Below are 69,622 nucleotides of genomic sequence, written 5' to 3'. Positions count from 1 at the left end.
CTCTCTTCCTCCTTAATAAGGGCAGTAATCACATGATGAGGGTCCCACCCTCAGACTCATCTAAACCCAATTACCTTCCAAAGGGCCCCCCTCCAAATACCATCTCACTAAAGGTTAGGACTTTAACATATGAATTTGGTGGTGGTCGAGAGGTGATGCCAACATAAAGTCCATAACAACTTAAGCTGAATCTAACAGTATTTACAAGATTATACACCAAATTATACACCATATAGGATTTACCCTCTGACGACAAAGTTATTTCAACATAAGAAAATTAGGAGGCCTGGGTGGCTCAGTGGTTGAGCATCTGCCTTTGGTTCAGGTTGTGATCTCAGGGTCCTGGGATCAAGTCCCACATCAGGCTCCCTGCAGGGAGCCTGCTTCTCCCTCTGCCTGTGTCTCTGCCTCTCTCTTTCTCTGTGTCTCCCATGAATAAATAAATAAAATCTTAAAAAAAAATAAGAAAATCAATGTAATACATCATATTAATAGAAGGAAAGAATGAAACCACATGATCATCTCCACTGATGCAGAAAAGACGTGACAAAATCTAACACTGTTTCGTGATAAAAATACTCCTTAAACTAGAAATAGAAGGGAATTTCCTCAAACATGACACAGGATATTTATGAAAAACCCACAGCAAGCATCATATACAATGGTGAAAGTCTGGTCCAACCTATGATCAAGACAAGAATGCTCACTCCCACTACTGATATGCAGCATTACTCTGGACTAGCCAGAGCAATTGGACAAGAAAAAGAAATAAAAAGACATTCAAGTTAGAAGGATAGATGTAAAATTATCTCTATTGTAGATGGTATGGTCTTCTATAGAGAAAACTCCAAAGAATCCATAAGAAAGCTACTAGAACTTACTGAAAAATTAGGAAAAATGTACAAGGTACAAGACCAATACATAAAAGTCAGTTGTATTTCTATATACCAGCAGTGAACAATTTTTAAAAAAAAGGAAATTAAGGAAGCAATACCATTTATAACAGTACCTATAAGACTAAAAGAATAAAATACCAAGTAGTAAATTTAACCAAGGAGGTAAAAGACTTAAACACTGAAAAACTATAAAACATTGCCCGAAATGAATTAAAGATCTAAACAAATGAAATATGTCCTGTGTTCTTTGACAGAAAGGCTCAATACTGTTAAGATGTCTATACTACCCAGAGACTCTACAGATTCAACACAAAAACACAACCTTTATCAAAATTCCATAGCATTGTTTCTGCAGAAACGAAAAACCTGATCCTCAATTTTGCATTAATTGAGAGGAGCCATGAATATCCAGAACAATCTTGGAAATGAGGGATAATTTGAAAGACTCACAGTTCTCAATTTCAAAACTGACTACAAATTTACAGTAAACAAAATAGTGTGTTACTAGCATAAGGATGGATGTACATACCAATGGAAAAGAACTTTGAGTCCAGAAGTAAACCCACAAACCTATGACTTTTGACAAGGGTGCCAAGTCTGTTTTTGAGAAAAGAATAGTCTCTTCAAAAAATGGTGTTGGCACAACTGAATTTCTATAAGCAGAATAATGAAGTTGGATCCCCACCTCATTCCACATATAAAATTAACTCAAAATGGATCAATGTCCTGAATGTAAGAGCTGAAACCATAACACTCTTAGAGGAAAATGCAAAGGTAAATCTTCATTCTCTTGTTTCTTGCAATGGATTCCAGATGTGACACCAAAAGTGTGAACAATTCAAAGATAGGTAAATTGGATTTCAATAAGATTCACAGCTTTTGTGCATCAAAGAACATTATCAAAAAAGTGAAAAGACAGCCTACAGAATAGGAGAATATATATCGCAAATCACATATCCGATAATGGTTTAATATCTAGAATATGTTTTTTAAAAAACCCCTACAACTTGACAACAGAAAGACAACTCAAATAATGGGCAAAAGACTCTTATCCAAGAAGGTATTAAAATGGCCAATAAGTACACAAAAAGATGTTCAATATCATTAGATATTAGAGAAATACAAATAGAACCACAATGAGATGCCCGTTCACACCTACTAGGATGACTATAATTAAAACAGAAAATCACAAGCATTGGTGAGGATGTGGAGAAATTGGAACCCTTATACATCGCTAGTGGTGATGTAAGTTGGTGCGACCACTGTTATTAGGTGGTTCTTAAAAAAGTACTGAATATAGGGGTGCTGGGGGTGCTCAGTCAGTAAAGCGTCTGCCTTTGGCTCAGGTTATGACCTGAGGAGCCAGGGTCCTGCGATCGAGTCCCTCATCAGGCTCCCTGCTCAGTGCGGAATCAGCTTCTCCCTCTCCCTCTGCCCCTGCTCGTGCTATATCTTGTGCTCACGCTCTCTCTCTCTCTCAAATAAATAAATAAATCTTTTTAAAAAACTGAAAACAGGGACTCGGATATTTGTATGCTAATACTCATTGAATGGTTATTCATAATAGTCACTATCTTGGAAATAGACAGTTGTGATAGTTGCACATTGTGAGTGTGATTGATGTCATGGGGTTGTCCACATAAAATGGTTAAAATGGAAAATTTTATGTATATTACCATAGTTTACAAATAATTAAAAATGTAATGTGCCATTGAACTATACCCTTTAAGTCGGTGAATTGAATGTTACATGAATCCTTTTTTTTAAAGATTTTGTTTATTCATGAGAGACACAGAGAGAGGCAGAGACACAGGCAGAGGGAGAAGCAGGCTCCTCACAGGGAGCCTGATGCAGGACTTGATCCCAGAACCCTGGGATCATGCCCTGAGCCAAGGGCAGATGCTCCACCACTGAGCAACCCAGGTGCCTGAATGTTACACGAATTCTATCCCCATAAAGTCTTATGTGTATGGTTTCTCCAATGGTAATGAGGCATTAGGAAGCACAGGGAGGAAAGGGGAGCAGACACCCCTGGGAAGCACTGACATGAGTGCAGACCCAGAGCAGGAGTGGACTGAGTGGTGAGGAGTCGGTGGGAACAGCAGGAGGAACAGCCAGTGCCAAGTCCTGGAGGCAGGTGGAGAGGAGGTGGAGCAGAGGAAATAGTGGAGAAATGGGCTGGAGGTGAGGTCAGAGAGGGGTGGTACAGGGCTTCCAGGCACAGAGATGAGGCGGGGCGGGGGGCTGAGAGGTCACCAGCCAGAGACCATGGGTGCACAGGATAGGGTGATGGAAGTGGTGAGGTAACATTCCCTGCTTACAGGATGACTCCACCTGCATGGCAGGCAGCCTGGAGCCAAGGCTAGGGAGGAGTGGGAGAGGTCAGTGGTGACAGGGTCAGGAGAGGGATGGATGAGCGGGGTGCGCAGAGTGCTTACAGTGATCCGACCACTCTGAGGACTCTGTACTGGTGGATACAAGGCACTGCACATTTGTCACACCCACAGCACTTTATACAGCAGAGAGCGAACCTTTATGTGTGAAAAAAATATTTAGTCATTTAGGATGTTGAGGATCCTGGAACGGAGGAAGAGATTGGAGGAGGGGATTGCATTACAAACACCTGATGCGACCTCCCTGAAGGGGCAGGGCGGGGTGGGGGCTGGGCTGCAGTTGAGCAGGGTGCGGCCTGCAGGAAGCTGCAGGAAGGCGAGGGCAAGGGCTTGAGCAGGGCACTGTGGCAGCAGGGCTGTCCCCGGGGTCTCTGCCTGCCTGCTGCGGTGAATGCACCATGGCCGAGGGGGTGTGGGCAGGAGCCCCACTGGTGGCAGGTTACACATATGCAGGGAGTGGTGGCTGTAACGGCCCCGCCTGGTGATGGAGGCAACTGGGAGCTGTTAGCACCCGCTCAAGTTGACCAGAGAGATGATGGCCCCCATAGAAACATTTACAGATGTGTGCATGCATGCCAGGTGCATGAGTATGTCTGTCCTTGGCCTGGTCAGCTGAGGGGGCCTGAGACAAATGACCCCCCAGTGGCAGCGAGCGCAGCACTCAGATGTGGGTTTCTATCACCCGGGTGCCTGGCCTCTAAGAAGAACGGGGGCTCCTTGGGGAACTGAGTGGTTCTAAGGCCAGGGCGAGACCTGCAAGGAACGTATTGGGGGACGCTGCAGTGGCAGAAAGTAAAGACGTGCTCACACACACACACACACACACACACTCACGTGCCCACAAGGGAGGGGACAGGTGTTCCAAAGATGCAGGAGCCGCCTGGACGAGCTCCCCATGGCCAAAGCTGCAACAATGTGAGCCACAGGATCCTGAGTGCAGCACCAGGTTGTAACCCAGACTAAGATAACAATCCATGAGATCATATGGACACGAGTAAATGACTGAGCAAGTTGGGACATGGGCAGAGATACAAACCTTCCAGGCGGGAGAATTTCAAATAATTTATGATAGTCTGCCCTCCGGGCCAGGAGCACAAGTCCCCAACCCTAAGGTGTGAGCTGACAAAGCAACTTCCTTCCAAAGAGCACAGTGTGCCAAGAAGGAGGAAAGGGAGCTTTCCAGGAGGGAGACCCGACGTGGGGTCCCCGGGCCGGATGGTCCAGGCCAACGCCAGCGCAGGTGCGGCATGTGGCCAGAGGCGCCCTTGGTAGGATGTGGGGACATAGGTGCATAGTGCCCGCGGCTTGGGCTTGCATCCAGAACACTGTTGGCTCCTCCGGGTCAGAGCCCGAGGGGGTGGCCCAGATTCCCAGAGCCTACCTTTCCATGCACCCTGCAGAGGGTGCAGGCACAGGAGAGCCTCAAAGACTTTTTTAAAGATTGTATTTATTTATTCATGAGAGACACAGAGAGAGAGGCAGAGATATAGGCAGGGGGAGAAGCAGGCTCCCCACAGGAAGCCCAATGTGGGGCTCGATCCCAGGACCCAATGTGGGTCATGACGTGAGCTGAAGGCAGACACTCAATCTCTGAGCCACCCGGGTTCCCCCAAACCTCAAGAACTTTTTGCAATCAGTCTAGTACCAGGGACTCCACCCACTGCCTGTTTATACAAATAAAGTTTTATCAAGACACAGCCACACACACACACACACACACACACACACACCGTTTGCAGCCCCTTAGAGCTACTCTCCTACTACAGAAGTAAGGTGAGTAGTTTCAAAGTGACATGCAGAGCACTTCTCAGGAGCATGCTGGCCCTGCCCCAGCTCGGGGGCAGGGGGACTCCCCAGGCACAGAGCCTTTGGGATGCACCTGGAAGGACCGAGGAGCCAGCTGAGGGCCCTGGGAGAGGACAAGCCTAGGAGAGGACGCTGATTTTGGTTAAGAGGCAGGAATCCGTGGCCTTCCCACCTCATCCTGGCTGTATCCGCTGTATCCCAGAGTGTGCCACCCTTCCCTGAGCGCAGCCTGGTGCTGGTATGTGCCCACAAAGCTTCCAAGGGCACCTATAGAGGGCCCTCCCCAAGCCCAGCCAGGTGAACGCCAAGTGGCACTCACAGGTCCCCCTCCCTCCTCGGCCTGGCCCTCCCACCCCTCTGCACCGAGGCTGCTGCCGCTGCTGCCCTGCCGCGAGGGCGCATTCCTGCAGCGGAGCATCTGCAGGGAGATCTCCTTCCCTATCTGTGTTCTGCTAATCAAGAGAAACACACTTGGTGAGGTTAGACAAACAGCAGCGAGTGATTGACGCGGCCACAGCCCGTGGCCCGGCCGCCCGTGTTTGCTTTCCATTACCCTCACGTTTTGCCCGTTAGTCACACTCTCAGGCCGGCCGGGGAGGAGCCTGCCTTCCACAGCGGGTCTCCCAGGTCCCCCCCCCCCCCCCCCGCGTGCCCCGGCTTGTCCTGCGGCCGCAAGGGTGGCTCTGCCGGGGGCTCTGGGCCAGGTACCCCTGTCTGGAGTCCCGGCTGGGCCACCCTGGAGCTGGACTGGGGCCCGGGTGGAAGAGCCGCCCTGCAACGTCGCCCATTCGTCCCACGGGGAGCTCCCTGGGGCACAGAAGCCCAGGATCTGCAGGCCAGCATGGCCATAGGCGGCAGGGCATTGGCCCTGGTCACACAATCCACAGCCCCCCTGGTTTCCACGGTGGGCCTGCCCAAGGTAGGGGGATGCAGCCGTGTCCCCCGATGTCCCAGAGGCTCTGACCTCAGCACCCGTGCCCCTTGCTGCCTCTCCCATGGGGCTTCCCTCGCCCTCCCCCAGCACAGGATGCACACATGGCTCCCCGCAGCCGTTTCCTGGATGTCCTTGCTGGCGGGGCTCGGGGTGCTGAGTGGAGGGCAGGGAGGACATCCCCGGGGCCTCAAGCCTCATGCCGGTCTGTCCGATACCTCCTCTGAGAGCACTTTCCGCAGATGCAGCTCGGCATGGGCAAGGCAGCTGCCCGAGGCCATGGAGGGGAGCCAGGATTCCGGCCCAGGGCCTGTGCCCCGTTCTTTGTCCCCATCCCCCGTCCCTGTCCCACACCAGGACCGGTGTCGGCTCCGAGGCCGGTTGTGGGGAAACCAGACCGTCCTGTGCCTTCCCTGGGTTCCTGGTCCCTTTGCTCCATTTCCTGGCGTCGTCAACAGCACAGAACTCATGGAGTGGCAGCCCGGCTGCCTGCTGCCTCAGTGTCTGCCTGTTGGTGGGGACCCCGGGGGCGGGGGGGACACGAGGGTCCGCCAGGCTCCCCGTGGGAGGGCCGCATGCTGCCTGCCTCCCCCAAGGCTCTTTCCCACTTCCTCCCCCACTCGAGGGGAAATTACCCATTAATGAGAGAGAATCACAAACGAGGCGTCTGGCCCCACGCCCAAGGTCTCGGGCGGGCAGTGGGGAGCCCTGCTGGAAGGCAATTGGAAACAAATGCACGGGGGTGTTTCCCTCGGTGGATGCGCGGCCCCTCCCCACCGCCGCTCCTACCGCTGTCCCAAATTTGGACTTTCACGGAAACAGATTTCATGCCTGGGCTTCCCGTGAACTCTCTTAATTCAATTGAAGAACCATTATCGGCTGGGTGTAATGGGCGGTTTCCGCAGCCCCAGGGAGGCCCATGGAGGCGAGGGGTGGGTGCGTCTCCCCCTGCAGGTGGGGGTCCAGCCGTGGAACGATGTTCCTGCCCAGGCAGGTGCCCAAGGGGCACAGGGGAAGGCTGCAGCTGCCTTGAACAGGGGCACCAGGCCTGGGGTGTGGGGGGGTGTTGGGAGGCAGAGGAACAGTGGGAGAGTCTGGGGCTGACAGGGCCCCTAGGGTAGGGATGATGGGGTCCTGGGGGCTGTCTGCCAAGATGTAGGGATCTGTCCCTGGGAGAACCATGCTCTCTGCTGCACCCAGAGAATCATCTCCCACCTGCCCCACCCCTGTGCAGGGCCCATCCTGCTCACCTTTTGGTTGGGTGCACCACCTCCTCTTCCAGGAAGCCCTCCTGGCACTGCGCTCCTGGTACTGTGACTGTGAATGGCCGTCTCCCACCCTCAGAGCTCTGGGGGAACAGAACCAACCCCGGGGCTGACATAGCACAGGGTCCTGGAGGGAGGGGCAGGGAGGTGGACTGAGGTGGGGAGAAGGGGCAGGGGGTGGACAGGCAGGGCATGGCCTGGGGACAGGCCTGTGGAGCTCTCCACAGCATGGGGCATCACAGCGAGCTCCCTGTGAGCCTGGGGGTCAGGTGCACAGGGACGGTGCCCATGGCTCTCATGGGGCCCCTGCAGCACACAGGTACCACGGCCAGTGCAGGGTGGGATCCCAGCCCTGCCATGGGGACGGGCAGGAGGGACCGGTGGACCCCAGGGGGTGGCAGCCCCAGGGGCAGGCGCCCTGCAGAGCCTGCCTCACAGAGCCCCCACCCCCACCTCCTGGTCAAGGGCAGGAGCTGGCGGGCAGCCCTGGGCTTCAGAAAGCAGGCCCTGCGGGACTTTTGGGTTTTGCTCTTTTTGGATGCGATCCAGAGCTGAGGTTCCTGACAGCCTGACGGCCTGACGCCCAGAAGCCCAAGGTGATTGGGGGCAGTGGCGAGCTGCAGGCCAGGGCCCCGTGTACACTGGGCAGAGGAGGCAGGGAGGCAGGCTACCCCGCTGTCCCCACGGCCGCCTGCCTCTGGGATGCCTGGCTGGCTGTCCACACCCAGTGGCTTGAGCTCAGTGAGTACTCCAAGGCCCCAGCCCAGGACCTGCGGGCAGTAACAGGTATCACTTCCAGGCTGGAACACCGCAAAGCCACCCTGTCGCCCGGTTCCCCCTCCCATGTGTGGAGCCACTGCTGGCAGCCCCAACGAGGGCGTGCGAGGTGGGGCCTGAAAACGAGGCCACATGTTCTTGTGGCAGAAACCTGCCCTCCCAGGCGCACCCAAGGGCTGGATTGGTGCCCGACCCATGGCACTCATGTGGGGGTCCCGCAGGCCCAGGCGGGGCTGGAGGGATGGTGGCCACGGGCCCACAGCAGCAAATGCAGCCTAGAACGCGTGGCGATGGGTGAAGGGGTGGGACCGGGCATTGGGGCGTGGGGGAGCAGAGGAAGGTGGGCGCTGGTTAGACTGCTGGTGGGCAGGGAGGGAGCAGAGCGGCCCAGACCCTCAGACATGACAAGGTGTCTCAACTCCAGATGCCCAGGAGACGGTGTTGTAAAACCCATCAAACTGCCCCGGGCCACACCACAGTGAGGGTACGTCAGGGCAGCTGCTTCCCGCAGGAGGCTGACCGCAGAGACAGAATTCGTCTTCCAAACTGTTCAGCAAACACCTTTAACCACATAGACCATCCTCCCCCGGTCCCCGGGGTGGGCAGGCCATCTCCCCGAGGCCTCTCTCCTGGCAGGTGGACACCGTCCTCCCCAGGTGCTCACGTGGTCGTCCTTCTGCCTGTCCTCATCTCCTCTTCACGGGGCCACGGGTCGTGCGGGGTCAAGGCTGCTCTCACACCCTCGTATCTCAATCACCTCTGTGAAGGCCCCTCTGCAGCCACCTGCAGGGTGGCCGAGCTGGGACTGCAGCCCTGGGGACACACCCGGGCCCAGGATGGGGGCTGAACCACAGGGAGCTGGGAACTCTGGGGGTTCCTGACCCCCCAGGCTGCCCGGGGCCCCGTGAGGCAGGCAGCTGGGGGCAGGAAGGATGCTTGGGGACCCCGTTGGAGGCCACGCCAAGCCAGCCCCGGGGAAGGTGGCCAAGGCAGCCAGGACTTCAAATGCTTTGGGTTATTTCATTTTATTTTATTTTACTAAGTGGAGGCAAAAATTGGTTTCTCGTGTGGTCTCCTGCCTTCCAAGCCATGACGTCACCGCTGGTCCCACTCAGGGTGGAGCCGGCCAGGCCCCGGGTGTCAGGCTCGTGTGCCCCCTCCCACAGGGCTGAGGCAGCCTCACGGCCCCCCGATGTGCCCCACCAGACCCTCTGCTCTGGGCCCCTCTGGGCCGTGGGTGGTGGTGGGCAGCTCTCAGTCCCCCGACTGTAAACGCTGTGGGGGCTTCTGCACGTCCCCCCTGGGATGGAGGTTCCCAAGGCCGTTCGGTCTTCCAGCTCACCTGGGAGGACGTGGGGCGCCCAAGCAGCAACAGCACCAGCTCCCTCACAGCCGGGAGCACCCCCAGGGAGCTTCTTCCCCCCAGAAAGCTCAGCCCTCCCTCACCTGGGCAGGTGTCCCACTGGCCCCGGGAGGAGCCACAAGACGTCCCCTGCTGCCTGGGCCCTCGGACACGGCCTCCCTCCTCTACCCCCATACGCCCCAGCACTCTGCCTCAGTTTATCACTGATGCTACCCAGGGCCCCTGGAGAAGAGGCTGCAGGATGGGCACCCTAATCCCTCTGGTACCCCACGCCACTGTCCTCCTGTTGCCCCCATGCTCCATGTTGACTGCCCAGCCCCCACAGTGGCCGGACCCTGTGACGCTGACACCGCAGCCCTTGGGACAGAGTTCTCCAAAGCCCTTGAGGTCCTGCCCCTGACGCCCTCCTCCTCTCTGAAGGCCATGCTCTCCTGCGGTAGTGCAGGTGCTCCTCCTCCTCCCAGAAATGACCCCCCTCCCATTGCCCCCTCCTCCCTCCTTCCTTCCTTCTCCCCCCTCCTTCCCTCCCTCCCTCCCTTCCCCTTCTTCCCTCCACACCCCTCCCTCCTCCCCCCTTCCCCTCTCCATCCCCCCTCCTCTCTGTCCCTCCTTCTCCTCCCTCCCCCTTCCCTCTCTCCCTCCCTCCCTCCCCCCTCCCTCTTTACCCCCCATCAGTTCCTACCACTGGAGGCTTCCTGTCCTCCATTTTCAAAGCCCATGGACTCCCACAGCCTGCATCCCTCTGGTCTCACTCTGTCCTGGCTCGCAGGTGCAGACAAGCCCTAGCACCCCTACTGCACAGGGGAGAACCTAGACCTCCACGGCCCCGAACCAACAAGGGCTCCCTTTTCCTTCTAAGTCTGTGTTAGCACCCCCACTGTCCACCTCCAGTCTCAACTGACCCTGGCTGCCCCCATGGAGGCATCTGAGGCCAGGAGCTGTGTTCAGCTTCACTGCTGCATAAAGAATCCTCCTGCTTAATGGCTTAAAACAACACCCATTTGTCAGCTCAGGGCTCTGCAGCTCAGAAGCAAGGCATGGTCCTCGCCCAGGGTCCCCTGAGGCTACACCACGGGCAGGCCCAGCTGCACTCTTGTCCAGAGGCGCTAGGGAAAACCCGCTTCCAAGGCCCTGCCAGCTGGACTCCACCTCTGGGTGGCAGGAGCTGCCAGGTCATGGGTCACATCCTGGCGCCCACAGTGGCCTGTGCAGCTATGTCCCCACGTGGGATCCCGGGGAGGTGGGAACCCTGTGGCCCCTCCAGGCCATGTCTACAGTCCATGCGCAGCAGCACCCCTGCCAGCAGCCATTAGGTGTACCTAGAGATGGCTGGTCACTGGTGCCCCCGGGGTAGGGGACAGCCCTGTTCCTGAAGGGCGCCTCCCGGGCCTTCGGTCTGCCAGCTGAGCACAGGGATGGTGGGACTGGGGGTCAGAGCCCCAGAGGGGAAGACCAGGGCCCTTTATGACCGCATGGGGGGCAGCACTGGCCCAAGCTGCAGTGTGGCTCTGGGAGGACATGCTTGGGTCCCCCATGCCTGCCCCAGGCACTGGTTCAGCTACTCCCTCATGGCCCTGCCACCTGGGGTCCCTGGGACCTTCACATAGACACTGGGGCTCTGCCGGGAGGACCAAGTTCAAGACTGGCTTCCTGGGGGTTAGGGGTGGGGGGAGCACGGGATGAAGGAGCAGGGGGAGCCAGGGTGCCCGTGTGGCCCCACCGTAGCCCGCGAGGCAGGAAAGGCTGTGCTCTTCACAGGACACAGACCCGGGGGCCTCCACGCTGGGAGGGCTGGACCTGAGGCCACCCTCATGCAGCAGCCGGTCTCAATAGCCGAGCCGAACTCAGCCCATGGAGCTGGGGAAGCTCCTCCATCACAGGCACAACCCAGGGCTGGACGGACAGCTGGGGGCACCTCCTGGGGCACACCAGGATCCCTGGCCTCTGTTCAACGGGCACCATGGACACCTGTGGCTGGGCCGCCTCAGTTTGCTCATCTGTAAAATGCAGCACAGCACCCTCTGCCCTGGGGGGCTCCAGAAGCAGTCAGGCAGCAAGGGTAGGTCCCGGGTGCAGATCCTGGCCTGCTGTCTGGAGCCATGTGACCCATACCAGTAGCAGGATCCCAGGAGCGGCAGGTGGCCAGGTGAGGAGGACGTGAGGGTTCCAGGAGGCTTTGGCCACCCTGGGAGGGAGCGACCACAGACGCTTCTCGGGGCGGAGCAGCTCCTGCCAGGATTTACCCAAGGCGCTGGCGGGCCTGTCATTCAGCCTAATCCCTGCCCTTTGTCCGCCTGCCACAAGGCTTTGGGCTGCCACCTGCCTGTGCCAGGTGATGTCAGGGGAAGGGAATGTGGCAGGTGGGGCAGGGGATGGCGGGCAGGTGAGGGGGGCTGTCCTGGAGAACAGCCTGCCCCCCACCAGCTGCTGGTGGGCAGAGGGCTGCAGGAGACAGTAACTCAGGACCCCTTCCATGGGCCTCAGGCAAAATCCTGTCCTGCAGGGCCTCCTGGTCAGGGCCCCAGAGGTCAAGGAAACTTCCAGAGCCTTGTTAGAGGGAGGGACACTGCTTGGCTCATGGGCAGGACACAGAGCAGCTGGGGCGTCGGTATCAGGGTGCCCGTGATGCCCTGGGCCTGGACCAACCCTCCCAGGAGCGACCCTGCCTCTTCCGTCTCCATCGAGACTCTCGGCGGTGGGGGATGGGGGTGGCTGCTGTCCCCTGGGCTCAGGGAAGGGGCCACCATGGGCCTCTATCTCCAAAGCAACCCTGACACACACACCCCCACTGCCCTCCAACCAGCCCCAGAACTGCTAGGCTGGCTCCTCAATCTCTGGTCGCTCTTGGGTCATCTCCTGCAGGGCCAGGGCCAGGGGCAGGGGCCAGGGCCGGGGACATCCAGGGCTGTGTGTCTGGGCCTGGGGACATCTGTCCTGCTGCCTCCCCACCTCCCCACACAGGCCATGTGTCTGCAGAGATCCTTCCCTCCCTCGGGATGTGGTGCCCAGGGGCCCACCTCCTGCTGGGCCTCAGTACCTGGTCTCCTGCGAGGGCCGAGGCCAGAGGAGACAGGGTGCAGGAGGCTTGGCGTCAACTGGGAAAGACACTCCTCTGTCCTCCCACCTGCGGCTAGACAGAGTCCCTCTGGAGCCCTAGGCCTGCACGGGGCAGGGGTGGGGGTGGGGGAGCGGTGGGGAGGGCAAGGAAGAGCCCTCCCCTCAGGAGATGGGGAGGAGATGGAGTTCAGTGAAGACGAGGAATTTCCTGAGCACACCCGGGCGTGTCCCAGATCTGGTCCCTCATTCAGGAATGGAGATGCTGAGCTGTAAGCTGCCTCTCACTGCGGACACCAGCGTCCCACCCCGTGGGACCCCGAATGCCCCGGCACCACCTCCCCCACCCGCCCCAGGTACCCCAGAGCCTTGCTGGGGCGGCGGGAGGAGCAGGGAGTCTCCTGCATGTGGTCTTTTGGAGCCTGGCTGGGGGGTCACGCCTGCGGGGCCTGTGATTTCCCTGGCAGGCCACCCCCAGCCACCACCTCCTCCCAGGGCAGGGCCTGCGCCATCCCCTCCTGTGACAGACCACAGATGGCTGGTTGGGCCTGACCTAATGGGGTGAGGCAGCTTCAAGAAGGTGAACCGTCAGACACCCCCATGCGCCCAGCACGGCCTGGGGTGCAGATTGCGTGGTGTGGACTCTTCTCAGGACTGGCCTCCAGCAGTGAGGGCAGTACCTGGACTGCACATGCCCCAGCTGTGCAGCCTGAATCTGATGCCATGGTAGGGGGTGTAGAGAGGCTCCCGGGTGTGACTCTACAGATGCACAGAGGCCCCTTCTCTACCTCCCAGGTGGCCCCAACCCCCAGCGGATGGGGCTACTGCTCCCTGGAACTGGGGTCGAACGGTGTCCCCCAAAAGTCACACACCCCCACCCCTGGCACCTGTAGCCTTATTTGGAAATGGGGTCTTTACAGGCGTAAGGAGCTGAGGATCATGAGGTCTTCTTGGATTTTATGCAGTAACCGGTGTCCTTGGAAGAGACGAGGACATGGACACACAGGGGGCGGGTGGCCCCTCGTCTGGGAGTCAGAGGGATGCAGCCGTGAGGCCAGGGATAGGGGGCCACCAGGGACAGGAAGAGGCCAGAGGCCAGATGGTCCCACGAGCCAGAGCTTGCAACGGGGGAGCCTGGCCCTGCCCACGGCTCCGTCTCAGCCTCCAGCCCGAGCTAGGGGCAACACAGGCCCTGTCCGAGCCCCCAGCGTGTGGTGCGTTCCCACAGCAGCCATGAGAAGCCGGCACCCAGCCCGGTCTCCCCACTCAGGCCTGGCAGGGGAGGCTGGGACACCAAACAGCCCAGGACAAAAAGGAGCCTGGAGCTGAGGGGAACAAGCTGAGCGCAGGTTCTGCCCCCGGGCTGAAGCACAGGGCCTTCCTTTCCCCTCCCCGGCAGGTGTGACCTCAGGGAGCCTTCCAGAACACTGGTGCCTTCCCACCCTCGCCCAGGGGAAACCGAGGCTCAGAAAGAAGTGGTTGGCCCAAGAGCCAGCCGTCATCCCTAGAATAACAGTCAGGGGACACGCAGAGCAGGACAAGAATGTTAATTGCAGCCTTGTTTTTGTAGCAAAACCCCAGAGCAGCCTAAATGTGTCTTCGTGAATAGAGGTGTCACTAAATAAATTAGGAAGCCCTCTGAGGCTCCCGGCAGGTTCGGACAGGACGGGTCTCCAGACATGCTGCAGGAAGCGGCCCGCACGCCGAGGTGCAGAAACATGAGCTCGGGGCGCTGCAACGGCCCAGCAAGTCCCAGGTGGACACACGGGTCACAGGAGGGTGTTTGAGGGGCGACCGGGGCACTCTGAGCACTGACAGGGTGCTGGGTGACGGGAAAGGACCATGGACGGGATAGGGCAGGGAGTGGGGCAGGGAGCCCGACCTCAGGGATAGTGGTGAGACCCTCAGGCCTGGGTGCGGCTGGAACTGGCAAAGGGGCACAGAGGTGTGGGGAGTGGTGACGGGCAGGGTGGAGACACCCGGGGACTGGGTCAGTGGATGCCCGGGGATGGGGCAGGGGTCAGGAGCGTGTGGCCATCGTGGGGATGCGAGCCTCAACTTGTAAAGATGCCACTATTTCGTGCAGGGGTGCCTCTACTCCTGGACCTGAACACTGCCCCCAGCCGGATAGGCTAAGGGAAGAGGGAGGGCGGACGGTACCGTAGTCAGTCCTCACACGAGGGAGCTGCAGGGACCCAGCGCCCGGCACGGTGATGGTCGTTGACCATCCTATGCCCTTGGAAGTTGCTGAGAGCAGGGAGCTTCGGGGCCGAGGGGGGCCGAGCCGCTGACTGGGCGAGCCCAGGTCACTTCCTGCAGTTCTGGGGCCGAGCAGGAACACACGGGCCAAGACGACAAGGACGGCGTCCCCACACGCTGCAGGGCCCTGAATGACGCCCGTCTCTCCCATGACGGTGTCGGGGACGACGGCCTCCCACGCAGGGCCCACCCTCTCGCCCCCATCCCTGCCTGCTTGGCCACCCTACTCCCCCTGGATCTGGGGGCCGGAAGCCGAGGCCAGGTGCAGGCGTGGCGGGGTCTGGGACGCCCTCTCCCATGTGCAGTAGGGCCCTCTCGTGTTCCCGCGGGCGAGCAGGGAGAGAGCCCCACTGTGTCCTGGGAGGGTGCTGGTCCTATTGGATCGGAGTTGCCCCTTTGGCCACCTCCCGCTGTAGCAGGGTCTTCAACAGGATAGTGGAGGATGTGGCCCGCAGCCTCTGTCCCCACAGCCCCTCCTCCCTGCGCATGGGGTTGGCCTAGTGGCTTGCCCTGGCCAGCAAAAGGTGGCAGGGGTGCCCCACCCCTGCAGACGGGGCCGCGGAGGCCTCGTGTGCCTGCTCCACCTGTAGGAGGCCTTCCTGAACCCCAGCGAGTGGAAGGCCATGTGGACGGGGGTCTGCAAGCAGGACCACCGTGGGGCAGAGAGTGCTGCCGTGCCAGGTCCACCCTGGTTGCAGAAGCTACAGCCACTAACTGACAGATCGTTGCAGTTTCAGATGCTGGTCCTGGGGTGGCCATCGGGCAACACTGGTCAGATGCGGGGTTCCACCCGGCGGGATAGACGAGCTGGACTTCACACCCAAGACAGCCACTGTCCTTGGCACCTTAAAGGGCAGCTGCAGGTGGGGGCGGGGTGAGCAGGGCTTGAGGCAGGAGCCTGGGGTTTGGCTATGCCCTCTTTTTTGAGGTCTCGGTCCCCTCAGTCATGAAGTGAGCTTCTTGAATCAGGCACTGCCACCAGGCCCTTCTGGTGACACGGCTGGTCCTACACCTGCTTCTCCTCCAGAATCCCTGCTTCCCCTGGAGGTGGCCAGCTTGGACGTGGCTCCAGTGCCTATTGTCCAGCTCTTGGGAGGGAGGCACATGGCCCATCCGACCCCTGTCCCCACTGCCCTGCCCCTGTCCCCCTGCCCCCTTGCTGCTTGCATTCCTCCAGGGGGCTCCCCCTGTGCAGCCTGCAGAACCAGAGCCTGCTGCCCAGTCCAAGGTCAGCTCCCCGACTCACCGGCTATGCAACCTTGGGCTGCTGGCCCACTCTGTGCCTTGGTTTCCAACCCTCCCCCACCCCTGACACCTCGGGCTGATCCACACATGGTGTCGGGTGCCCGATGCTCCAGGAGCACAGCTGAAGCCCTTTGCCGTTGTTGCCTGGCACTGGCAGCCCTGGCTTTGCGATTCCCAGGGGCTGACCTACTTCCTGTCTCCTTTCAAACCCAACACTCAGGCCTCCCCTCACCTGAGCTCTCCAGCTTGTCCCCTCCCTGCTGCTGGCAGCAGAGCAGTCACAGCCCACACGCAGCTTGCTTGCAGCGCAGCCCAGGAGGCCCGGCAGGACCAGTGAGCGGAGCCACAGGCTGGAGCAGGGCAAGGCAGGGAGGGCAGGGAGGGCAGGGCGGGGCAGCTGGCCCAGGCTACCCCTCCCGCTCTAGGGCTACAGAGGTCTCTGGTCCAGCCTCTGGCAGGAGTGTGTGACCCCAGCGTGTGCACATCACCCCTCGGGCGGTGGAGCCCAGAGCAGGACCCTGCTGGGAGTCTTGAGCAGGGGCAGGGCAGCGATGGGTGAGACTCCCACGGAGCATCCATGACGTGCCTGCCTGTACCTGGGGTCCCGCCAGCCACAGAAGGAAGGTCACAGCCCACAGCCACCCTGCCCTTGAGTTCACACCAGGAGGACAGGTGGCTCATGTCCCATTTCACAGATCCCACTTCACAGATCTACGAGCGAGGCAGGTGAGGCTGGGTTGGAGGCAGGGTCTGGACACTAGGTCTTGAAGCCCAAGGTCCGAGCCAGGGCCTGTGGGAAAGGAGCTTGCAGGAGCCGCTAGCCATGCTCCAGCTCTGGTCTCCCTGGGGCATGACGAGCATGGCAGGGAGCTGCGAGGGGAGGATCTGGTGCCTAGGTCCCTGTGTAACCTGGAGAGTCGGGGAACCACAGTGAGGCGGGTGTTGTGGCTGCCGCCTGCCGGAGGCCCTGGTGACCACAGAACCTACAGTCACACAAATGATTAATGTCAGCTCCTTGGAGGGCCGGGGTCCACAGGAAATTAGAGTCGATGAATTTAAGAGAGAAACTTCTTGTTTAAACAGAACTACTTTAGAAAATAAATACTGCCCAACATGATGGTGAATACAGATACTTGCGCAGAGCAGAGGTGGAAATATGAATTTAATGAAGCCAGCGGCACGTGGTCCTGCTTCGGGGGCCTCAGAGTCAGCATCCCAGCGCCCAGGCGCTCATAGCAGGGCCCGACGGACTGCCTTCCTGTCCTGCCCTGCCCCGCCACCGACCCGCTCTCTGTGACCTTGGCGATCTGTATCCCCTCCAAGCCTTGGAGTGGTCTGCAAACTCTCCACGGGCGAGTCTGGGGCTGCAGAGTCACCACTGCCCTCTTGCCCACCGACTCACAGCCACCAGAGCCTCTGCCACCAGTCGTGGCCCCTCAGGCTCTGCGACTTGGCTCACACTGCCCCCTCCGTAGGGCGTCCCTCCTGAGTCCGTCCTGGGAGCACGGCCCTGCACACACCTCAGAGGTGGCCACACGGCAGAGGCCACAGCCACCCCCCTCCCCGCCGTCTCCCTCCAGGCAGAGCCCCAAATCCACAGGAAGTGCCCAGAACCTCTGCCAGGTATTCCAGCAACTCCAGGTCTGGCCCCTCAGAGCAGGTGTGGTGGCCACGTCAGAGGCACTCCTGGGGTGGAAACGAGGCATCGGAGGAGCTGGCCAGGGCCTGCAGGGCAGGATTACCAGGCCCAAGCCCCCATGTCCCTGCCTCCTGGCACTGGGCAAGCAGGCCAGGCTCTGCTGTGCGGCTTGCCTGAAGACAGAGGCCACCACATGCACCCCTTTCCCAGATGACTACACTGAGCCGTCAGAGGACCACCTGCCTGCAGGGTCCTGAGGCTCTGAGAGAGGAGCGCGCGTACCCCTGCTGAGGCTGCACCCCGGTGCTGGGACAGGCCTCTGGAGCCATGACCCCGCCGTCCACACATGTGGTGTGGGCCTCCTAGTCCCTGCCAGGCACCCTGACTCACGTGGCCTGGCACCTCCGCCGCACCCACAGGTGGATGCACACTCGCCGCAGTGCCTGTGCTGCTGTGAGTTTTTCATAAGCCGCCTTGAAATTTGTCAAACCGCATATTGTTCGCGCACACGCCCGCTGGCCGAGCCCGTGCCAGATGTGCTGGCTCCCCACATGTGCTCCAGGCGGCAGCGTTACACATCGGCTTCAGTTTTATGTCAAACCTTTAAAAGGGGAAATAAAAAAGAAGACGGAGGAGAGGGTTTTTTTTTTTTTTTTTTTTTTAAGAAAGAAGCGAATCCGCGTCTGAACAGGCAGGGCTGGGATCATGCGCAAATCCTGGCTCGCCGGTGCCCAGTTTTATATGGAAACTCGGCTGCGGTAAATAGACCTTCCCGGCTGTCAGGCTGTTCATTAGCGAGGTGTGCATAATTTATGTATTTAAGAGCTGCCTTCAGCCAAGCTATCACACGGGGAGCATGCTTCATAGGTGTTAGTGTTTATACGGACAGTAAATAAATGTCAAACACACACAAAATCCGCTCTCGGGTGAGCGCTGACACTGCCCCATCCATCATCCGCCCAGCTGGAGGCTTCGCCCGGCTGCCAAGCCCAAGGGCGGCCTGGCCTCACCGCGGGGCTGGCAGGGCCGGAAAGGGGCCTGGAGCCGGGAGGCCTCCGGGCCTTCACACCTGTCCAGGCTGGGCAAGAGCCGCAGGCGGGGACGGGTCGCCCAGCTGGAGGCCCCTGAAGGGCCTGTCGGCATGTCAGCCCATCCGTGCTCGTGAGGCCAGGCTGGGCCAGGCTGGCTCCCCGGCTTCCCGGGGCAGGGTGGGGAGGCGCTGGCCCATCTCTGCTCCGCCAGGGCATCAAGGCTGGAACCACGACCAAGGCCGGTGCAGACTTCAGAGCTAATAATAGCAGGACGGCGCTCTGTGTTTCCATCCATTAGCTCACTGGCTCCTCACCATGCCTACCAGGTAGGTCCTGTTTTTTAAGGTTTGAAGCTATTTTTAATAAGATTTCTAAAAGTCTCTTTTACAATTCTCTCTCAGGCTCCACAAGTGAAATGCACACGTGGGTGGGTGATTGGGGACGGCACCTGCCCCACACCCCCCCTAGGTCACTGTTCCAGAGGCAGGTTTCTGCAGTTCCAGGGGGTCACTATGGCAGAACGTGCACACCAGCTCTCTCTGCTCCCCGCTGTGCAGAGCTGACTTGCCCCACAGCCCCGTTCCTTCTTTCTCCTTGAGAACCACCGCTTGGCCCTCAACAAACACGGGAGCTGCCCTGGCCTCCGGGAAGCACCCCACCAAGGGTCCCCCCACTCCCCTGGCAGCCACAGCACTGACATCCACGCCAAGAGGCTGCGATGGGTTGAATTATGTCCCCCTCCCCCGTCCCAGCTCATCTGTGGAAGTCTTAACCCCTGGTGCTTCAGAATATGACCTTATTTGGAAACAGGGATATTGCAGAGGTAATTAGCTCAGATGAGGTCATGCTGGAGTAGGCCTGGTGTCTTTATAAAAAGGAGAGGTTTGGACACACACACAAACAAGGATGTGAAGATGCAGGCAGAGACTGGGGGATGCATCTGCAAGCTAAGGATGCCCAAGATGTCAGGAAACATGAAAGCTGGGGGTGGGGTAGGGGGTGGGGGGGAGCACCAGCCAAGAGCCTCTTTTGGGGCCTCAGCAGACACCAGCCCTGTGGACACCTTGACTGGGAGGCCTGTGGTCCTTTGCTGCGGTGGCTCTAAGACAGAAACACAGAGCTGCTGGTGGACATCCCAGGTGTCCTGCAAAGGGGGTCAAGGGACTTGGGGACTGGACGGGCCTCACCTCCCTGCTCTGAGCCTGGCCGAGTGGTCTGCTCCTCCGCACACAGGAGTCCTCAGGGCAAGCCAAGAAATGGTATCATTTAGAGATGTCTCGAGGGGGAACCATGATGAGATCCATCTCTAGGAACCACTCTGCCGTGATGCTGTATGACAAACGACCTGGCTGAGGTTGGGTTGCTCTGCGGCATGTGGCCCCATCCCCTCCTGGACCAGCAGATATGTTCGTGGCCAGCATCTAATGATGGGCCCCACTCCCTTTGTGAAACAAGCTCTCTGAACCTTTCAAGGGCCCTGGTCATCCGGGCCCCGCCCCCTTGCAGGCCCCACCCATCCCCCTCTCTGCTCCTGGATGCCTAGTCCATGCTCACTCTGTCTCCCCTGCTCCCATGTCTCCCATCCCCCACGCTGACCAGTGGCATCTCCTTGCTCAGGTTCTTGTGGCTCGTTGTCACTGTCAGAGACCTTGGAGGGACACCCTATATCCTAAGCCTTAGTTTTCTGCTTTGCAGATTGGGTTATGGTGCCTTTTGAGGTTTGTTCCCCTCCTCCCTATCTGGTTCTGGGGGGCAGCCCCCACCTGATGCAGGACCCATCAGCATCAGGGAAAAAGGAGGAAGTTGGGAGCAGCGGCTGCTTTGAACAAAAGTCCATTGGAGGAAAACCAGAGGTCAGGGTAATGACCTCTCTCATTGGCTGGGCCGTGAGCCTCTCTCATTGGGCTGTTGGCAGGTAAGGAGAAAATCTTCCTTCCTCCTGCCTGAGAGAGTAAGTGAATTAGGTCCTGTGGGAATGCAGCCTACAGTTCATCCTGCTGCAGCTGCGAAGGGCTACAAGGAGGGGTGGGCATGGGAACTCCCCTGCCTGACACCCCAGCTCCACTTATGATGAGGTTTCCTTTACTCATTTCCACATTGCCCCTTTTAATCAAGATCTTTCCCTGAAAGCATCACTGGTCCCAAGTCAGGTTTTCTGTATTTAGTGGTTTTGTCCCTTGGAGCCAGGAGGGACCTTTCTGGTTGTATTGCCCTATGTCAGAGGGAAAGTGCATAGCAGTTGGAAAGCACTTCAGACCACAGTTGAGTAACAAGGAAGGTGAGGAGGGAGAAACTCCCAGGTACTTTCCATCTGAAGTCTCTGTCTTCTCGGGAACCCTGGGTGGCGCAGCGGTTTGGCGCCTGCCTTTGGCCCAGGGCGCGATCCTGGAGACCCGGGATCGAATCCCACGTCGGGCTCCCAGTGCATGGAGCCTGCTTCTCCCTCTGCCTGTGTCTCTGCCTCTCTCTCTCTCTCTCTCTGTGTGACTATCATAAATAAATAAAAAAAATTAAAAAAAAAAAAAAATGAAGTCTCTGTCTTCTCAAGGTTGTAAGTGCTGGAAATCATCTCGAAGCATGAGTTAGAATCACCTTATTGGGCACATCATGTTTGCAAAAGTTTGACGGGCAATAAAACGCAAAACCTAAAAATAATTATACAAAATGGAATGGAAAGTGACATAACAAAACCAAATTCTAATTTTGTACTGCGTGCTTTTTATATTGAAATTCATTTTTAAGTAAACTCATTTTAATCTTAGCCAGGTTGATTACACATAATTCCCTTCCCGAGATTCCTTTCCTGCAAATCTTCTACAACTTTCTATGTCCATTTTAGTTTATCTCTCATTTTCTTGCCCTTTCCAAAATAACTGGGGACAAAATCACATTTATTTCCCTCAACAAAATGCATTTCCATTCCTCAAACCTTATTTTACTGAAAACACACATCCTACTTTCCTTGCCAACATTTCATATACATTTTCTTTCATCCTTATTGCTTTTAGTAGTTTTACATATATTAATCAGAATCCTTAATTCCTAGTGAAAACTATGAAGTAAGCAATTGTGCACTAGCAAACCTATAAATACATTTCATAATTTCTAGAAACAGAAAAGTTTCTCAGCATGGCATGAAACATGTTTAGTAAAGAACTCATATATCTTTAGTTTCTCTGAAATAAGAAGTCAAAGTTGGATAAACCTATGTTCAGTAATCAATGTTTTTGTATTTTATCTTGCTTAGAAAATGTGCCAGATATTTAAGGAAATTCCATCATTTAATTTAACTTAGAAAAACTGTGAAGTTTCAAGTTACCACAAAAAGTTTAAGGGTAGCTATTTGTCTTAAGCACATATATCATAAAATACCTAAAAACTCTTATCCCATTTTTAATCATGTATCTAAATCATTCTGTTCCCAACAGTTATGTTTAGATTATTTGCAAAAACTTGATGAGATACTAGACAAAGTTAGCATCATCTCAAGCAAATCTTGCTGACAAATTTTGCAACAGAGATAGCATGCACTTAGGTGAGTAATAACTCAGGGAAAATAAAATAAATAACTCTTCTGTTTGCATTGTATTCAAAGTTGATAATCCTAAGGCATGTATTAATTAAGCCAACGAACTCCAACTAGCATTTAATTATCAAAGATGATCCCAGATCATGTGAACTTGAGAAACATTTGGGTTAGTTAATTTACAGAAGCACTTACCTTTCTTTAAGCCAATTAAATAGAACTCTCTACAAATTAATTTTGGTGACATCATCTAGGGTGTAAATATATCATATATAAACATATAGACAGACACAGAAATCACAGATTTTTTAGCTATGTCTCAGGTAAAAAACTAAATTGTGGATCTAAATTGTATTTCTGGCAGATGGGCTAAGTTAAGATTACTTGCTCAGATGGCCAAAATTTTTACCAAAGTGTTTTTTTGTTGAAGTATAATTAACATACAAAGTTATATTAGTTTCAGATGTACAGCATATTGATTCAACAATTCTATTCATTGCTCAAAGCAAAGGTTCTTTATTTGCATGCTGTAAAGATCCATTTAGAACTGTTTTTGAAGTCATTTTGTCTTTTAGAAGCTTCTACATACCAATAAAACCATGCATTCAATTGTCTCCAAGAGGTCTGGGATCCTCTTTTATCAGAGCCCCTTACGGTGGACTCACCTAAGTCAGTTCCCCCAGAATGGCCATTACAATTCCATATTGTTGGAAATTTCACCTATTTTTCCAGAAAGCACAAGCACCTGGTCCAAAGGCCTGATGGAACCTATCCTGCCTTCTGATTCCCCAAAACGACTTAACTTTGAGGGTCCTTGTCTGCCAACAGCTGCTCCAAATCATGGGGAATCATGGGTTTTATCCATTCTGAACAGGATGGGTGATGTCCCAAGAAACTTCTAGAAACAGAAATAGAACAAATAGAAAACAGAAGAGTCTTACCCAAGAAGAGCAAAGCCTTCATAAAAACAAAACCAGATCCTGACTGGGAAGGACAGACTCTTGGAGCTGGAGTCCATGAAGGGCTCATGTGGGTACCACCTATGTTTCCAGGACATCCACTCCCTGGGGGCCCTGGCCTTCAGATCCCCACTTGTGACACCAAGGAATATCGGCCTTAAAAATAAAATAACAGGGACGCCTGGGTGGCTCAGCCAGTTAAGCATCTGACTGTTGATCTCAGCTTAGTTATTGATCTGAGGGTTGTGAGTTCAACCCCCACATTGGGCTCCAGCCCAGCATGGAGCCCACTAAATAAGTAAATAGCCAGTCATCTTATCAGCAACATGAATTTATTTGGAAATAGCAGGGGAAATGCAATCCAGGATATGCTCACTGTGGTGAACCACAGGCAATCCAGGATATGCTCACTGTGGTGAACCACAGGGTTCAGGGTGGTGATGGTTTCCTATTGGCTGGGCCGTGAGCCTCTCTCATTGGCTGGACTGTGAGCCTCTCTCATTGGCTGGGCTGTTACTAGGGTGGAGAAAATCTGCTCTCCTCCTGCCTGGGTGGTAGAGACTGTCCAGCCCCAGAGCCTGAGGTCAGCTGCAGCAGGTGGGGCGGACACGAGAGTTCCCCTTCAGGGCCCCATGGCTCCTCCTGAATAAGGTCTCCCATTACTAATCTTCAGGGCAGGCAGTGAACTGGTGTACAGGATCCCAGGGTAGGGGTTGGTGTGCATGGTCTCCCCAACTGGAGGCAGGTGCTGGTGCTGTGGATGCAGCATCCAGAAAGTCCTCCCTGGGGGTGCAATGTCTCCACCCCCTCAGCAGAGACTGCACACATAGGCCGGCCCTCACCTCCCAGCAGTGGGACCCTGCCTGCTGGGCCTGTGTGATGGGGGACAAAGAAGTACAGGGGTTCTGTTTATCCTGCCCTTCCTGGTCCTGGCTGCCCACACCCCACCATGGAGACCCTGGCCCACACGCCCCTCTAGCCCTCCTGGGAACTGTGAATCTCAAGCTCTCTGTTCTCCTCTCCCACCCCCTGGACCACCTGTCCCTTGGTCTGTGCCAGATCTGTCTCCCTGAGCCCCCAGACTCCTGACAACATACCACGGGGAGGGGGTGGTCTGGTGGGTGGGCGCAGGGATGTGCCCACACCCTGCAGGACCCTGCACACAGGCACCCCCACCACAGAGGACAATCTGGCCCCAGAACTGGGCCCTGGGGGTTGCCCAGGGTGGTGGAGCCTGGGGCCCTCACTGTCCACAGCAAACCCCCCCCACCAAGTCGCTTTTCTCTTCCCTGGCCCTGTTGTCAGACGACAGCCAAGGAACACACACAGGAATTCCTGGGAGCTGGGCCCACAGCCTGGAGGATTTGGGGCTCATGGTAACTAGGCCCTTCCCATTCATGCACCATGAGGCCAGGCTGCCACCTGGCCACCACATAGACACTGAAGACAGGGCAAAGGGTGCTGGGGGACAGATCCTGGGCAGCCTGGGGTGATGAGAGTGCACAGGCACCTCAGGACATTTGTATGTGAGGGACCTGGATTAGACTCAAATGAACAGCCTGGCTGATCCCGTGGACAGATGCCACCATGTCCTTATATACAAGGTGCCCCAGGGGTTCTTGTCCCCTGACCCCTCTGCCTCTCATGGATGGAGGCCAACAAGAGACCCATGAGGGCTCCTGACACCCCCATCCTGCCCAGCTGAACACACCCAGCCCCCGGCAGCCCCTAGGGAGCAGAGCCAGCGCCAGCACCCCTCGATGTAGACAGCAGTGCTCATACCCACTGCCCAGGGCAGAGGACCCTCCCAAACTCTGGCCCGATTGCAACAGCCTCAGGGACCCCTCACCTGACACGGGACCTTGGGTCAAATGCACACAAGGGAGGTGTGGGCAGCTAGGGGTCTATGTCATGCTCACGCGGGTTCCAGCCCTTGGCCTGCACACCAACTCCTGATGGCAAACCCTCCTGGGTCTGAGGCATTTCTAGCACTTGTCACCATGCTCTGGAGAGACAGGTTGGAGGAAGATATTTGTAGAAAGAAAGGAGGAAATTATTTCACCTTTGCAGCTCATGCACAGCCTGGTCTGCTCCCTTCCCACCGTCCCATGAGCTGGGGTGGCTGCTTCCCCGTTGCACCCCCACCCTGGCTCCCATCCGGCCTCCAGCGCCAGGCCTGGCAAACATTTGCCGCATGTATTTTGAGTGAATGATATGCAACCTCAGGACTCCAAAAAATAGTTTGTCAGCAGAGCCCTGCCACTGCAGGGTCACCCCGAGGGTCACCATGGGGGTCAGCAGCATGTCCTGGTCGAGACTGTGCTGGGCAGACAGTGCCTAAGTATCCCACGTGAGTGGTCTGCAATCCTCAGAGGACCGTCCCAGCCACTCGTGCAGTCCAGCCTGGTGAGCCCCACAGTAATGCTGGCGGCGTTCAGAAGAGGCGGCAGGAAGGGGCAGACGGCATGGCCTCTGTGACACTGCCTGCCCGCGCCCCTCCCGGATCTCAGGTTTGGATCCTGCTGCCTGCACAGCAAGCAGTGTGGTCTGGAGCCTGTCCTGGAGCCGGTCAGTAACCCCCACCCTGTCCACGGTCCTCAGGTGTGACCTCTGACGTTCCTAGGGACCCCTGCCCTGGATGTCTGGGGTTTGAGGGGCTGGCCAGGCCCTGGGATATAGGTGAGTCCATAGCAGCAGGCCCCATCCTGCCTACCTTGGTGACCTTTGCAGGGCTGGCTGGTCCCCGCCTTCGCTTGGACTGTCAGGAAAAGGCGCCCTTTCCCGGATGCTTGGCCACCACCTGGGGTTGTTCCTGTTGCTCTGCAGCCAGGAGCCTGGACTGTCAGCTGCCCCACCCATAGGGGAAGCTTCTTCCAGGTCGGAGGCCACAGCAGGGAGCCACGCCGCTGGCCAGGAGCAAGGCTGAGCAAGGCAGGATCAGGGAGGGGGCGACAAGTGTTGGGGGGCAGTGCCTGGGGGTCTGGGACCCTGTCCCTTGTAGGCAGCCACTGGCACCCGGCCTGGCCCAAGCCTTGGAGGGGCGACAGAAGGAGCCGATGGGGCATTTACTTGTCCATCGGAAACAGGTTCCCAGGAACAACCCGGACCACAGGCCTGGAGGGGTGAGGCGGTTCCATCTGAGGAGTGGGGAGGGCTCCAGGGCCAGGTCTAGAAGGCGGTCCCCTCCTTGTGCCACCTGGGGGTCGGTGGCTCCTGCAGGCCCAGATCAGGGTGTCAGCATGGAGCTTTCCTGATGCCCTGCCCCTGCAGGTCTGTCCCCGGAGGCCACCCCGTGGGCCCTGCCAGCCGGGATCTGGGGAGCCTGACTGCCCCCTGGGACCCGCGGGCCACTCCTTCAGGGAAGGCCGCTGCCAGAGGCATTCCTTTCACTAAAACAGACAAGTAGGAAGAAAGAACAAACACCGGAAGAGAGGCGTCCTGGGAGGCGGCTTCTCCCTCCTCTCCTGAGTCCCGCCCCGCTCCATCTTGGTCAGACATTCAATACTTCCTTTTGGAGAACACATAGATTTGTTTGACTTGGAATATTGAATTTGGAGGCCGTTCAGCAATTTCAAATTTCAGGAGTGGGGCAGTGGGGAGACACTGTAAATTAAAAAATTCTTTCCTCTTCGGTTTCTACCCAAGATTGTATATTTTTTGATGGCAAAATTAGGGATTAACTATAAACATCTGTTTGTTCAATACTGACATGGTTGGGGGAACAATGACCACAGCACAGGCGGGGGGGTGGGGGTGGGGGTTGCTGAAAGCCCCAGGCCTCCGACCAGGACTCTGAGAAGGTGCAGAGGGAGAGGTGTGGGCAGGGATGGGGACGGGAGGAGGTGGGGGAGAAACAGCAGACGACCCCAGGGCACCTGCACAAGCCTCAGCCACCATCTGTCCACACCCGCAGGCTTTCCCTGCTCTGCCCTTCCCGCTCAGTCCTCCCGGGGGAACTCCACGCGCACCTGGTGAGCAGCAGGCTCTGTGCTGTGCCCTGAGGACATGTGGGCATGGGCAGCGGCCACCGCAGTCTACATGGGAAAGTGACACTGAATGACAATTCTCAGCTCATGACAGGTAAGAGGTAAGGGCCCGAATGGGGACACAGAGTGAGTGCAGGTGGACAGTGAGCCATGTCTGTGTGCGGCAGGGCTGTTGAAGAGGGTGTTCTCCCCACAGGGAAGGGGAAGACTCGGAGGAGGAACTTGGGGCAGGCCTTCCAGGCAGAGGGGGTGGCCCATGCAAGGACCCAGGGGCCGGAAGGCACACACATGTGGTGCTTACACAGGCTGCTGAGTGCAGAGGGCACGCAGGTGTAGGGGGTGAGGCCACAGGTGCAAAGCCACAAGAACCCTGGAGCTTTGTGAGCCATCAGGGAGCAAGATGAGTTCTGTGCATGGTGGGGCCTGCCCACAGCGTTTAGGAAGCAGATGGAAGGATGAAGGGAGGGCCATGGGACCACGCAGAGGCCAAGGTCTCCGTGGAGGTAGGTGAAGGTGGGTCAGATGAGGGTGGACACGGTCTGGGGGGTGGTGCTGCCATTTGCTGTGGTGGGCCTGGGGAAGGGGGCTTGAGAGAGAAGGCAGGAACTGTGCTGCAGACACGGTGGGTTTGGGGGGCCTTGGAGACACGCGGGGAGGCCCACGGCACACTCACTGTCTGCACCCTTGCCACAGGAGCCTCAGGTCTCTCTGTCAGCATCCCCAACCACCGCACTCATGTCCACCTCCCTGTGATGGGCCCCCCTAGACTTAGATGTTCAAGTCCTGACAACAGAATGTGACCTTGTTCAGGAATAGATCATCGTGGACGTCAGTTGTTTAAGATGAGGTCAGGCTGGAGTCGGGAAAACCCTAATCCAGAAAGGGGACCCCTGGGCACAGACGCACTCTGGAGATGCCGCCGCCGGGTGCAGAGGGAGGCAGAGGCAGGAGGAGGCTCCCCCAGCCTAGGACAGTCAGCGCACTTCCAGAAGCTCAGGGGCGGCCCCGAGCCCCCGAGCCCACTGTCCCTTGGAGCAGGGAGAGGCTAGCCCACCCACACCTGCGATGAATTTCTGTGATGTAAGCTGCCCTGTGTGATGCTTTGTGCGGTTGCCCCAGGAGGTCGGAGGACGCAGAGCTCAGGACAGAGGCTGGCTCCTGCAGGGGCCTGGCAGGAGCAGGGCGATGACAAGGGGCCACCAGGGAGGCTGGGGGCTCCTGTTCCTGCAGCAGCAGAACTCCAGGGTCTTCCTGAGAGATGGGGGGGCAGGGAGGCCTGAGCAGCAGTGCCCTGTCAGCTGCTGCCCCATCAGAACCCCCAAAGCCTGGTGGCCCCACACCACATCTGCTGCATCTGTGTGGGCGCCGGGCTCCTCTGCCCTGGGGACTTGTGAAGGTTGGTGATGTGCCCGGGAGGTGGCAGGAGCCTCCTGCTGATCCAGCGAAGGGATCAAAGGATGGAGAGCCAGCCCGGCTCCCCACCCTCTGTCTTGTCTTTAGTTCCTCAAGGCACCATGGCAGAACGGACTGCCCTTTGCCCAAAGAGTGAGTGAGGAGTGAATGAGTGAATTGAGTGAATGGGTGAGTGAAGGAGTGAATGAATGAATGAATACATGAGTGAATGAGTGAATAAATGAGTGAATTGAGTGAATGAATTAGTGAACGAATGAATGAATGAGTGAATTGAGTGAACAAGTGAACGAATGAATGAATGAGTGAATGAATGAGTGAGTGCACAGGGAGTGAATGTCGCTCCCTTCCCCTCCCCTCCCCCTCCCCTCCCCTCTCTTCCCCTCTGTGCCCCAGCAGACCTTGGGAGGGCAGCTAGGTGAGGGGAGTGACCAGGGGACTATGGTCACTGTGCTGCCCAGGCCCAGGTAGGGGGCAGCTGCTCCCTGGAAGCGTGGGCAGGACCTGGCTCCCAGCCCCAAGCCTATGCACAGGGAGAACCCGCGGGGCTTTGTCAGTCTGCTGGCCCACCGTGACCAGACCCCGCTGTCCCTCCGTCCCTGCAGCGCGCAGGCCGTCTCCCCGAGGCCTCTCTCCCAGCGCTGGACGCCGTCCTCTCCAGTGCTCGCTGCCTCTTCTTCATGGGGCTGCTGTCATGGTCTTGCCACCGCATGGGCTGGGGAAGGCCCCTCTGCAAACAGCCGCCCACGGGGGTGGCCAAGTGGGCTGACCGTCCAGCTCCGGGGACTCACCCTGGGGTGCATGCGAGTCCCGGCCGTTCTCACGGGTGTCCGCGGCAGCCCTGGCTGCACCTGCCAGAACTTGGAAGCACCCGGGATGCCCTTCGGTGGGTGACGGGCACATGAACCATGATCCATGGGGACCCGGGAAGACCGTCCAGCTCGGGAGCCCCCCGGGCCTCAGAGCCAAGGACACAGAGGAGCTGGGCGTGCGGAGAGGGGGCGAGGCTCCCCGCCGTGACACTGCGCGTGCGGGACCGCAGCAGACACGCCTGGTGGATGCACCCAAACGCCCCAGGGTTATGGGCTCTGGGGTGCTGGGCGGTGCGTGGGGCGGGGAGGGCGGCGTCACCACCCCAGGGCAGCTTCCGCATCCCCAGGTGACACGGTCCCCACGTGCGCACATCAGTGGTAGCGGCTGTACCATCTGGCAGGGGTGTGGAGGGTGGGGGGCACACATTTTAGTACCTTTTCAATTTGCTATGAAGCGAAAACGGCTCTAAAAATAGTGTTTATAGCCTTTCGGCGCTGCGGCCGCAGCCATGAGTATGCTCAGGCTTCAGAAGAGGCTTGCCTCCAGTGTCCTCCGCTGTGGCAAAAAGAAGGTCTGGTTGGACCCCAATGAGACCAATGAAATCGCCAATGCAAACTCCCGTCAGCAGATACGAAAACTCATCAAAGATGGGCTGATAATCTGGAAGCCTGTGACTGTCCATTCCTGAGCTTGGTGCTGGAAAAACACTCTGGCCCGTGGAAGGGCAGGCATATGGGCATTGGTAAGAGAAAAGGTACTGCCAATGCTCGAATGCCTGAGAAGGTAACGTGGATGAGGAGGACGAGAATTCTATGCAGGCTGCTCAGAAGATACCGTGAATCTAAAAAGATTGACCACCACGTGTATCATAGCCTGTACCTGAAAGTGAAGGGTAACGTGTTCAAGAACAAGCGGATTCTCATGGAACACATCCACAAGCTGAAGGCAGACAAGGCTCGCAAGAAGCTTCTGGCTGACCAGGCTGAGGCCCGCAGATCTAAGACCAAGGAGGCCAGCAAGCACCGTGAAGAGCAGCTCCAGGCCAAGAAGGAGGAAATCATCAAGACTCTCTCCAAGGAGGAAGAGACCAAGAAATAAAACTCCCTCTCTCTTGTCTGTACATAGTGGCCTCAGCATGAATCAGATCAGTTATTCAATAAAACAAACCTTTATCTGCGAAAAAACAAAAAAATAAAATAAAATATAATGTTTATATTAATAAAAAGATACTGAAAAATTCTAAAATCTAGAAACAGGAATTTATTATTATTTTTTTAATTAATGAAGAGGTCTACCGACAGAGGGGGACACTAGTGTCCTCTCTGCAGCCTCTGCTGGCCGACCAGGGAGAGGACACAGCTCCAAGACTCTGACTCATATGTCACCCGGGAGCACCCACTGTGCCCTGGACCTGCCGTGTGTGGGCAGAGGGCTCTGAGGCCAGGGAAGCAGTGGCCCTGCCCTTCTAAGTCTCCCACTTGGCTGAGAGGCAGGCACATCGTTGAGGATGGTGCAACTGAGTTGTGGGACTCCAGGGTAGGAAGATCTCGGAGGGCTTCCTGGGGGGAGGTGGCTTCTCAACTGAATCTGAAAGGGAAGCAGGAGTTCAGCAGACCAGGAGATCAGGGGGGCGTCCCCACAAAGCATCCAGGACATGGCCAGCTAGGGAGGGTGGGGGGTAGGCTGCAGGGGGGCACCCACATCCCTGAGCACATTCTCTATGATGCCACCCTACAAAGAACATTTGCAAGGTGCTGTGTTAATATAACCATTGACAATGGCAAATAGGCAGCAGGAATTGGCACAGGCCTGGGGGCACATGTCTATGGGTCCTGCCTGAGGGGCCGCCTGAGGAGGGGAGGAGGGCCAGGTGGCACTCCCCAGGCCAGGCCCTCCCGGCAGCCCTAGTGTAACCAAGGATTTAATCTACAATGTGCACAGTCTCCTACAACTTCATAAGGAAAAAAAACCAGAAAACAAACCAGGTGGCCCATAGGAACGGGGAAGAGGTCCCAAATGAGCACGTCACCGATCAGGATGCCTACATGGCAATCATCACAGCAGAAGGCGCTAGTGGAAAATTCCCGGCGAGCCGACACTGCATCCACGGAATGGGAGCCCAAGGGGCCTCGGGGGGAGGCAGAGGGCATGGCTGGCTCACCCATCTCCGCACTCTGGGAGCTACCCCATGGCAGGTTCTCAAAAGTACAGGGCCCCCTGGCTGCCTGGTGCACCCCAGCATCCAGCCCAGGACCTGATGTTCCTTACCTGACCCGGCTGTCCCTTGGAGCAGGTCTCAGGGTCCCAGGGCGGGCAGCTCATGCTGCTGAGCACAGAGGCAGGCAGCCTGCATGCCTGGCCCAGCGTCTGCGGCACCCCAGAGGGGCCCACTGGGCATGGGCACGGCCTGGAACCCATGCGGCAGACCTGCCCCGCACGCTGTTTACTACTCTCCGTCCCTATAAATACCCGGCCGAGGCAGAGAGCCTCCCGATCATATTATGACCAGCCAAATAAGACGCCTTTAGTAAAAAGAAACACACGGCCCCATTTATACACAAGTGTGTAAAATATATTAAAATAATTTTAAACGCATGAGTCACCCAGAGAAGAGTGTGTTTTTTAAAATCTCACAAACAGCACTTTGTGGTCAAGAAGGCAGGGAATGGGGGCTCGTCCTACAGACCCAGACCTGGCAGGGATTGGGGCACAGACGTGAGTGGGGCACAACCGTGTCCCCCACACTGGTCGGCCTTCCCTTGGTGGGCGCATCGAGTCCCAGCTCCCGCCAAGCGTGGGAGCCTGAGTCTGGCGCACCTTCCCCCTGGCACAGTAATCCTCTCATGGCCCCTCTCACACCTCACACCACCCGTGTCGGGGAGCTCACGCCCTCAAGGCCTCCTTGGGCAGCTGACAGGAGCCCCAGCCCAGCCCTGCTCCTGCTCGAGGCCCCCACCGTCAACCGTTTCTAAGCTTACAGGTCAGTGGTTGTGCATCCACGTCCAGAACTCTGTTCATGTCGTAAAACTGAAACTGCACGTGTGACGCGCTGATCCCCGAGCCCTCCCCCTCCTTTCTGTCTGAGTCTGACTGCTGTCAGAGAAAAGTGTGTTTTTTAAAATCCTGTGGGCTGCGTCCTCGTGTGATCCTCATTTCTCCTGGCAAGGTGCCCCCTGGGTCCATCCATGGTGTAGCAGGTGCCAGGATGTTCTTTTATTCCATGCTCTGGATATACCTCGTTTTCCTTATCTATTCATCCATTGGTGAACACTTGGGTGGTTTCCACCTCTTGGCCACTGGGAAGGATGCTGCTGTGAACATGGATGTGCAAATAGGCATAAATACCTTTTTGTTACAGAATCAAAGGAGGCGGTGAGATGTGCACGCATTCATGGGGCATGCAGGCTGAGGGTGCTCCCGCAGACCCTCTGGAATGGCCCCTGTGTCCCACCCCACCCCCCCGCACCGCCCTGGGCTTGCACATCCTCCAGCAGCTGGGTGCCGCTCACCTGGCAGGGCCTAGGCTCCAACAACCACGTGGCCCCCTCTCTACAGGGGCTCCTGCCAGGTTGTGCTTCACAACACTGTCTACCACTCAGGTCTCCTAGACACACAGGAAGTGCAGGCCGGTGTTCAGAAGTCTGGACGGCGCTGGCAGGGACTCTGGGGCTGGGCTGGTGTCCTTCTCTGCTTCCACCCTCAGCTTCCTTCCCGCCCCCTGCCATACGCCAGGGACCATGGCCATGCAGAGCCTGCAGTGCTTGAAGGTGGGTGGATGGCATCAAGGGCCCCAAAAGCTCTGAGCTGGGAGGGGTCCTCAGGAGGCCCTACAGTCCCAGACCCCATGGCTCAAATGCAATCATACCAGAGCCCCACTAACTCAGAGCTGTCAGGGGAATGCTTGCTATGGTCCCACTCACGTTACCAACAGCAACACGCCACACAGGTGACAGAGGGGTATGTTTTCCAGTAAGTTCTGCGGTGGGCCACTGGGAGTGAGTGGCCACGCTCCCCCTCCAATTTCACCAGCCATGGCTCACTCACTGGGGGCGGGGGCTGGTGACAGCAGAGGCCCCCAGCCAGTCCAAGGCCGGCCCTGGCAGGTGGAAGTCAGACCTGGGCCAGCATTCATTCACGCACTCACTCATTCCCTCGTAACAGGCCTGCCAGTGTCTGCCCACAACCTGGAGGGGACGTGTATTCGCATCCAGGTTCTGGGCAAGCCTAGGGACTGTGGGAGCACAGCCTGGGGTCGGGCCCAGTGCCAACTGGGATGGGGATGCTGCTTCTGCAAAGCATTTGTGGGCAGCCTGCTAAGGAAGAGCAGAGCGGAGCGTTGGACCGAGGAGTCAACATAGCCCTGGAGGCCGGGGCCTGGACAGGCTGGCCCCTGGAACTAGCCGGAAAAGGTGTGTTCAGAGAAGAGGGTGCAGGGAGGGCTGGCCTGATGAAGAGTTAGCAGTAGCCCTGTCCCCGAGAGCATGTAGCCCCCCTGCCCGGGGCCACACCCAGGCTGCCCTGGCATAGCCTGCCACCCCAAGGCGCTGGGAGGAGGGGCCCTGCGTTCTAGAGCAAAGATCAGGAGAACTTTCTCAGGTGAGACCTTCACGGGCATCCTCAGGGCACAGCAGGGGTCTGGGCCCAGATCTCCAGGCCTCTAAGTGGCATCTAGTCCTCTGGCCTGCAGGTGTTTCTGGTACACTCAGCATGTCCCAGGAAGAGGGGTGCAGGGGCCAGCAGGACACCAGGACAGACATGCCAGAAATCCATCAACTCACGACCACGACGATGACAAGGATAGTAAGTGCCATGATGACATGAGGGGGGAGTCGGGAAGGCAGGGGCTACTTCCTTGCTGGCATCCCAGCAGCTCCCATCAGCCGCTGAGACACCACACCATGTCATGCCCTCAAACTCATTCCAAAACTCCTTTGTGAGCAAATCCCATTCACTTCAGTAGTCAGGCACCTCAAGGAGGACATGAGATTTTTTTTTTTAAGATTTTATTTATTTGAGAGAGAGAGAGAGTATAAGCTGGAGGAGGGGCAGAGGGAGAAGCAGGCAATTTGCTCCCCTGCAGGGAGCCTGATGCAGGACTCAATCTCAGGACCCCAGGATCATGATCTGAGCTGAAGGCAGATGCTCAACCACAGCCACCCAGGTGCCCCAGGATGTGAGATTTTATGATCAGTCATTATTTTAATGAGAGAGAGAGGCATGGAAAGAATGCATCACCCAGCCAGTGAGTGGTGAAGTCAGGCCACCTGGCTCAGGAGCCATGCCCTTCACTGTGAGGCAAGCTGCTTCCATTGCTCCTGGCCAGACAGTCCCAGGAGCCTCCATGGGGTCAAGGACACAGAGCTGGAGCTGGAGCTAGAGCCAGAGGAGCTCTGTCTGCCCTGGAAGTGGAGGCGGGTCACCCAGGTTCCTCACCTATGACAAAGGCTCGACTCGATAGTCTCTGTGTCTAAGGGCTTTGAGGCTATTCCGTGCGCAGTGACCGGGGCGCTGCCCTGAAAAGGGTGGAGGCAGCGTGTGGCAGGCTTGCAAGCCTGGGGAGGGTGGTGTCGTGCAGAACTCTGCACACCCTCAGGCAGCACCCTGGAAGGTGGACAGTGCTTGGCTCCAGACCCCGCTCCCAGGCCAGCCCCCCACCCCCAGCCTGTTCAGGCAGGAAGGAAGGACCCAGCGGAGGCCCTGGCAAGGGGAAAGATCTTGGCCACAGGTCACCTGGGCTCTTGGAGCTTACAGAACCCCTGCAGGGGGTGCCCGCCCCCCCCAGCCAAAGCCCAGAGGTCCCAATCCGGGTTGCCTGGCCGCACAACCAGCACTGCCTGTCATGCAAGGGAATGCCAGGTGCAGAGCAGCTATGCTGTGGGGTCCCAGGGCTGTGGGCGGGTGGGAGAGCTGGGGCTGCCATCTGGCACAGACCCCAGGGAAAGGCACAAGGCAGCGGGGCCGAAAGAGTCCCAGCCAGCAAGCTGCGCTGGGAAGGCCAGGGCCCAGGAAGCAGGGAGGCTGGAGCCTTTGAGAAGCTGACACACAGTGGGAAAGCCTCGGGCAAAGGCACCTGAGCTGCCTGCCTTCCATGTCCCCGTCTCCGGGCCACACCACCCTCAGGTGAGCAACACCTGGTGTCGCCTGGCCATGGGGGATACGGCCCTGGGAGGAGCCCCAGCCCTGAGGTCCCCAGCTCTGAGGTCCCTGACAGGTCCTCCCCTCCCCTGCTCCTCAGTCCCCTTCCTGTACCCCCCACCCCACCCCCACCTCACCCCTGCAGGGCCCTGCCCTCTGTCTGCGCCTAGGCCAGGCTGTGCGCTCCTGGTGCACGCAGCGCCCACTCCCTCCCAACCACATTCGTGGCTCCAGTTCTGCTCTGGGTCCGGCACGCCCCCTCCTGCTGTCTCTCCTCTCTCCCGCGTTCCCCAGGGCCCGCCCCGCCTCCACCTGCCCCTTCCCGGTGCCGCCTCCAGTGCACAGTGCCTGAGCCTCGCTAATGCGTTTCGCATGGCGCGTCAGTCAAACGCCCTTCTAATGTCCTTAAAGCACGCAGAAAATTGCATCCTTATGAAAAAAAAAAAAAAAAGCAAATTGCCTGGTGGAGGCGGAGCTGCCGCTGGGCTCTGGCAGCCGGGCGCCCAGTTTGGAGGGGCCAGCAGCGGAGGCGCCTGCCCCAGGCTCTGAGGGCTGCCGATTGGAGGGAGCCAGGATGCTGCCTTCCCGGTAGGCCTGGGCCCACAGTCTCGTCCCCTCACCCACTACCTTTGACCACCTCCCCACCCTTGTTCCCCCACTCCTGCCAGCATTTAAGGACAAACTCCTAACTGCCTCAGGACCTTTGCACTTGCTATGTGGGCTGCCTGGCATACATTCCTTCAGGTCTCAACTGTAGGTTCAGCTCCTGCCAGAGCCTCACTGACCATGCTGACCACACTGACTAAGCCCCCAACCCACTCATTGTCTATCACCTGCTTTATTTTCTATAAGGCATGTGTGACTCTGAAATCATCTTGTGGGTTTAATTGTGGCTCCTTTGGGACCTACCCAAGGCCCCTCACTTCCCAGATAAGCTCCTGGGGTCAGAGGCTATAGTGCAGTGCCTGGTGCACAACAGGCATTTAATAAATACTTAATGAACAAGTGGACACACTCATTCTGGGCAGGCAGAGGCTGTTGGGAACCCTAAGGCATCTGGGACTGCCCAAACTGAACCTCTTCGCTGCTGGGTGAGGGGCAATAGAGACCCAGAGTGGTGAAGTCAATCCAAATTCTGCTGCTAATAGCTGTGTGTCCCTGGGCAAGTTGCCGAACATCTCTAAACTTTATATTCATTTGCAAAACGGGAGTAAGGTACCTACCTTGCTGGGCTGTCACTGGATCAACACAGAGGAGGGGCCTGTCGGGACTGCACTGGGCACTGCCCACCATGCTCAGTAACCGCTTTGTTAAACAAAGGAATGGCCCAAGGAACTGCTTGATGAACATCAGGGCCCATGATGCCACTAAAGTCAGACACTGATATTTCTGGAGGCTCTAATAAAGAAACATTTGTGAAGATATTGCCAATAGAGTCGTTACCTGATGTTTTCATGTTGCCGGAATTTTTATGTCATACTTACTCAAAGATTTCTTTGGGAGCCCTATTAAGACATTGATTTTTTTTCCCCCCACAGATCACTACTGAGTTTATATAAAAAGGAAATTTTACATAAAAAGGAAGTCTGTGGCTCGGGGTGTCCCAACACTTTTCTAAGGTCAGAGCTGTGTCTGAATCTGCGCCATCCTGCAGCCAAAGCCTGAGCCCCTTGGCCTCTGCCTGGAAGGCCATCTGTCCCCCGTCCCCCACCCCCATCTCCCTGCACCTCAAGGAAGGTCTCCCTCTTCCAGCTGGCTTCCTGGATCTCTCCTTGAGGTGAGGGGTCTGTGCACCTGCTGCTGGGACAGTTGCATCCTGCAGACACGAAGCCCACAGGGCCCTGGACACCTCCCCCAAACTGTCATATGAACTGAGAGTTCAGAAAAGGGAAGATGTTGTCTTAAACCTAGTGAGGTTCAGGAAATCGGTGTAAGAACTAGGGCAAGGGGGGTATAAGTGAGAGGCCTCTGCAGAGTTAGGCCATGAGGTACCTCCCTGGGCCCTACTGCAGACAGGAACAGGACCTGCCTTACTTTTTTTTTTTTTATTATTGGAGTTCAATTTGCCAACATATAGCATAAGACCCAGTGCTCATCCCGCCAAGTACTCCCCTCAGTGCCCAACACCCAGTCACCCCCAACCCCCCACCCACCTCCTTTTCTACTACCCCTTGTTCGTTTCCCAGAGTTAGGTTTCTCTCATGTTTTGTCACCCTCGCTGATATTTTCACTCATTTTCTCTCCTTTCCCTTTATTCCCTTTCATTAATTCAGTCGGAGAAAGACAAATATTATATGGTCTCATTCATTTGGGGGATATAAAAATTAAAGCACCTGCCTTTCACCGAATCCTGTGCGTCTGGGGTCGGGGCCAGGGCCAGGCTGGCTCTGTGTGCCTGGCCCTGTCTCTGTGGCCACCCATCTGCCCTAGTCACTGAGTAAGACTCCCCCGCTCCCGGAGAGGTGGTGTCAGACATTCCCTTCAGCTCCAAGAGTGCAGGCCTGGCTGAGCTGGAGAGGCTGGTGGGGCACTTGTGGTCCTCCTCAGCCTTACTGTGGCTCCTGGAGAAGCCTAGAGAGTAGAGGCTTCCTGGATGAGCTGGGACTCTCTCTGGAAGCGGGATCTCTAGGTGGGATCAGAGCTGTCACTTCCGAGGCAGGAGCTCCTCTAGACTGTATAAAAATATCAGGCCGTGAGTGACCTACAATGAAGGAGATGCCCGGTTTGTCCTCTCACCCTGGAGGCCTGTGAGGGTGGGCAGTTGTGCCAAGTCCAGGCTGAGCAGCTAAGGCTGCTCCCTCCTCTGCGTAATGGAGCCCCCTCCCTCCAGGAGGCGCAAACTTCCCACCGGACTGACTGGTGTGGCTGGGCCCGGGGTTCCTGCTCATCCAACCTACGGGTCCCACCAGTGGCGTCCAGGACTCCAGAGAGGGAGAGGGTGAAGCCAGAGTAAACTCTCTGTTTTATGCGGTGGAGTGGCATGAGGAACCCCCGCTCCCGGCTGCACCTGTCACGTCTAGCGGTGCGGGCTCTGCACCCACCCTGCGTGCCCCAGGCCCGCCTGCATCGGACCACCCGTCCCCAGAAGCTCCAAGGTGCCACAGCCCAGCTAGGCTCCCGCTTCCACCGACGAGTGCTGCTTTCTCGGGGCCGGGGTCACAGTGCCCCCTCCCTGCCTCGGACCGGCAGCCAGCCGTCCTCCAAGGTCTCCGCCGGCTGCGGGGCCTCGTCCCAGAAGCACGGAGAGCGCAGATCTGGCGGCTGTCGCCTAGCGCGGCAGCCCCGCTCACCCAGCGCTGAGCAGGCCTCCGGGGGACCTGGACCTTCCAGCGGAGGCGGGGGTCCCAGGTGCCCAGGACGCTTCCCCCACCCAGCACCTCGGTTCTTGCGAGACGCCTGAGCCCGCTCCCTTCCCCGGCCGCCGGCCCTGCGCTCCGGAGGCGCCGCCGCGACCTCGCTCAGCCCCCGGCTAGTGTTTCCCAGGACTTGGGAGCGGAGAGACGTTCGCGCGGCAGGGGAGCGGAGAGGAGAGCGGAGAGGACAGCGGGGAGGGGAGCGGGGAGGGGAGCGGACAGGGGGTGAGCAGACCGTCCCTCCCTGCCCGCCGGGCCCGCGGTGAGGGTCCTCTGCGCCGGGTGGCTCCCCGCGGACTCAGCGCGTCACCTCCGACGGGGAGGATGCGGCCCTTCCTGCAGTCCCGGCTCTGCGCGCCACGGCTGGGGCGCCGCGGGCACGCCGTGGCTTCTCCGGGAAGGGCTGAGCTCCTCCCTCCCGGCTGTCCCGAGCTGCCCAGCCGGCCGCCCCTTCCGGGCCCAGCGAGGGCCGCAGCGGCGGGCAGCGCCGGGAACCCCTCCCACCCGCTCGCGCACGAGGCCGCTCCGCCTCTGACGGGCTGGCGACCTCGACTGCAGTGCCTGCTTGGCTCCCCATCTGCTTCTGGTGGGCCTGTGGTCCTTAGACTGTTGGGGCCCCTATGCTCAGGCGCCCGATTCTCCCTCCCCTCCCACCCCCCACACTCCGCTCTGGTCCCTCAGGCCCTTCCGTGTGCTCCAGTGAGGGGCTGCCTTGGGGAATCCCCGCAGGACCGCAGGCCAGGTGCCTAAAGTCGCATTCCTCGCAGTAAGTTCAACCCAGAACCCAGAACCGAGTGGGAGGGGTGGGTCAGAACCCCTCCTGCTCTCCTCTGGGACCCTCCTTGCTTCTACAGCTGCCCCAGCTGCCAGAGGCTGAAGCTGGAGTCCAGGCCCAGGGCCCAGGGGGCCGAACTGTGGGACAGAACTTTCCCTGCCCTTTGAAGCGCACATAAGGAAACGCAGCAGGCCGAGAGTTGGGCTGGCGCCCCGGGGGTGGGAACGATACCGCCCACGCCACAGGCAGTGGCTGGGAGGCTGGGAGGTAATCCCCCAGGGCCGGGAAGGATGGGGCGCTGTCAGCCCGACACCCCCTCCATTGGCTCCAGCGGCCTGGGCCCCCAGGGGACGTGCCACCTAGTAGACTAGAAGCTGTTTGCAAAGTCGGGGTAACGGCCTTTGAGCAGGAGTTAGTTTCCCTGAGACCTGGCAGGGCCGGGGCCTCTGAGATTGTCTGCAGCCCTGGGAAAACCCACTCTCCCCTCCTCCTGCCCTAACCAAGGCCCCGGGGTGCTCGGGGACTGGAAATCCCAGTGCTGATTTCACCCAGGAAGGTCAGGCTTCCATGTGAAGGGCAGCCGTGGCCACCCCAGGTGGAGGCCATCACTGTCATTTTCACATTCCGACATGCGAAACCCGAATCTGGGTATGCTGTTCCTCTGTCCCCCGTATTTGCGGCTGGAGGACCCACCTGGAATTCTGCAGGGCCAAGATGGGGTCTCTCCCTGGACTTTAGCCAGCAAAGTGGCCATCTCTCCATCCCCATACTCTGGTGGTGGTCCTCATAGAAGTACAAGGACAGGAAGCCACAGGCCTGCCCAGTCCAGCCTAGAGGGACAGAAGTCAACCGAAACCCTCCCGCAAGGAGAGGGCGACTGGGGGCCCACGCGGCGGAGCTGCACCTCTGGAAAGGGCGTCTTGGCACCAGCTGGGTTGGCCCGATGTCCTCCGCCTGGTCAGGTGCCCTCGCTGCCGGGAGCTGGGGCAAGGTGCCGGCACTTGGCGTGTACCACGTACATCGCAGAACGTGAAGACCCGGCCGCAGGCGCGCTGCGGGTGGAGCTGCGGCGGGTGGCGCACCGCGGTGCGGGCCTCGAATCCCAGGCGTCCCGTCTGCCTGTTGGAGAGCGGGCCGGGACCATCTCCAGGACCTCTCAGGCGGTTCTCCGAGTCCCTGGAGACCGAACCAGCAACCCAAGGGGCTCCAAGCCCCGGGACACGTCCGGAGCCACCTCCGCGGCTCCGGGGCTCCGGGGCTCCGGGGCTCCGGGGCTCCTGGTCCTTTCCGACCCCTGTGCGGCCAGGCTGCCCGTGCCCGTGCCCGTGCCCGTGCCCGTGCCCATGCCCTGGCCTGGGAAGAAAGTGCAGGAGGCTCACCCTGGCCCCTCACCGAGAGGAAGCGGCGCCGCGGATCCTGCAGCGACCGGGCCGCCTGCCGAGCATTCCGAGCCCAGGGGCAGGTCACCTTTTGCTTCCACAGCCCGGGGTGGGGGTGGGGGTCCCTCTCACCTCGCCGCGACCCCCTCTCCAGCCCCGCAGACTCAGAAACCCCTTCATCAAGGCCCACTGTGTCATAAAATATTTTATTGGAAAAAAAAAATCACTGTCTTCGCAAGAGAGGGGTAGAAGCCCCAGCGACGGATGTCGGGGACCCGGCCTCGGGGTGGGATCTGTCCCGGCGGGCCGGTCCGCGCCAGCCTCGGGGGCCCCGACAGGCGGGAGCAGGTGCGCGCCGGCGACGTCGGGACGCGGAGGGCCGGCTGAGGCGGGTGGGGGTGCGGGAGAGGTGCGGGCGTGAGTGCGCGGAGCTCCAGGCCCGGGTGCCGGACGCCAGTCTCCAGGCCGGGGCTGGGAGCGCACGGGGGCCGGGCTTGGCTGCAGGCTCTGTGTCCTTTCTTGCTTGGCCCCAACTGTCCGCATTCAAGGTAATAACAAAACGTTTAGAAAGCAAACGGCGTGGCCGCGGAAGGGCCGCTCTCGGCTTCCAGCGGGCGGAGGGGCCTCGGCGGCGCGGGGCGCGCTCAGTCCTCTCGGCTCCTGTCGATGGTGTCGCCGGGCGCCTCCGCCGGCTTCTCCGCCTCCTTGGCGCGCTCCTGCTCCGTGAGCTGCTCGCTCGTGGGAATGGAATTCTTCTTGGGCCGCCCCTTGGGCTTGGTGGGAGACTCCAGGCCGCCGCCCTGCAGCACCTGCGCGGAGGACGGCCGGCCGGGCGGTGAGCGGGGCCGCGCAGCGGAACCCGCGGTCTGTGCGCAGGCACGGCCTCCCCGGCACAGCCAGGCTCTCTGAGGCCGCGCCTAGCCCGGGGACTGGGCAGCCGCCATCTGAGCGCTGCTGGGGAAAAGCAACTGAAGGGTTGCGCCTAGGGGTTCAAGGCTGCCGGAAGGCCTGAGGGCGCAGCAGAGCAGAAAGGAATGTGGGCTGTGCTGGGGCACCCAGGGGCAGGGACAGAGCAGAGAGGGTCCCTGCGGGCACCAGGCCCCCAGGGAACAACAGGAAGGGTTGGGTGGAGGTCTCCGCGGTGGGGGTGAGGGTAGGGGGAGCTCCTGGAAGGCAAGGGGGCCTGGGCGGGAGCTCCTGGAGGGCAGGGGGTCCTGGTGGGTGGGTGGGAGCTCCTGGATGGCACAGAGGGTGACTGGGCTGCAAAAAGTCACAAGCACACTCACTATTTTCTTCCACTTCATCCTGCGATTCTGGTACCACGTCTTCACCTGCAACTGGCTCAGACCCAGGGATTCCGCGAGATCTATTCTGGAAAGAGCAGGATGCACCTTCAGCGGAACAAGGAGACCCCTCCCACCCACCCTTCCACCCACGTTGGGCTCAGCCTGGCCCCCGCGGCTACCTGTCGGGCGTGGAGAGGTATTTCTGCTTCTCAAAGCGTTTCTCTAGGCCCATCAGCTGGAGCTCAGTGAACACGGTGCGGCTCCGACGCCCCTTCTTGGCTTTGGCACCCGGCTCTCCGGGGCCCGGTGTCTCCAACTTCCCCCGGAGCTGCAGCTCAAGCGGCAGGTGCGGTGCGCTGGGGGCACCGGGCAGTCCAGGCCCCGCTGCCAGCAACGCAGAGCCCAGCCCGGAGCAGCCGAGCGGTGCCAGCGGGAACTTAAACACCGCTGCCTGCTCGGCCTTCAACACGGCTGCAGGGAGAAGAGAGTGGAGAGCCGGTGAGCTGGGGCCGCGCTCTCCTCCTGGAGATCCCTGAACTGTGCATCCTGGGAGAGCTCACGCTAGGCCAGTGCCACCCAGCTCGAAACCTTCCTTCCTGCCTGGCCACTAAGTGCAAGATTTGTGCTGCACGCCTCCAGTGACCCTCTTCAAAGCCAGTGTCACTGGAGTCTGGGAGGAGGGACCTCCCCACCCCCCAGGCCTCCGCCTGGTGTTCCCCAGGCCCCAGCGGCCTCTGGGATTCTCTGAGAAGCACAGTGTGTCTTTCACAGAAAAAGGAAAGCAGGAGGAAACGGCGGCAGCGAGTCAGGAAGGTGAGCGTTTGCCCCCACCAAGTCGGCATTGCCACGTCCCAAAGCAGGAATGGTAACTGCCTGAGCACATCTGCTCTGCGGAGCGGGAGCACAGCCACGCGGCATGCAAGCGGGGGTCTTCAGCCCCGGAGGGCTTGGGCACTTCCTGGAAACTCCAAGCACCCCCTGCACCAGGAAACTGTCCTTCCTGTTGTCTCTGTTTGGACTGTTCCTGCAAGATGTTTCCATGTTTTCATTAGTCCTATGATGATTTTTTTTTTTTTTGCCCGCTTCAAACGAATTGTTAGGCACAGTGCAAAGAGCAGCGGAGAGGCTGCATCTGAGCTGCACTTCAAACGAACAAGCTGGCCCTGCTGCCCTTCGTGCTGGTGGGGCAGTGCCTGGGGGCTCGTGGGTGCAGAGCAAGGCCAGGGGCAGCTCCTGCTGGAATGTAGGCAGCCTCCTTTCTCGGATGCTCGCCCTGCTGGAATCGGCAAGGGACCGGGCAAGGTGCCGGCAAATGTGCAGAGGGGAGAAGCCATCCTGGGGTGGAAGGTGGGAGAGCCAGGACACACAGACCCCATGGAAAGAAGGCCACCTATGAGTGGAGAGGGCCTGGCGAAGGCTGGAAGAAGAAGAGGTGCAGTGGAGAGAGCACCGGCAAGGAAAGGTGGCATTAGCCAACGAAGAGAACCAGTGGCGGCAGCTCAAGCTCCAAGGAGGCCCAGCCGACCTGGAGTTAGGGCCAGGCGGACACGGCTCACCGCCAGGCCTCTGGTCTCCCGGCAAGGCCCGAAGGCAGCGGAGCAGCAGCACGGGCCACGGGTGCCCCACCCGAGACCCCAAAGCCAGCGTCTGCCCGCAGCACGGCTCTCGGAGACTCGGGCTTCTTCCCCCCACGGTCCGGCTTGGCCGCCGTGGGTAGCCGCGGCCACTCCCGACCACTGTCCTCGGCGTAGGCCCGGGAGCCCGAGGCCCGAGGTCACTCCGACCCGCAGTCTGACATCCGCAGTGTGGTCGGGCGCCCGCGCTGGGGATGCGGGCTCGGGGGCTCGTGGGCTCGTGGGCTCGTGGGAGGCCGCAGGTCCGCGCCGAAGGAGCGGACGCCCGCCCGGCCCGCCCGGCCCGCCGACACCAGGCCTGCTTTCTGCGCGGCCCAGCGCCCGCCGCTCCCTTCCCGGCCCGCGCGCCCGGAGCACCCGAGCTGCGTCCTGGTCCTCGAGGCTGCCGGCCCGCTCCCGCCCCACCCCGCCCCCGTCGGCCCCGCACGTACCCAGGTGGCTGTGGAAGGGCCGCGCCGCCAGCAGCGCCTGCACACCGAACTTGAGCAGCTCGCCCGCGGCGGCGGCGGCGGCGGCGGCTGGCGCGGCGCCCTTGGGCCCCGGCGGCTCGGTGAGGATCTCCTCGATCATGAAGCTGCGGTAGCGGTGCGGCGGGGGGTCGGCGCAGCCCTCGGGCGGCCCGAAGCGCGCGGCGCCCGGCTCCCCAGGCCGCTGCATCGCGGCGCCCGCTGCTCGGTGGCGGCGGCGGCTCGGGCGCGGGGGCCCGCGCGGGGCTCTAGGCCGGCCCGCAGCTCGGGGCGGTGCGCGGGCGCCGGCTCATGCCCCCTCCCCCGCCGGCCGGCCGGACCCGGGACTGCGCCCCCGCCCCGCGCCGCCGCGCCTCTAGCCCGGCTGGCCCCGCGTCACCGCCCCGCCCCGCCCCGCCCTCGCCACCGCCCCCACCCCCCGGGCCGAGCCCGAGGGAGGCCGGAGCCGGGAAGGAGGCGGGAGGGAGGGGGCCGCGAGAGGGGCGGGCCGGCGGGCCAGAGGGGACCCGGCGGAGCGCACGCCCAGGAGGGCGAGAGCGGGAGAGAGCTCGGAGACCAGACCCCCAGACATGGGAGCGGAGGGTTCGAGACAGAGGTGAGAGAGGGGCCGGCGCGAAACGGCGAGGCCACACAAGACGCGAGACAGTGATGAGAGGGTGCCACGGACGCCGGGGCGTGCGCACGGAGAGGCCGGCGGAAGCGCGGGAGCCAGCGGGCCGCGACGTGCCGGAGGGCACAGAGGCAGGCAGGGCCGGGCGAGGGGCAGTGGAGAAGCAGCGGGGACGGCGAGGAAGGCAGCGGCTCGGCCCCGCCGGGGTTAGGGAGGCCTGCAGGGTCGGGGGAGGAGAGGCGAAGGCCGCGCAGCGTGGCTGGGAAAGAAGTCGCCATGCGCAGCCTCCCCGCAGGCGCTCACAACCACCCGCCAGCGCAGGATGCAGCAGCAGGCAGGGGTGCAGGTCTCAGACGGGGGCTGCACCTGTGCACTCCCGCCTCAGTTTACCAGACACGGCCTCACCTGTCCCGAGCTGCCCTGACGGCTTCTCCTGCCCAGATGCGCTTATTATATTGCCAAGTGATGTAGGGACACATCCTCCCTGGCGATCCCCCTCCTGAGGGGCGGGTTCTGTCCCCCAGCTTAGAGGGAGAGATGGTGCCATGCCACCGCCTCACCTCCTCCCAGCTTTAGAGTGAGAGGGAAAACTGGCACAAGGCGGAGCTGGGTGAGGGGGCACTGGGTGCACTGGGAGTCCCCCCATATGCCTGAGACAGGTCCAACTTTCCCTGGTCCCCCGCCCGTCACTGCAGGAATATAAATCCAAGCTGTGGGGTGAAGGATCCCCCCAGCTCTCTGCCCAGTCTCTCTTTCTGGCTCTGCCACTCCCAGCAAGCCACTGCCCAATCAGGGCCTCAGCCTCCTGACGGGTCCTGAGGAGCTGCTGCCTCAGGGCTCCTGGGAGGCTGTGATGACTGAAGAGGATATGCCTTAAGGTCTGTTGGGGAGGATGCACCATTTGTCTGGGCAAGGAGGGTGGGGTGTCCATGGGTGTCGATGGGTGTCTCTGGGAGGCTGGGGACAGTGCCAGCCCTCTCCTCTTATCCCTCTGGAGTCCATCTGCCTGGGTCCTGGACCATTTCTCCCATGATGTGAGCTCTGCTCCCGGCCTCAGTGTTTGCTTCTGGGAAATAGGGCCTACCATACCTATGGCCCTACACTCTGCAAGTTGATGCAATTTCTCTAGTTCCAGCTGCTGGCAATGAGATCTTGTGGCCAGTTCCAAGCACTGGCACCTGCCCTAGACCCTTCAAGAACTAGGAGATGGCCAAGACATCCCTCTGGATGTCCCTATGGACAAAGAGAATGTCTTAGCAGAGGCTCTAAGATCCCAGCTGCCTCTCTCCACAGTGGTTGGGTGACTTGCTGGGGCTGCCCCTTCCTGAAAATAACAGCCATCATCAGGTCTGAAAGGTGGTCTCCAAGTGTTCTACCTGTGGGTGGTCCTCTGAATCACTTGGTGATTGTTTGGAAGGGGACAGGATTAGTATCTCACACCCAGCAGGCCTCCCCCCCAGTGAGAGGTGGCAGGATGGTGGGTGGGGCCATGCTGCCACCAGTCCAAAAGAGAAAAGCCAGTGTCTCCTGCCACGCTGGGCAGCCTAGCCTGGACGCACTGCCCGGGGGGGCCAGAGGAGTGGGCTGCTTTGCTGTTACCCCCTGCATGCATCAGCACCACAGCCTATTCCTCTCAGCTCCCCCCACCCCAGTAGGACCCACAGGCCACTGCTGCCTCCATCTCCTCCCCCACCTCCTCCTCCTCTCCACTTCAGGGTCTTTCCAAGGGCATAGCCTGGGGGTGTTTTCATTGGAGGGTTAGGCCCAGCCACCCCCATTCTATCCCTTCACTCCCATTTGGACCCCTGATGGAAGCTGCCCAGCTTTGAACCACCTCTTCTGGGCAGCTGCTATTCTGGGGGGGGGAGGGGCTCATGTCCCTTAGATGAAGACCTGGTGGGAGTCCCATTGCGTATTGAGCAGCCCTCACCAAAGCTATTTGGCCGGCAGTCGGTCTCCTAGGTCTGGTTTGGGGGAAGGTCATTTTCAGGGTGAGACCTCCCGTCTAGATTTTGGGGAGTCAGAAAACCAGCGCAGCCCAGACTGTACCTCATTCCACAGGTGCCTCCCCCAGCCCTTTGGACATCCGCCAGGGCTCCTTCCCTGTGGCCCAGCGGGGGCTGCTGCACAGGGAACCAGGCCCGTGGCTCTTTGGGGAATGCCTTTCGGGAAGAGTGGAAGGCCTTGTCGAGGTAAAGTTCTGCCTGGCAGGCCCGTCACCATCCCCCTGCATCCCAGAGGCGGGAAGGCCTCTGACCTCCCCCAGCCCGACAAGGTCTCCCCGCGTCTGGCGATCCCAAAGCAGACCCAAAGATAAACCCCTTTTAGGCGAAAAACTGCGCGCACACAGCGGCAGGGCCTCCTCTGCTGGGGAACTGCGGCGTCGGCCGACAGAGGGTTCACAGCGGGTCCCTCCTGCCCGTTCGAGCCCCGCAGCCCCCACCCCAGGGGCGCAGCAGCCCGGCCAACGCCTGGGACCCTGCCGGGGCCTCTCGCCGCCGCCGCCGCGAAAATCCCGGAAACCGTCCGCTCGCGGCGGGCGCAGTGGAAAAGGTGACCTCAGCGCCCAGGCCAGCCACCCACTCCGGCGGCGGGCGCGAGGGGCTTCGGGCGGCAGGGGGGTCCCGGCGCCGCCCCGACGCCGGCTGGGGCCCTCCCCCCAGCGCTCAGCTCTTCCGGACCCCACGGCCCAGCCGGAGGGGAGGCGCGGGGCAGGGGCTCCCTCCTCCCCTAGCCAAGCCCCCGGCCGGGGTGCGCAGGTTCCAGACGCTCCCCCTCCGCCAGCCCAGCCTCCCCCTCCCCGGAGCCTCCCCGCGGGATGCTACAGTCGTTGGCCCGGAGGGGTCCCGAGCCCCGCGCAGCCGGGAAGCTGAGCCGGGAGCGCGCAGGCCCGGGTGAGGTCGGCGGCCCCGCGCCGCCTCTGCGCGGGTGGAAGGTCCCGGCACCAACTCCCCGCCGGCCCCCACCCCGCCCCTCCCGGCCCGGCCCGTTTCCCGGCGTCTCCTCTCGCACCTGCGGCTGCGGGTTAGAATCTTATGCGGCAAAACGGAGCGGGGTGGGCATGCAGGGTGGGGTGCTTCTGGACCTGCGGTCTCCTCTCCGAGTGCAGTCACCCAGCAGCCGCCTGCGGCGAGTCCCACACCTCCTCCCGGTGGATAGAATCGGGAACCCGGGTCCCCCTGGCTCCGGCCCGCGCAGGCCTCCGGCCCCAGCACGCGGTCCTCCTGCGCTCGGCGCTGCGCTCCAGGAAGCCCCGCGTCCGATGGCCCCGCTCCGCCTCAGTGGGCAGCACCGGGAGCGGGAGCGCACCGTCCGGCTTCGGCCCCGGCTCTGCTCGCGCTCCTGGTGCGTGGGTTCGAGCCTGGTGACCGCCGTCCTGCCTTCGGAGGGGGAAATCGCGGTGTCCTCACGCTCGCAGGTCACATGGTCCAGGGACCCCGAGTTACTTGCTCGTTGGAGAAGCCGGTCTCTGTGGCGCCTTCGTTTAACAAAATTTCGATGTCGAGGGTGGACTTTTCGTTTTGGATCATTTCAAACCCTTGTGAGCTCAGGGCTCAAATCGGGTTTGGGGACAGTGCCTCAGGACACATCCCTCTGTCTTCCCTTCAAATTATCCCTTTTTGGGTATTTTACAAACTTGCTTCTTTGGAATGTGTTACTTTATTTTTGTTGTGTGGTTATTTTTCTTCAGCGTATGGTTTTCTTTAAAAAGGATGAATTTTAAAAGAAATCTACAAGCAGGTAATGACTGGCCTGACATATCAAAGACCCAGAGTGACCCTGCTGGACAAGCACAGACACGGCCACCTCGGCTTCATGCCCACCTTTTAGGCGGCTCCCGCAGGGACCTCAGATCCCAGCTAAGCGGCACACGCTAGTCTGGTCAGCGGCTGAGTCCACACCCAGGGCCGGAACTGGTGGCCACTGAGGCCTGGGTTTGGTGGGGCCCCGCAGCGCGTGCTGGAGCTGCTGGGTGACCGCACTGGGGCAGGATGTGGTTAGTCCCACGGCCTCCTAGATGTGCCCCTCCTAGATGTGCCATGTGCTCTGGGCACTGCGTACCCGGGAACGGGCGCCAGGACCTGGAGACTGGGTCTGACTCCTGCCCTGCGCCCATCCGGGATCACACTGGGACTCAGGGGCTGCTCCGCCTTCCGGGAGAGTGAGTGTCGGTGCAGGCCACCCCCAGGGCCCTTGCGGCTTCATCCTGACAGGTGCCAGGTCTTGGAGGCGCAGAAAAGGAGAGGCCCTGGGGCAGCGGCCAAATCCCTCGGGCGCCATCGGCCAAGTGGCCGGGTCTCCTTCCTTTCGTTTTCTTTGTCCTTCATTCTTTGCTCTCTTGGTTTTCTTCCCTCCCTCCATTTAGTTACCCTCTTTCTTTTACTTTCCAGCTCTTCCACCACCTGGCCCACCTTCCGCTCTGGCAGTCTGGCTGGTGCTTCCTCTTGCCCTTCAGCTCCCCTCTCCCCTCCTTCCCTTGCTTCTTTTAGTGAGCTGGAGAGCCTAGCCACCACAAAGGGGAGGAGTCGCACTCACCCGTGGCCCCCAGGTGCCAGAGGCACAGACGTAGATGTAGAGGTGAGGGGTCTGTGGCCTGTGTGCTGGGTGAGGGTGAGGGTCTCCTTCCCCCCCAATCCGAGAGGCTGCCTGGGGGCCAGGCTGAGTACCCCCAGTCCTCAGGTAGGTTGCAAGGGGCTTGCTACCTCCTCCAGGTTCTGTTCGGCAGCAGGTAGGAGGCCAGTCCACGTTAAAGTAAGGACTCACACTTGCATCTCTCCTGCCTGATGCAGAAATCCCTTCTCCTGGGGACTGGGGCTGAGGCTGGGGCTCCAGGGGACAGAGAAGGCACAGCTGCCCTATCCCTCAGATACCAGGGCAGAACCAGCCCCTGGCCCCCAGATTCCAGGCCAGCGCTCCTCCCTCCTGCTGGTCTGAGTGATGATGGGGTCGGGAGTCTGGTGCCCATCCACATGCACTGGGGCTTTTGGGGCACCCCCAGGGCACCCCCCCCACCCCCACCCGTGCTTCCTGCACCACCTGACCTGTCCCTGGGTGCCAAGAAGGGACTCAGAGGCCCAACTCACAAATGTCCAAAGGCCACGCAGAACACAAAGGACTCCCATGACCCCAGGACCCCTGGTTTCCAGTCCTTTCCTCCTCCTGCCTTGGAGCAAGCGCACTCCCTGTCCACACCTCAGTGTCCCCAAATGATACCATGAAAGGGGTGACCTGAATGAATGCTCCTCCTTGCCACTTCTAATAGCCTAGATCAGGGTCCCCCAACTTTTTCTGTAAAGGACCAGATAAGTCAATAGTTTAGACTTTACACCCAGTCTACTGCAGTAGTCCCGCTCTGCCCTTCCATGTGGACATCCCACCACACTTCATTTCTGCACACTGACACTTGAGTTTTATTTAATTTTCATGCGTAACAAAATACTATTCTTATTTTTATTTGTTCTGACCATTTAAAAATGTAAAAGCAATTGGCAGTTTACTAGCCATAGAAAACCAGGGCTGATGGTTTTCTAGTCTACTTTCAATTCTCATGGCACAAACATACACACTTGCATGTCAAAAGCATTGCACATATATATATATATATATATATATATATACATATATATATGTGTTTTTTAGCTTTTCTCACAAAAGCACCCATTAGTTTTACAGCACTGGGGCCTTGGACACATAAATTATGTAGTTCATTCCTTATGACCATATTTGATGTCTCAACGATTTAAAATCTTCTTTTTTTAAAATTCTTTTTTATTCATTTATGATAGTCACAGAGAGAGAGAGAGAGAGAGAAAGAGAGGCAGAGACACAGTCCGAGGGAGAAGCAGGCTCCATGCACCGGGAGCACGGCGTGGGATTCAATCCCAGGTCTCCAGGATCGCGCCCTGGGCCAAAGGCAGGCACCAAACCGCTGCGCCACCCAGGGATCCCTAAAATCTTCTTGATGCTAATATTGTATTATACCTGGATGGGGTACAGCTCATTTAATAGATGGACTTTCTTGGAGATCCCTGGGTGGCTCAGTGATTTAGTTCCTGCCTTCAGTCCAGGGCGTGATCCTGGAGACCCAGGATCGAGTCCCACATCAGGCTCCCTGCATGGAGCCTGCTTCTCCCTCTGCCTGTGTCTCTGCCTCTCTCTCTGTGTCTCTCATAAATAAATAAAATCTTAAAAAAAAATAATCGATGGGCTTTCACAATAGTCCTTAGGGATTGTTCGCCCCACTTCTCAGTGCCTTGCATACTCCTGGTAACAGGGAGCTCACTCTCATCAGTGGTAGCCCTAAGAGTCTCTAAGGGCTGAATCCTCTGGAGAACCCTAGCTACCAAAAGCCCAGTGACCTGCCTGATAGCCCTGGAGGGACAGAGACCACTGTGGATATGAGTACCCCCTCCAGGGCCCATCCTTTTCCATCTCTGCTCAATTCTATCTAAATCCTCTCCAGCTGCTGAAATGTGGATGGACAAAGCAGCAGTGGGGGTGAGGGGGTGGGGGTACAGCCTTGATTTTCTGGAAGTTTCCCAAGCCCTGAGCCTTTGCAGGCTTTTGCAGCTGCCAAGTGACAAATCTTGCAAGGAATAGGCGTAGGGAAAGGATATGACAGAGAAATAGCTATTACAAATGTGTTACTTGCTAGAAATATTTCCAGGAAATCTTGCTCATGATGAGGCCTCCCCTCCACACCCCCTGCTTGTGTATCTTCAATGGGTCTTGCGCCCTCTGCTGGTGGGATTGAGTTCTAGCCAGGCCCCAGGACCTCCATCCCTCATGAAAATGAAAAACAAGCCAGAATTTTCTCTCCCTTTGTATATCAGATGCTGACTGGATACTAAAGAGACAAAAAAAAAAAAGGCATGTTGCCTGTCCTCCGGGAGCGCAGTTTAGCGATTTTGCTGTGGAGAGCTGTCGACAACGTGCTCATGGCTGATGGCAGGGACGGAGCTGTGGACGCAGGTGGGGACAGGTGGGGACAGGTGTACAGCTTCCCAGACCAGGTGACACGGCATCACACGGAGCCAGGGGCGAGGAACTTGCAGACACAGTTGTGGTGAGCTCACAGCTCATATGGGGGTGTTAACGCTCCAATCAGGGGGCTGGCGGTGCATGTCGGTGTTTAAATTTTGGATATTTTTAGTGCCTGCCACAGAGGGCCCTTGGAGACTGCCCAGCTGGGACCCCATGCCCCATGCGCCCTCCTGAGGGCCATGAATGTTTTCTGGCCCCTGCTGCTGAGAGAGGGCATCTCTGCACCCAGTTATCGGCTCCAGCGTGCGCTCCCGAACTGGCATCGCTCTGGGAACTGTCTGAGCACCAGCCCCCCAAATTATGTCACTTAATTCCGCTTCTGGGCAAGGGCACTTTTACCCTGAATTCACAGGTCAGGAAGCAGGCACAGAGAGGCAGGGCCAGAGCTTGGACCGCTCTCCCCGTAGATCCACCACGGCCTTTTTTGGGCTCCGCCACCTACTGACTCAGCCCCAACTTTCTCTCCAGCCCTGATTGCCACCGAGCTTCAGACTAGTAGCCCTCACAGCCAAAGGCCCACCGCTGTACCATGCGCACAGTGTCTAAATCTGGACTCATCATCCCCTGCACACCCCCCTCCCCAGGCCGCTGTTCCTGCTCCCACAGGAGGGCCGGGGGCAGGGGGGCTGGAGATCCACAGAGCAGTCCTCGCTGCAAACATACCTCGCTGCCTGCCGGCTGGAGGCAGCCCTGGGAGGCCCCACTCCGGCCAGAAAGCACACAGAAGGCAGGGTGTCCCCATCAGGGGGCAGGGCAAGCAGGGTACTGGCCCCTTCCACAGGCTGGCCCCTTACTGGCCCCGACTGGAGCCCATCCTGACTGTCTGGGAGAGCAGATGTTCGTCAAGGACAGAGGATGACCACACATGGTGGCTTTGAGTACCCCAGAAGCAGTCAGGGGAGAAGGCAGCCAGGTAGGTGTCAGGGCGGGGTGGGCAGGCCGAGGAGGCCAAGGGAGGAGGCCAAGGAGCAGTGTGTGCTGGGGCTGGAAAGCTCTCTGGAGCCTAGCTCAGAGGGGTGTCCAAGCCCTCCTGGGAGGTCTGTTTAGTCCCCTTGCTTTGAAACTGAAAGGCTTGTTCTAGAAACACAGAGGTTCCCAAATGGTTTGACATTTAGTGCTGCATATGGCAGCATCCTCGGCCAGGGAGTTGTAGACCTTTCTGGTGCCCAGGGACAGCTGTTGGAAGCCCGCGGAAGGTCTGGAGACCTCTGTGGTAAACACAGAGCCAGACAGCCTCGTACAGACTATGTTGTTCTCGGGAGTATCGTTGACTGTGCTCTGAAGGGCACTTCAGTGCACAACCCGCACAACTGTCCAGCAGTCCTGCCAGGTACTCATTGCCTTCATTTGCTCTCATGGAGCAAAATGGGGTGGATGAGACTATTGTTGTTCAGCTTATCCTGGTCTCCAGGCGCCTTTCCCAGATGAGGAGCCACGTGTTGGAGCGAGGGGGAAGCACATCCTTTCCACACACATCACATAACGGACCTACTTAGTTCAGAAATCCAGTTTTAAAATGCTTTGCTGTTTTGTGTTTCTATTACAGAGGAGAATAAAATTTATGTGTTGAAGTTCTGAGCAGGGAGGGATGGACGCAAGGCCGGTTGAGTTCCGTGAGCGCCCCCTGGTGACATGCCCTGGGTGACCCCGAATGTGGGCCCACCTGTGGTTTGATGGGCTTGTTACCTCACCTGCAGAAGGGACGTGCTGATGTAAGGAGGGTCCCTCACCGGTTGTGTTGAATAGACAGAGAGGGAGATGAGCCCGGATCTGACCTAATGGGGGGACAGGGCCTCCTTGAGTCAGAGCTGTTCTGCAGGCCTGGAGGTCAGATGCATGTGCTGAGGGGCCCACGGATGAGCCACGGGGCCAGGACCCAGGGCGGACTCTGGGAGCGGAGGGTGAGGACGTAGCTTCTGCCGACATCCTGGGAGAGCTCTGAGGCAGCCCTGTGGTCAGTGGGCCTGAAGCTGGGCCGTCTTGGAACCCTGGCAGAGGACCCCCCCCCCCCCCCGCCACTGGGCATGCTGGAGCCACAGACACACTGAGCTGACAGGGTGTCCAGTGCTCGCCCCTGCGCTTGTAGAAGCTTGTTAGGCAGCGGTAGAAACGGATTCAGGGAGAAGCCCTGTGCTGTCAGACCTGACGTCTGCCCCGGGAGGCAGAATACAAGACGATAGGATGGTCTGGGGACCCAGGGGTAGAACTGGGGGTCTGCCCTGCTGAGGGCCCACCGTGCTCCTGGTCCCCACTCACCTGCTGACCCCCAAGGAGGCCCTTTTGGCAGCAAGCTGGCCGCGTGGGCCGGCCCTCTGGCGGAGGACAGGGGGTGTCGCTGTGGTCACTTGATGTCCTGGCATCCAGATGCCATCTCGCTGTGATTAAGTCCCAGGAGGCCCTGCCTGTGTCTGTAGCTGCAGAGAGGCCCAACGGTGGACACGGCTGCTCTGTCACCCACAACTACTTGACTTTGTGGGGCTCTGGGGGGCAACACAAAGTAGCAGGTAGAATTTAGGCCTGTTCTTTGACCTGGGTCTGGTGGGGGGGGCCAGCCGTCTCAGCCCCCATACCCACTCCCCTGCAAAGGCACTGCCCACAGGGGGCCTCTCCTCCCTTGCCTTGACAGACTTCCCTGTGCCCTTGCTTCCCTTGTCCCTCCAACAGACGCTTCTCCCTACAGGAGGACATGATGGGCACAGCGGCCTTGGCAGCCTTGCCTACGCAGTGAGGTGAGCACATGAGGAGTCGGGAAGGTTCTGACTACCCCATGGCTGTGCCGTGTGGACACCGTGGGAGGAGCCCCTGCCATCTGGCAGAGGTTTGCCCAACTCCGTTGTAGCTGAACACAGCCCACTGGCAGCCACCCTGCAGTGTGTACGGACAGGCTCTGGAGCTACGTGCCAAGGACACGTGTCCAGCAGTCGGGGCCCAGGGCCACGTCCACTAGCACCCCCGAGGCAGAGCAGGGAGCCAGGCCTTAGGCGGCAGCCAGTCTCTCCCCACCTGGAGGGGCTGGGTGGGCACAGGTGGTGGAGGCATCGGAGGCCGGCCCACACCCTGCAGGAGCCCCCTCAGCAGCTGCAGCAGCTCAGAGGTACGCAGCCAGAGCGCCCCAGACGCCCAGTCCCAGAGACTGGCAAGGAGACTGCGGTGGTTCTTCTGGAAAGCTCACAGTGCTGGGAGCCGGGTGAGTGTCTCGGGGTTTGGGGTCTGTCTCCCTCCACCACCACCCTGAGGCCTGGTGGAGGCTGTGATCCAGATAAGCACTGCTGTGGACAGTCCCTCCTGAAGCCACCTATGGACAGTCCCTCCTGACAGCCATGTTGCTGAGGGTGGGAGGTCAAGGGATGGGGATGCCAGCTTCCCGGTGAAATCACTGGGCTGGGGGGCCTCGGGTCCAGCTGTGTCCCGGCCCCCAGACACCGCTCACCCCTCCCCAGGCTTGGGCCAGGCCCTCCTTGGGGCCCTTCAACTGCGTGGCTCCCCCTCCTAGAGGGGGCCCGAGCTCCCCCCTCCCTGTCCCCCAATCCTCGGACCCCCTCCATCTCCTATGTGCACTGCCTGTGCCTCTGGCATGGGGTGGGTCATGTTCACATGGTCGCCGTGCCCCGGGTGGAGGGTACAGGGGTGAGGGTGTGGCTGCCTTCCTGCCTGGCCCACGACGGGAGCCAAATGAACAAAGCTCCCCCCCCCACACACACCCATATGAGTACCCACCGCTAGGGTGACTCCATGTCTCCTGCTCGGGGCTCCTGCCTTCCCTGGACCCTGGGTCATCGACCCCACCCCACGGCCCTGCTTCTGCTCTTCCTTCCTGCTCCCCTCAATTCCCACCCTCTGCCTCTCTCTGGATCCTACTCTCCAGTCACTGGTACTGCTCCTGCACTTCCCAATGGGGAAACTGAAGCCTGGGCAGGGCCCCCACTCTGAGCCATGTAGGTGGCAGCAGAACCTGGAGGACCTCGGTCAAGACACTGCAGGGGAGGCTGTGGTGTGTGCCAGCCTCCCTGCGAGTCCCTCTCAGGAGGCTCCTATGGGACCACTGGCCATGAGGGGCTCTGGGGACTTCCCATTGGCTGGCATGGTTTGGCCCGGGGGTGACCGTGGTCACCCCCCTGGGCAATCCCAGCACACCTAGAAGGGGTAGGCCAGGCATTTGGGAAGCAGGGGCTCTGAGTCTGGTCCCTACTCTCCACGGAGGGTGCAGCTGGGGGTGCGCTTTCCCAGGGCCCTCCTCGTCTGATGAAACCAGACTGTGCCATGTTTCCAGGACGGATCACTGCACCCCAATAGCCCTGGCCCCCCTTGTTGGCCTGGGACTGCGGACAAGCCGCAGGATTCGCTGAGCCTCAACTTTACTGTCTGTATGGTGGGGACGGTAACAGCCCCACGTTCAGGGATTACTGAACCTGAAATGAGGTGCTACTTGCAAGGTGCTTCACAAAAGATCAGCCTCAGAGGAAGTGCTCACCGACTGGAACAAGTAGACAGTTTCTGGTGCTCTGACAATCCTCGCTGGTGGTCACTGTGGGCGCAGGCATTGAGCTGCACGCATAAGTCCCATGGATTAGGTAGCTTTGTCTTCATTCTTCTGGCAAGGACGCTGGCCTGGAGGCATTCCCCACACCAAGCAGGGCAGCCATGGTCCGACTCCTGTTCCAGGAGACCTGCAGGTGCCTGGCCGAGGAGGGGGAGCTAAGTGGCCCAGCAGCGATGGACCGGGCTGGAGGGAGAGATGGAGGAAGGTCCCAGAGCCCCTGTGGTGGGTGGCAGGGGGGTGGGGTGGGGTGGGAGTGGGCAGGCAGGCCTGGTGCTGGATATGTGTGTTTGAGAGTGGCTCAGAGGCTTGAGGGCAAAGGCCTGCTGCAGGCGGTTCTAGGCACAAAGGTGGCATGGCCTGGTACCCTGCGGCCCCGTCCGTGTGGACCCTGTCCCTGCAGACGGCTGAGTGCTCGCCGCCTGGAACTGCTGGCTGGCTGCTGTCACATGCCCGTCCCCTCTCTTGTCCAGGCTTGGCTTTGGGTTTCAAGTCTTGGGGTGAAGCCAGGTGCGTTCCCAGGACAGATGGGGACAGAGGAGATATGAGCATCCGGACTGGACTGTCCCTGCCCCTCTGGAGCCCCGGCTTTCTACCCCAGGACTGTGGGCCTCGCCTGTGTTGGGAGGACCTGGGACCCCACAGACAGGGTGGTGGTGGAGCTATGAGGAGGGGGGGGACCCTGGGAATTGCCCCCAGGGCTCTGAGCTCAGCCTGCCCCTGGCCTAGTACAGGGTGGAGGGCTGACCGCGTGGCCCCATCGCCCTCTGCTGGGCTCTGGGGGAACTACAGGGCCTCTCCAGCCCCGGCTGCCTCCTTGGAACCTTCCTGCAGTCCTTCCTGCAGTCCGGGTTGCATGTCTCCTGTCTTCTCTCAGCCACAAGCCTCTCAGGCCTCTGAGAGCGAGACTCACGGCCCCACCACCATCCCAGCAGAGAGCCTCATGTGTCCAGGGGCATGGGGGACGTTCTGACATTTAACAACGGCCATGAGAAGGGTTCTGGAACAGGGGCAGCTCAGAACAGCAGCGTGTCTCGTCCCACGGTGCTGGAGGCTGGAGGGGTGAGACCAAGGTGTCCACAGGCTCCCCTATGATGCCAGGGCCTTCTTCCCCTGTGTCTGTGTCTCCAGATCTCCCTCCTCAAGAGGCCTCCAGGGCTCACCCTGACCCAGCCTGATCTCATCTCAACTACTTACACCTGCAAAAATACCTGTTTCCCAAGAGAGTGGCCCTCAGGGGTCACAGGGAGTTAGGACTTTGGTAGGTCTCTCTGGGGGAACACAATTCACCAGGACCGCCCAGGGAGCATCTTTGTACAAGTTAGAGATGCCGCCTCTCGCAGGTCGGCATGGCCACAGCAGCAGACCACAGGCTGGCACTGAGCCTCTCACTTGCCCTCGAGGCAGTGCCCTTGTGCAGTGGAGAGCCCGCACAGCTGTGAGCAGCCCCGTCCCGGAACCTCTCGTGTATAACACCCACCCAGGTGGAACGTCCAGACTGGAATTTCAATTTCAAGCTGGGCCAGAAGGAGCTTTGGAGCCAAGGGTGGAGGCCAAGGCCAGGTCTGCAGCCGGTGAGACCATACAAGGTGCATTGTCGGCAGAGAAGTGAAGAACAATCACAAAGCTGAGCACGAATTGATCTGCTTTTTATTATCACCGTGCGCCATCTGCGCTAATGTAGCCCAAATCTTCCGTTGGTTTTAGTTCCAGACAACCGAGACGGAGATTTCAGACCAGCACATGCTCCCTCTCTGCCTGTCCATGACTGCCGCGGCCTGATGAGAGTTGTTCTGAGAACTGGGACGTCCGCATCCGTCATGAGGGCAGGAGGCCTCGGGACCGTTGGCGGCTGTGGCACTGCGGGATTGCACGTCCCGGACACCCAGGGTAGCCCACGTCCCTCCGGAAGCACAGCAACCACCAGGACAAAGGCAGATCTCAAGCTCTATCGAGTGGCCATCGTGTGAGACCGCTGGGAGTTTCTATTTGTGTTTAAACCTCCCGACAGTGAGGCGGACACTTCTGTGCCCTGAACGTGGAGGTCACTACTAAACTGTGGTCAAATGGCAAAGAACAGGGGCGCCTGGGGGGCTCCATTGGTGAAGCGTCTGCCTTCGGCTCAGGTCGTGACCTCAGGGTCTTGGGATCGAGTTCCGCATGGACCCCGGGATCACGCCCTGAGCCAAAGGCAGATGCTCAACCACTGAGCCACCCAGGCGTCTCGGTTCTTCCCCTTTGAAAAAAATACATTCGAGGGAGTTAGAGGTATTAATCCGTCAGTTTCTTCCTATTGTGTATATGTCTGTTTTTCACTGGCATGTAGGTCAGGAAAAGTTGACTGAGCTCTTTTAGGGCCGTGATAGTGGTTATGATTCATGTCATTTCGTGATTATAACTAAAACCAGCTTTGTGGCATAGTAGGGGGCAGTGCTAAATAACGAGCCCCTCGGGCATGCTGGGAGCGCTGCTGGGCCCAGCCCACACCATTAACTGGAATCATCTCCACCAGCTTGGGGCCAAGCCCGGCTCTGCCCAGAGCCCTCCACCCTCTGACCCATCTGTACACCTGCAGCTCAGTGTCTGCAAGGTGGACACAGGTGCACCGCTGGCCCTGACGCCAAATACAGGCTGATTCCGCGTTTGGTTCCCAGGACCCAAACAAGTTTCAGGAAGCTTTGCCCCCAACGATGAAAGCTGCCCCGCTCAGGTAAGCTTCTAAGCACCCCCGTGGTGCTGACTTGTGGTCAGTGCGGGGCCGGCGCACGTGGACACGGGGGGCCAGACTGTGGGCAGGAGTCCTGAGGGCAGGTGTGTCCCCTCCGTGGGCCTCCCACGGACCCACAGACATTCGTCCTGGTGCCGCAGTCAGAAGGCAGCAGGCCGTGTCCTCACCACTGTACACACAGCACAGCTCTCTGCTGCTGTGTACACAGCCTGGGTCCCACTCCTTGCCTTGGCCCAGTTTCCCCGCCTGTGATTGGATGGCTCTCCAGGTGCCCCTTCCCCTGCGGTGCTGTCGTTTGTGTGCCGGCTCTCATTGTCCAGCACCTGTTCCTCCGTGAGCGAGCCACTTACTCGCTCAGCCCTGGGGGCAGGCACGGTCTCCTACAGATGAGCAACCCCAGGTGAGCTCACTGATAAGTTGCCTGTTTCCTTGGCCGTGAGCGTGGAGCTGGGGCTGGAACCTCAGTGCTTGCAGCACTCGCTGGCCGCTAGGTAGGTCACCAGTGTCCACTGGTGACATTGAAACATCGTGTGGCAGTGAGCCCACTAACCTTGGAGGTGTGCGTGCAGAGACGGGGTGATTTGTCAGGCAACTTGTGGAGGCTCAGATGGAGGGTCGGTGAACACCCCGTGTCGGTAGCAGCATCGTGTTAGTGTGGATCGTGCGGACATATTAATGGTGGTGACTCTTCCAATCCACAAGCGTGGAATGTCTTTCCATTGATTTGTATCTTTTTCAGTTTTTTTCATTGCTATCTTATAGTTTTCAGTATATAGGACCTTCCTTGGGTTAAATGTATTTCTGAGTATTTTATTCTTCTTTGATGCAATTGTAAACGGGATTCTTTTCTCTCTCTCTCTCTCTCTCTTTTGAGAGAGCATGTGCACACACGAGCAGGGTGAGGGGGGAGAGAGAGAATCGTAAACAGGCTCCACGCCCAGCTCAGAGCCCAACACAGGACTCAATCCCATGACCCTGAGATCATAACCTGAGCTAAAATCAAGAGTCAGATGTTTAACTGAGCTGCCCAGGTGCCCTGTGATTGTTTTCTTAATTTCTCTTTCCAATAGTCTATTATTAGTGTATAGAAGCGCAACATATCTTTGTGTATTTTGTATCTGGCAATATTACTGAATTAATTTATGAGTTCTTGAAATTTGGGGGGTGGAGTCTTTAGGGTTTTCTGTATATAATACTGTGTTTCTGCAAATTGTGGCTATTTGGCTTCTTCCTTTCCAATTCCAAAGCTTTGTATTTCTTTTTCTTTCTTAAATACCCTGGCTAGGAGCTTGTGTTTTTATATTTAAATGAATTTCTTTTTTGTTGACAACACTTAATTGGGTCTTGCTTTTTTATCCATGTGACTCTTTTAATATGAACATTTAAAGCACTGATGTCTAATATAGTTATCCATATGGCTGGATTTAATTCTGCAGTATGGATATTGTTTTATTTTTCTTTATTGCTTTTTTACTTTTTATCCCTGCCTCCTTTTAGGGCAATAATTTTTGTGGTTTTAGCTTGTCTCTATGCTTATTTTATTATGTGGATCTCTTTTATTTACTTATTTGTTTTATTAGTTGCCCTAGGGTTTACACTGGTCACAACTTATGTTCAAATAACATTATATCACCTCATATATCATATATGAATCTTACAACAGTCAACCTGCATGTCCTTCACCCCTATATTTGTGGGTTGTTATCAAACATTTTAACCCTACATATGTTGTAAACTGCAAAATACCTTGTTGGGTTTTGCTTTAAGCAATCCATCTTCTTCCTTTAAGAAGATTTAAAAATGGGAAAATGTATTTTTTTTTAAATTCCATTTATTTATTCAGGAGAGACACAGAGAGGCAGCAACGTAGGCAGAGAGAGAAGCAGGCTCCATGCAGGGAGCCCAATGTGGGACTTGATCCTGGGACTGCAGAATCATGACCTGAGCTCAACCGCTGAGCCGCCCAGGCATCCCATGGGAAAATGTCTTTCAGATTTACCCACATATTTGCCAGTCTAGATGCTCTCCATTTCTTTTCTGGAGGAACACAATTTCCTCCTGGTAGCATTCCCCTAGTTCTTGGAGCAATCCCTTTAATGTTTCTGGTAGTCAGGTCCACTGGTAGCTCAGCTTTTCTTTCATCATTCTTGAAAGATGTGTTCACTGAGTATGGAATTCTGGGTTGATATATATTTTTTCTCTCAGCACCTAAAAGTGATGTTACCTTGTGTCCTGGCTCTCATGGTTTCTGCATAAAAGGCCACTGTCCCTGTCCCCTTGGCTGTGTGCCTTTTCTTCTCTAGCTGTTTAGATTATGAGGTAACTTTATGGGGTTTTCTTTATATTTCTTCTGTTTAGCATTTGCTGAGCTTCATGGATATTTGGATTTGCAATTTTCCTCAAATTTGGAAGTTTTCAAGCATAATTCTTCAAATATTTTTATGTTTTTCCTCTCCTCCTGGGACTCCAATTACAAGTCTGTTGGACCACCCAATATAGTCCCACAGCTCACTAAAGTTCCAGGAGGGCTTTTTTAGGATTCTTTTTCCCTGTGTGCTTCATTTTGGTTATTCCCAATTGCTAGCTGTGAGGTCGCTGGTCTTTTCTTCTACAGAATCTCATTTGCGCTCAATCCCATCCAGTTTATTTTTCACTTCAACGTCACATTCTTCATCTCTGCAACTTCCGACTTCCATCTTTTTCATACTTTCCCTTTCTTTTCTCACGATGTTCACATTCTCCTTCATAGCCTTGAACACAGTTACAAGATTTTTAATGTAATTGTCTAGTATTTTCATCCATTAACACCATTATCTGTCACTTCTTGGTCTGTTTATGTTGACTGCTATTTTTCCTGATAGTGGGTCCTTCTTCTTGCTTCTCTGTATCTCCAGTCATTTGTGGATATTATAACTTTATGGTGCTATTTGGTGCTAGGTGGTGTTACATTATTTTACAGGAGATTGTGTTTTGTTCTGGCTGTAGTTACTTGCAGATGATTCCAATCCTTTTGAAATTTTTTTAAAAGATTTTATTTATTTATTCATGAGAGACACACAGAGAGAGAGAGGCAGAGACATAAGCAGAGGGAGAAGCAGGCTCCATGCAGGGAGCCCAATGTGGGATTCAATCCTACAACTCCAGGATCATGCCCTGACCCAAAGGCAGGCACTCAACCACTGAGCCACCAGGCATCCCTCAATCCTTTTGAATTTTAAGATTTACTGCAGGGATTTCAGAGCAGTACTGGGTCTAGGGATAACTTAGCCCTGCCACTAGGCCCTTGTGAACACACTGCTCAGTGTCCCAGGCATGGCAAGGACTATGGGAACATGGACTATTCCCAGCCTTATCTAAACTCCAGGAATTGTTGCCTACTACTTTGCGGGTTTCTTTCCTTGGTCTCAGAGAGTTTCTTCCCATATATGCGCAGGTACTCTGACCAAGACTCATTGGACCCTTCTGCAGATGTCTACAATTCCGTCTACAACACCGTCCCCTTCTGCATTCTGTCCTGAAATTTCTGACCTTCTCGACGTCCCCAGAACCCAATATCTGCATCCTTAGCTCAGCGAGACCTCTGAGTCCTGCTCTGCTACTCAGATGACACCCCCAGGCAGCAAGTCAGGGCACCTGTGCGGATCGCCTGCCTTTCTGCGTCTCAGTCCTGTGCTACCTGCTTTCCGATGCCTGGAAACTGTCATTTCAGACATTTTCCCAAGTGTTCTATTTTTGTATGGCCAGAGGGCAATTCCCATAGCATTTAATCCTTCATGGGCAGAAGTAGAAGTCATCCACTGAGTTCTTAATTTCAGTTATTATGGTTTTCAATTCTAAAATTTCTGTTTGATTGTTTTTAATGGTTTCCAGTTCTCTGAGAAGAATTTTCCATGTTCTTGTTGGACTTATTGAAGACATGAAATATGAAACTTAAGTATTTTCAAGTTCATGTCTGATAATCCCAGTATCAAGGCATTCTGCGGATCTGTCTTCAGGCTTATTTTTTCTCTTAATTTTTGGTCAATTATTGTCTTTTTTTATGCTTTCCTAAATATGGTTGAATGCCAGAACTTTGCGGTGTAAAAACTATGAAGACAGCTAGAGACTTTGGATTTTTTCCTCATACAGAGAAGATTTACTTCTGCTTCTAGCAGGCAGTTAGGAAGTGAAGGGTCACCTTATTCACACAAGACACTGAGTGGCCTTTTGTCCTCGTGATTGATGGTCTGCTCTCCATCTGCCCTTTCTGTTAGGGTGTATCCCTCCGGGGACCCAGCCAAGAGCCTGGAGTGTTGGACATCCACCCCTCCTTGGCCACCTGTGAATGACACTTGTCCCCAGGTCCATGCAGCTACCAACAGTGCACTCCACAGCCTCTGCAGAAGCAGCATTTTTAACTGGCAGGTACATTCCTTGAGGGGAAGATATACCAGATGTCGAGCTCCCTACCCTCCTTCTGCAATGCTGTTGAGAGATGCTTGTTTGGACTGGGTCGTTTCTACTGGTCATTCTTGGTTCAAGGGTTAGTTCAAGACAACTGTTCACTGATTCACTGTTACAGGAAATAAAACTCAGCCCTAATTTCTTCCTAGCGATACTTCTGGAGCCTGAGAGGGCAGAGGCTGCGCCCAGTGGTGAGACCCACATAACTGGAAACTTCCCCACAGCTGAGGCTCACTCTGAGCTCCTGAACGCCAAGGCTGGAAATGTGAACACACCTCTCTCCACCTCTTCCTGAAGCCAGGCAGCAGGATCCTTGAACCACAACAACTTTGCACAGAAGAGGTTGACTGCTATGACATGTGCAGCCACCTTGTTAGGGTATAGTAGGTATGATCCTAAGCTTAGGGACACAGTTATCCTATTAATATCCAGGAAAAATCATTCAGGTGGCAGTTGCTGGCAAATCCAGGCCCTAGGAGTTGGATTTTCTGAGGGTATATCATGGAAATCAAGTCCAAATGTCTGTACAAACTCCGGACCCATTTCGTCAGTCACCCCTGGAGACCTCCTCAGATGTCCACTAGCACCTGGGCTTGAGGGCCCAGGCTAAACTTCCTGTCTTTCCCCCAGATCCCTGATTTTCAGAGAAACACTTCTGAAAGGACACAGATGATACTGTTTTCATAGGGGCCACATCTGGGGAGTTGGAGAACCAGAAGGTGGGGGCCGCTTTTGCTTTGTATCTTTTGCTCCTCTGTGGTCTTGAAAACAAATTTAAACTATGAATTGGGTTAAATAAAATAAAATAAAACAAACCTGTCTCCCCATGCTCCCCATCATGGCCATCAAGGCAAGAAGCCCTGGAGCCTCCCTGACGTGCCATCCCAGCCATCCCAGCTCACCTGGGGCCTGACCCCCTGCAACCCCACCTGCAGCTGCCCTGGGGACCTCTGGCCTGCCCCCCTCCTGCCTACCCCCACCCCAGTCCAGCTCCACTCCTGCCCTCTTCCTAATTGTCCCGAGTGTGTGCCTGCTCGGTAGAGCGGTGACAGCGCCCTGTCCCCATTCCCGGGTTAAAGTCCCAAGTGCAAACATAGAACAGAAACTCCTCCCAACCTGAACCCAGGCCAGCCGGCTGTCAGAGGGTCCATTGGCAGAGATGTCAGCTCTAGTCATGATGAAAAAAACTGCCACTGCCAGGGAGCCTGCTACGGTGCCTTACGGAGGTCAGCCTCTGGGTGCTGCTGGTACAAGGGAGGGAACGGATCTGATGGGCAAGCAGACTACCAGTACGCCAGCCCAGGTTCAAATCTGGTGGCCCCCAGACGTCTCTTGTAGCTGCTTTGGGAAAGCTGGGTTCCCAGCAGGCCTCAGAGAGGGTTGCCCGTCCCAGGTTGTCTGGCTGTGTCCCTCTTCTCTGCAGTGGGGAGAGGTGGGAAACACTGACCTTGTGTGAGCTGAGGGAGGACACACACGGTGGCAGTATTCTAGCTCACTGCTTGCCTTCAACTCTCCTGATGCAGGTTCCACCGGATTCCTCACCCGAGAGCAAGGCTGCTGGTAGAGACATGACCAGCTGTCTTCCAAAACTGGACATGGCCACCCAGCCAGCCTCCCTGGCATTGCGTGTGACCCTCACCATGGCCACAGGGTGGTGAGTAGACGTGCTGAATGTCAGTCCTGGGAGAGGGTACCCTCCTGTCTTTCCGTCACCTCTGTAATGGTTTTCTCGGGCTGCCATAACAAAGTACCGCAGCCCAGGAGGCTTTAACACAGAGACTATTCTGTCCTGGGCCCGGGGGCCAGCAGGCTGAGGTCTGGGTGTAGGCAGGCCATCTCCTCGAGGCCTCTCTCGCGGCAGGTGGACCCTGCCCTCCCCGGGTCCACACACAGTTCTCCCTCTGTCCCTTGCGTGTCTGCACCCTGACCTCTGCTCAGTCATACTGGTTGAGGGCCCACCCTAATGACCCCATGAGAACCAATCTTTATCATCTGTGAAGACCCTCCCCCCAAAGAGTCACATTCTGAAGCACCAGAGGTCAGGGCTTTGACTCAAAAATGCTTTGAACTGAAAAAAATGAAAACACACATCAAAACACGTGAGGTGCACCTAACGTGGTGCAAACCATGTCTGGTGCTCTGCAAACTAGTGAGGTGTTTGCAGTGTAGAGGGAACCGTGTTGACACATCCATGGCTGCCCAGCAAGTGCCAGAGGCCGTGTGATCGGCCCCAGTAAATGCCGACCCAGAACCCCCACCTGCTCAGCCCACTGACCTCCTTCAGGAGCTCTTGCACGGGTCCAGCTGCCGGGTCCAGTGGGGACACCACGGGATAACCACTCCTTCCTTCGGGGCTTTGATGGCAGCCTTCATTCCTGCCAATTTGCAATCCTGGGGGAGCAGAAGGTCCAGGTGCTGCCATCTAGCCTCTCCTACCACGATGAAATCCAGATCCTCCTGGGCCACTGTGCATACCTGCTCCCAAAGGTCATGCTAAGTCCAACCCTACTTCTGCGTTGAGAGGAACAGGGAGCGGTAGTGGTGTCTTGGAAAGAACGAGGATCCCCCCGTGAGGCATCAGCCCAGGAGAAGTTATCAAAGGGCTTTAAAGCAGAAGAAGCTGCCTCCCTGGGCAGCAGAAGACGAGCTGCTTCTGCTGGTGGGGGAGGCTCAGGGTGACTTGTGGGCTCAGGACTGCTGGTTTCATCTGGGTCCAACCACATTTCTCCCTTCCGAGTTTCTCTATCGTCAACTTTCAAGATCCCATTCCTTTCTGATCAATACCCTAACTTTTATGTGAGAAACTTGGCCAAAATTGAACTCAACTGTCGAAATTCAGCAACCCGCATAGATAAATGTGCTTGATTCCCATCAATATCAGTCTTGTGGCCACAAGAAATGATGCCTTTCAGGGGCTGTCATGGCACCTCCCTGGTTCCCAGAAATGGCTTGAGCCAAGAATTAACACCTTCGAGCTTCTCATTGTTTCTGGGAAAGAGCTCAAGGGCACTCATTCCTGCTGTGATGGCCAAGTACAGCTGCTGCTGCTCCAAGGCACATCCCGTTACCACCTCTTGCTTCCCCTTGGTGAGTACAGGTCTGCATCCTGGGACCAGTCTCAGAGTCAGTTCTCTACCCATTTGGATCCACACAAGGGACAGAAACCACATAGTGATTCAGGGGGGAGGGGAGTTGAGTCTAAAGAAATATTAGGCTGTGATGGGCATAACAACGAGATGAATAGAACTCTCTAGAGGGAGCCTGATGGCTGGATAAACAAACCGTGGCTCATCACAGGGAAAACACGTGTGCCACATGGTTCTTGCGTGTAGCACACCTGGGGAGAGCAGACTTGGGAGGGGTCCTGTTTCCCCAAGCCTGGGGCTCTGACATCGGCAGCAGCAGGTGGCTGCAGCCCCAAGATGGCACAGGATTCTGCTGGTGGCCTGGCGGGAGGTGGTCCGTGGTCTCTGGGTTCACCTTTGCTTTGACCAGGCAGCACATGGTCTCAAGTATGGGGGGGATCATGTTGGGAGAGGCGCAGCCACGTAGGTGCAGCAGTAGAGAGAAAACGTGGGATACAGCACGTGGCTGTCAGAGGGAAGGACCCCTTCTTCCTGCCCTGGCCTCTGGTGCTGCCCGCTGACATGCTGGGCCCCCTTACCCTGACAAACAGAGACGTGGGTGGAGCCCAGGCTGTAGGAAGAGGTACTTCTGGGGACATGCTGGGGCTCAGGGGCAAGGAACACACTTGGCACGTGCCCCGGCACAGAAGCCATGCCAGTGTTTATCAGCAGGTGGACGGGTACACAATCGTGGCATGTCTGTGCCTCGGGAAACACCAGGAGCGCCTGGCTGGCCTGCGCCCAGCACACGCCCATCCCATCGCAGAGGCATTTTCCTGAGCAGGAGCAGCAAACACAAAAGGGCACCAGCATGTGGCTGTGTTTATGGGAAAGACTCTAACAGGCAAAGCGTCCGCTGGGTGGGGCTCCGGGGAGGAGAGTTCACCCCCAAGGGGCACACAGAACTTTCTGGGATGATGGGAAATGTTCTCTATTTTTATAGTCACGCTGCTTAAGTGGCTGTACATATTTTTCAAGACTCCTAGGCTCTACACTAAAACCAGTGCATGTTACTCATGTAAGATATGCCAGAATAAAGCTATTTTTTGAAAAGTTAGTGGAAAACTATGGCCTCTCAGTAAAAGCAGGACTGTGGGGGATTCAGACCGTCCAGTGTTGGGGCAGGGACCCCACGCCGAGGGGCAGGCTGACAGGAGGAGAACACACAGGGGGCGGTGGGAGACACCGACGTGTTGACTGTGGCGTCAGGACCAGTTGTTCACATGACCACTGTGGAAGCTGTGCACATTCGTGTGGGCTTCCCTCCTGGGCTCCTGGGTGTGTAAACCGAGCTTTCCTGCCTCCTCCTCCCTTTGTGCGTTCAGCAATTTGGGCAACGATTCATTTCTGTGACTGTCTGGGGTCGCAACATTTCCAGGTAGGGACTGAGCCCGAACAGGAATGAGCCTCCGGACACTGTAATGGGGAGTAGGGGGACTTTGTGCGCCTCCTCCAGGGCATGGGAAGGGAGGACCCCCACAACGTGTGACTGCATCCTGTTGGAAAAGTAGGAGGCTTCTGTTCCATGGTCATCAGGACGTTAGGCGCAGGTGGTGGGAGGCAGCGATGCTGGGCGCCGCAGGGGCAGGCTCGGGGTTGTGCTGCTGTCACTGAGGCACCCCTGCCGTTTGCCCTTGGCTTTTGCTGCTGGAGCAGAGCGTCTGAAGCCTGCCTCTCCTAGGGGCTCCCAACAGCTGGCTTCTTGGCCCTGATTTGAGAGGCGCTGGCAGGAGCCCCAAAACAGGTGGAGGGAAGATGCTCCTCTGGCTGTGACCCCTGGAGGTTGCTCTGCAGGTGGGGGGGCATCGCTGTGCTCCGGGACCCTGGGCTCCTGCATCCCACCCCAACCCCGGGGGGAGCAGGCGGGAGCAGGTGGCCAGTCCCAAGCAGGAATAGTGGTAGCCCCTTGGGCTCCTGGTTATCATTCCTTCCTGTTTGTTCCTCTATCTCTTCAGTAAACAAAGCCCACAACAAAGGCACTACTGTCTCTGGAGGGATGTTCTGGCTCAGACCCTTCAGAACCTTCATCCCAGGCTCTCCCCAAGCAGCTCTTCCCCTCCTGCTACTTTCCCTGAGGGCAGATCTCTAACTGTCCGCTCCCTTCAGTGACTGGAGCTGGCCGGCCTGGCCTGGCTGAACAGAACTGTGGTTCCTTCCCAAGGGCCCTGAAGCCCTGAGCTCTCTGGTGGCCCTGAATGGTGGTGGGGGTGGGGCTTGTGCCTTTAGGGCCCTCCCACCACTCCTGGCTCCCATGGCCCCACCCTCACTGTTAGGCCACCGCAGAGAAGATGCACAGACGTTGGGAAACGTTGGGAAAGTGCGGAAACTGAGGATTTAAATAGGAACTGGCGTCTTATGACCTATTATGTCCAGAATGTAATAGAAAACCACTAGTTCACCCAAGACCCAGGCAAATCTCAACTTCACTGAGAGAAGACAATGAAAAGAAGCTAACACTTAGAGGATGCAGATGCTGAAATTATCTGGGAAGGATTTTATTTTTATTTCTTTTTTAAAGATTTTATTTATTCATGAGAGACACAGAGGCAGAGACACAGGCAGAGAGACAAGCAGGCTCCCTGCGGGGAGCCCCATGCGGGACTTGATCCCAGGATCCCAGGATCACAACCTGAGCCAAAGGCAGATGCTCAACCCTTGAGCCACGCAGGCGTCCCTCCAGCAAGGATTTTAAAGCAGCCATCACAGAAATGCCCCAGAGAGCAGCTCTGAGCACAGTTGCAACAAATGAAGAA

General features: G+C 57.7%; 1 protein-coding gene, 1 long non-coding RNA gene and 1 pseudogene across 3 annotated transcripts; 2 read left to right on the top strand and 1 right to left on the bottom strand.

Moving 5' to 3' along the window:
• The first annotated feature begins 29,816 nt into the window (after positions 1-29,816).
• Positions 29,817-30,525, top strand: LOC144321448 (large ribosomal subunit protein eL19 pseudogene; annotated as a pseudogene).
• Positions 30,526-41,185: 10,660 nt separating this feature from the next.
• Positions 41,186-44,572, bottom strand: BARX1 (BARX homeobox 1). The gene is made up of 4 exons (XM_077860832.1): positions 44,347-44,572; positions 42,461-42,752; positions 42,282-42,366; positions 41,186-41,804 (listed from the first exon to the last, which is right to left on the bottom strand). The coding sequence occupies exons 1-4, from the start codon at positions 44,570-44,572 to the stop codon at positions 41,640-41,642; spliced, it is 768 nt and encodes a 255-aa protein (XP_077716958.1). The 3' UTR covers positions 41,186-41,639.
• Positions 44,573-44,868: 296 nt separating this feature from the next.
• On the top strand, positions 44,869-68,001 carry LOC144290973 (uncharacterized). 2 transcript variants are annotated; one of them, XR_013358450.1, is made up of 6 exons: positions 44,872-44,977; positions 63,555-63,705; positions 63,894-64,131; positions 65,268-65,398; positions 66,657-66,831; positions 67,539-68,001. It is a non-coding gene; the product is annotated as an uncharacterized LOC144290973 (long non-coding RNA). The 2 variants fall into 2 exon arrangements; XR_013358461.1 differs by lacking the exon at positions 63,555-63,705 and having other exon boundaries at positions 44,869-44,977.
• The last annotated feature ends 1,621 nt before the right edge of the window (positions 68,002-69,622 follow it).

Source organism: Canis aureus, chromosome 1 (assembly GCF_053574225.1).
Source record: "Canis aureus isolate CA01 chromosome 1, VMU_Caureus_v.1.0, whole genome shotgun sequence".
NCBI classification, from domain to species: domain Eukaryota; kingdom Metazoa; phylum Chordata; class Mammalia; order Carnivora; family Canidae; genus Canis; species Canis aureus.
The sequence above is the reverse complement of the archived record's forward strand: the minus strand, read 5'-3'. Positions and strand labels throughout refer to the sequence as shown.

Coding starts and splice junctions, on each gene's coding strand:
- BARX1 (XM_077860832.1), bottom strand. CDS start 44,572: ATGCAGCGGCCTGGGGAGCCGGGCGCCGCGCGCTTCGGGCCGCCCGAG. Junction 42,753..44,346: donor GCCCTTCCACAGCCACCTGG/GTACGTGCGGGG, acceptor TTCTCCCTGCAG/CCGTGTTGAAGGCCGAGCAG. Junction 42,367..42,460: donor TACCTCTCCACGCCCGACAG/GTAGCCGCGGGG, acceptor TGCTCTTTCCAG/AATAGATCTCGCGGAATCCC.